Source organism: Pleurodeles waltl, chromosome 12 (genome assembly GCF_031143425.1).
Source record: "Pleurodeles waltl isolate 20211129_DDA chromosome 12, aPleWal1.hap1.20221129, whole genome shotgun sequence".
NCBI classification, from domain to species: Eukaryota; Metazoa; Chordata; class Amphibia; order Caudata; family Salamandridae; genus Pleurodeles; species Pleurodeles waltl.
Genome location: NC_090451.1, coordinates 348,025,387 through 348,097,475, shown reverse-complemented (window position 1 = coordinate 348,097,475; position 72,089 = coordinate 348,025,387).

Below are 72,089 nucleotides of genomic sequence, written 5' to 3'. Positions count from 1 at the left end.
GTAGTGCTGCAGCAGCCGCAATTTTCACCTTCTTTGTCCTGGTGTCCTGGGACCTCCGTGGGTGCTGCCTGGTCATCTAAGGGTCCTCTCCAGTGTTGGGAGCCCCCTCTGCCTCCTCAGTCTGAGTTGTGGCCCCCAGGTCCCTCCTGGGTCCAGACAGTGCCATTTTGATGCAATCCGCGACAATGCTTGAACCAAGGCCTGTTGGACGAATCCAGCGCAGCAACTTGCCTGCATCCACATCTCCACGTCCGACATCGTTTGCCTCATGCAGGAACCCTCAGCCATCTTCTTTGGTGCTCTTTTGCAGACTTCTTCCAACCGGAGAATCCTCTTTTGCACCATCTTCTAGATTGGCAGGGGCTTCTGTCCTTCCTGGAATCTTCTGCGACTTCTGGACTTGGTCTCCTCTCTTTACAGGTCTTCAGGTCCAGGAATCCACCATTTGTTGCTTGCAGTCTTGCTTGGTTCTTGCCATAACCCTAATCGCAAGATCGCAGGGCAGTGCAAGAAATCTGACGCATTGAAGCTGATGTGTCAGATTCATGTAAATGAGACCCTTATAGTCGAGACACATAATAGCCGTACTGAAAAAAATAAAATCAACACAGAATCTCAAGCAGAAAGATTATCTTGAGGAAAGTCTACTTGGAAGGTTAGTTCAGACTGTTTAATACGATGATAAATCAACTAATAGGTAGATTACAATGTAAACAAAGAAAGGGAACGAGAGGGATGTTTTTGAAGAAACATTTTATTCCCAAAAAACAATGGCAGCGAATAAACCAGACTGGTACAATACAAGATGATCCACAGAAAAGGCTGCCACATTTTATCTGGGCAAAACTGCCAGGAGAGGAGATTAAATCTACTGAAAATGTCAATGAAAACTTCACTTGATTAGTGATAAATAGGATTTTGTGTACTGCACACGGTTAACCACTTGCGGCTGTCTACAACTTCACTTGTAAAATAACACGTAGTTCATGTTACTCCTTTAAATGTGATTCTGTGCTATATCTCACATCGTAGAAGTAAGCACCACGCAGAAAGGCATATCTTTTACAGAAAACAATGGCAGCTGACGTTTGTGGAGTTACATTCGTTTTTCCAGCTGAGAAAACATGTCCCATTATTAATTTACCTCTCTAGATCTAGCATGAATTCTGACTTCGATTTTACACATCTCACAAGGCAACATTTGCTCCAAATGTGAGCGGCGAAAGCTTTACTGCAGGTTCACATTTGGGACTGAGTCTTTATGAGGTGCTTGCCAGGATTGTGTAATGCTAAAGCTGATTTATAAATAAAAAGTCCAATATGCCAATTAATCAGCCAAAATGCTTTTCCTGATTCAGGATAATGCACATGCAGTTACGACTAGTCTAGCAAACTGGTCAAGTTTCGAAAACAGAAGTAATCAAATTTCTCAAAAATAACAAATCTCCAAACTAATGCAAACGAACGATTATTTTACACAATCCTTTTTTGGGTGATGCACCTAAGATTAGAGACTCCCTCCTAAACTCTTTATGGGCCCTCTCATCTACTGTAGTTCAAAAAAGCACTAAAAATTCTACTGATTCAATATCATCTTAGTCCAACGTCCTCCCATATCCATGTTACCTAAGCAACTAGTGATAATGGTTTCATTTGGTTAAAAGAACTGGGCCTTGAGCAGCAATTAAAGTTTTATTTTGTATTCGTGCACTGCAACTTGCTTTCATATAATGGATGATAATCATGCCAGACTGCCATGTGAATAGCTTCTTGTAATAACCTGAGCTGCACTTTTTTCTCCGTGACACGAGCTTTGCTCCCTTATGTTTTTTTTTCTCCTGTAACCTATCCCTCCACTTCCTTAAGGCATTGTTTTATTCCATTGCTGGAATTACTGTAGCATTGCTTTACTTCTCTGTAAAACGGTCTGCAACTTTATATAGCACAAACCAGGTCCACGGCTCATAAAACCGCGAACGTGAACAAGATAAAACAAGCATTTGCAATGCAACGGGTCTCGCGTTTGCTCATGTTAGAGCTGATCGCGTTGTAAACTCCTAACCCGATTTTTCACCTATCGGGCAAAAGTGCATTTATGTACATAACCCGAAAAAGTGAAATTAACTATGTAAAGCGCTCGACTTCTGCCAAGCGAGATCGCACTCGTAAATTAGAGAAAAAGAAGTCCACGAGCCCGATGGAAAACAGCGAGCCTCGAATGTTTTCTGTACTTGGTCACTGCGCTCGAGGAGGGCTAGCCACCGGAAAAGGCATAATTAATGCGTGCCTTCGACTAATGAAAGCAAGCAGATTTTATTAGGCAAGCCCACGAACCAATAAAAAACACTGACGTGACGTTGACAGGGCACGAGCCCTTTTCTAAACACTAAAGCATCTCGCTGTGATACGCATGCGCGAGCGCATGCAACGCAGGCTCGACCCTAAAAATGGCTTGAATATCCGGTGTGGGAATGGATTAAATAAATGGCTGGACTAATGGACCCGATTGAAGTGCAGCTCAAAAACCTACAAAGAGAATGCGTGGGGGGAAATGGATAGATATGTAGATTATTTTATAGGTGCTAGCCCGGAGAGGAAGACCTGGGGCGAAAAATAAACTGGGCAAAATAACACAGAGACAAACAAGGCACCTCAAGAAGGGAAAGTACACGGGGCGCAACACATAATACATGCTATTACAGATGCCCATTAAAGGTCAATTGTTTTTTTTAATAATGGAAATGATGACATTTCGATAATAACAAATTAATTTAAAAAGCCAGCCCTGTGTAAATGGGCCGATTTTTGTGTACGTTGCAAAAGCTGGATCGAAAGTGCAGGGTAGTTGAAACGTACAGTTACATATGGACCCATATCACAGCGACCATCAAACTATGTTAATTTACCATGTATGAATAATAATAAGTTAATCATTAAATATATCTAGAAGAAATAAGTAAATACAGTCATATTCACAATATAGGTTGTGTGACAAAGTACCATAACAAAGGATTGAAATAGACTCGCTGCCTCCCCTCTCTAGCGGTCAAATTTGCAGCACAGTGACCCCAGGAAACAGCATCTTTATTTGTAGCGTAATGGTATTTGACATGTGTGGTAAATGGTAATACGTCACCTTATTCTGCCTCACTGGTAATGAGGACCTTAATGGTATTTTTAAAATTCATAGATATGGTACCCAGCAGATACTCAGCAATAACAATTATGTTTACATCGAGCGTGCCTTTTAACAGGATCAACTTTGTGTTCTGTATTAAAATGCATATTTTTTATATATGTCCACTGAGCTCTCAGTTCCATTGGATGCTAATCAATAGTAAGGCCTTAACTGCACTGCTCATAAACCTTGTTTAACGATACACTATTTAGAGAATTTGGTTTAACAAAGTGGAGGTAAAACATTGACAGTTGGTTATAATTCAAGATTAGATACATAATATAAGCAACTCTTGCACATGTGAATATTATTCAAGCATGAGGTATTTAAATAGTGTGGTAAATACTTCCTATTCTAAGTTTTTTACTTGCAAATGAGCCATGTCATACGGAATCAGTAAAGAACATAGCAAATTCTGCATGTTTTCCCGCTTTTTTCTTTTGATTGTCTTTGAGAGGTTTGACCTGTGAAATCTACCAGATGAAAACTGCAAGGCTGTGATAAGTATCATAAAACTCCTAATTCCGATCCTTGTGCTAATAAACGTTTGCACAGGGATCAGGATTTAGCCTTGCACTCTTTACGAGATGGGAGTAAATGGAGGTGGCTGGGGGAGGGGGATGGGTGTAGTATTTACCACGTAAATATCATCACCATAGGGCGAGACATTTTCTACGTGTTGTAAATTCCTTCTATTCTCAATTTTCAACTATAACATGAGGCATGACTTGCATATTTGGTATTTAACAACCTAAATTCTGCATGTTTTGTCATTTTACAGACCTTTCCCCCACAAATTTTGGCAAGCTTAATCTGTTGGATTTTATCAGGGAAAAACTGCAGACAACTCCAAATTCCGCTCACTGTGCAACTTCTTTTTTGCTTAAGAAAAGGAATATAGCTCATAACTCCTAATGAAGGCCTAAGTGGGTTTAAGATTTACCAATCTCATCATTTCGAGTTTTAGACTTGAGGTGCAAGATGCCTCTCATTGGAGCCTATTCACAAACTTCATTTTGTAATGCAGATGGTAGTACTACAAAAGTACTACTCATGTGCTACAAAAATGGTCTTCATAAGCCTATGTACAGAAGTTAATCCTCTGCGTCTCCCATCCTTTTCTGTGCAAAGATCTCCACCCTAACTGCAGAATCATCACACACCTAAGTATACATTTTAGTAGTAAATATGGAGGGACAGAGGGGAGTGCCTGAAAAATAGGGAATACTTACTACTAAAAGGGTGAGGTTAAGGGAAGAATAAGGAGGGGTTAGAAAAAGGTTAGGGAGGGGTTTAGGAAGGAATGTTTCCCCACCCACAAAAGAATACGCCCATTCCTATTCACAAGCTGCACTTCTAAAGTTACTACAACCAAAAAAGACCCAAATCAGTCATAAGTATACTCCATCTCAGAGCTGGAGCACATCCAGCACCACACAGGCCACTCTCAGGTACCGCATTACCTTCTCATAGAAAATAAAGGAGGTAGAGGCTTAATATACAACCCCATAGTGAATAATTGTAAATTAAAAAATATTCATTAAAATAGTTAAAAGTAAAACATCCTGTTATAAAAAGTATTTTAAAATACAATAAATGATTATTTCATTTTGACATATTTTTAAATCCTGTTATGAATTTTGAATTTATTGTAACATACAATTGTATTAAAATACAATTCAAATACTTTCAATTAATTATAGATATCACTTTCAGTAATCATTAGTACATAATAAAAATATGTTGTTTTCACTTTAGGTGGGGGTTTTACATTTAAACCTTAGAAAAAGAATTTCAATTTAATAAAACTATTACATTTTAATCATGGTATTAATACTGTAGCATTTTGTATTTTGGTCTACATTTAAAAAATATATAATAATATTTAACATAGAAACTTTGGTAAATTTTTTAACAAAAAATGTATGTACTTTTAAAATTTTTACCAATGTTTTTATCATTAAATATCATTTTTATTCAATTATATTTAAATTTAACATTAGCTTCATCATATATATGCACACACACACACACACATACATATGTACATATTTCAATGGTCTAAATACATTAATTTAATTCAATATTATTTCCAGTGGGTTATAGGCCTCTGCCACCATTATTTTCTTTGGGATGGCTATGCAGTATCAGTGGTTGGCTGTGTCTGGTGCTGGATTTACTATCGCTTCTTTGTGGCAGTAGTAATTTCACACTTGTAAATTTGGCTCTACCCTCTGTTTCTGGGGCATCAAATCCTCACTTTTGAGTAACTTTACACTTGTAAATGGTGAATAGCCAAAAGTGGTAAATTTACTCAAAACATTTAGAAGAATAAACTTACATGTGTAGATTTATTCACAAGTAAATTTACCTTTGTGAATTGTCCACCTACATGATCATATTTTCGTACAATTGGCTTGAACCCACATCCAGGTCTTCCCTTTTTCTAATGCACATTACATTTATGCATCACTTCCCCGTTCCTTTAATCAGAGCCAGATTCAATAAATCACCACGCACTCAATCCATCATAAAGAATCTCCTGCATAAATTGAGGAAACACTGTGTAAGAAGTAATCTTGGCAGGCTCATGGAATGAACACAAAGACCTTTATATGTGATATGGCTGAGTTCCTACAAACTCCTTGTCCAAAACCTCTTTGCACAGCATGGGCCGAGCTTAAGAGGTACTCTGTGGGTGTTGTTGGGGGTGTGCAAGAATAAAACAATCAAAAAAGCACTACAGTTGAAAACATGAAAAACTGGTTTTAAACAGGTTTGGGAAAAGGGATAAATGTATTGCTTTACTGCCACAAAATAACACAGAAAAGTTGATAAAAACTAGACTGAAGAAAAATAACTTTAATCATTTAAAAGAGGGACAGGATGAGTAGCCACAAGTATGTGGAAAGTAACATTAGTTTATAGGAAACTGTAAAAAGTTAAATGTTTTTTAAGTCTCATTCCTTTTTAGCAGGATGCAAGCAAATATCACCCTGACCTGTGATTGCTTGCGTTTTTGAACAAAACCACCTTTGTGCTTTGCCATTTTTGTGTTGCTCACTATGTCAACTGTGCTAGATATATGAGAGCATATTTTCAAACATTTCATGCAATGCAGCACAGCAAGGGAACTTGCTGCACTGCGGTGCATGAAAGTTAGGGAGCAAAAATGCTAAATGTTTACAAAGATATGGAGCATTTCTGCTCTCTCTTAGCATCAATGGAGGATTGTTTGTTGCACAAATCAATCCAAAGAGGCAGGATGCATGCAAGTACCACCCCAACCTCTGATTGTCTGCTCCTGTCAACAGAGCCACCTTTGTGATTTGCAAATTTTTGTGTTGCTCACTGTCTCCACTGTGCTAGATATGTAGGGGCATATTTTCTATTATTTCATGCAATACAGCACAGCAAGGGAACTTGCTGCACTGCCTTGTATAAACAGGAGGGAGCATAAATGCTATGTGTTTCCAAAGATATGGCACACTTCTGCTGTCTCCTTGTTCTGGCACACTGTGATGCTTAACATCACCGGAGGATTTTTTGCTGCACAAAACAATCCAAAGAGCCATTTCCCTCTATATCTTTGTGATGTAGCATTCATAAAGCATAGAAAGGAACTACCAAGGATACCAAAAAGACTTTTCTCCTTGTTACACCATCCTGTGTACCTATGTGATGCAATCCCAGGTTTAGAAACTTTTGTAAATCTGATATTGGAAATCCATGAGTGGATGCATGAGAACACCCATGCTCCACTCATGAACACCTACCAGTTTCAAAAGTAAAGCATCACAGCACGAGCTGCTACTTTGCATTACATTTCATAACAACACTCTACAAAGCAGAGCAAATCTCCCTTGCATGGTTTTGTAAGTCTTATTGAAGTCTTTGTATTGTCCTCAGGTTTACTTGCATGATGAAAGGACAATGCAAAGGATTAGTAAATCTGGGCTGTAATGTTGACGCTTGAGGGGGCTTACAGAAATGACAAACTTCAGACCTGGTTGAAGTACTTGCAAGGTCATGGAGGTTCTGCCATTTTTAGACAGGTACTGTAGCTTCAAACTAGCCACTGAGGTGTCTTTAAAACGTCTGGTACAGCAAGGCTTTACAGTTGGCAACTGTAGGAAAATCTAGTTTTTTCATGTTACCAGATTTGCATTGGCTTTTGATTGACCTGCATTGCTTCCTCTTTTAAATTCTTGCTTGCAAGAGCTTGCTGAGAATCTCTCACTGCATGTGCCCTACTTGCATACATGATGCATGATGACTAAAATACAACTGTATATTTGACATTTAGGAAAGTCCAAAGTAAAGTTTACAGAACCTACATAAGTGCCTTAAAAGTAAAGTACCCAATGGCAGTGTGAGACATGACAAGGGCACATGCCATTTACATGTGGAATTAAAAACATGGCACAAGGGCTAACAGGTCGCCCCATAGATTGTGCTGAAAGCTCCAATGGTGACATGTCACACCAACTCGTGTTATAAGTTCAGACCTAAGATTAACATTCAACTCTGAAGTGTGTCTTGGAACCACAACGCCTAAATGCAATTGAATAATGGTCAAAGTTCAAGAACCGAAGCCAGTTTTTAGGGTCAGTGTTAGACTTTTCCTCCTTGGCGTGGTCTCCCTTAACTTTTTGCCTCTGTTCCCCAGGTTGTTGATGGGTGCTGGACTCTGATTTTATTGTTTTTGTTACTCTGGGCACTTTACCACTGCTAACAAGTGCTAAAGTGCAAGTGCTCCTGTTTAAAATGTGTACGTAATTGATTCTCCATGATTGGCATATTTGTTTTACTGTTAAGTCCCTAGTAAAGTGCACTAGAGGTGCCCAGGGCCTGTAAATCAAATGTTACTAGTGGGCCTGCAGCACTGGTTGTGCCACCCACACAAGTAACCCTGTAATCATGTCTCACACCTGCCACTGCAGTGTCTGTGTGTGTATTTTTACTCTGTAAATTCGACTTGGCAAGTGTACCCACTTGCCAGGCCTAAACCTTCCCTTTTCTTACATGTAAGGCACCCCTAAGGTAGGCCCTAGGTAGCCCCAAGGGCAGGGTGCAGTGTATGGATAAGGTAGGACATATAGGCCCTCATTCTGACCCTGGCGGTCGGTGATAAAGCGGCGGCCAAGCCGCCAACAGGCCGGCGGTCTAAAATATGCAATTCTGACCCTGGCGGGAACCGACAACACAGCCCGCCGTATTAACACTCCGCCCGCCACGGCGGTACAAACAAACAGCGCGGCGGTTCCCGCCAACAGCCAGGCGGCAGACAATGTACCGCCCACCCTATTACGACCCACCAATCCGCCACCTTTTCCGGGGCGGGAGCACCGCCGATAAGAACACGGCGGAAACAGACTACGAACGGGAAAACGCTCACCTCTACGCACTCCACGCGAGATTCCGGCAGTATGGAACCAGAGTTGCAGGTCATCCCCGCACTCCTATACCTGCTCATATACCAGGAGCACGCCCGGCGGCGCGGAAGACATCGGTGAGTACTGCACCTACGACACAGGAGAGGGAAAAGATTACCGGCACACACCCACCCACCCACACCCACTACAACACACACATCAATGCATTCCCACAGATCACTGTCACAACCCACAAACCACCCCCCTCCGAAATAATGCAAAGACCAAAAGAAGAGATCATAAACGGGCAGATATATTGAAATATGTACACCAGTAATCCCAATAAATAAATAAACTATGTACAAAATATATACAGCTACTAAATGTAGTCCAACCACTGTCCGTGGATCACAGGGGTCCTGTGCAAAGGGGCAAGGCCCAGTCCCACGACAAGAACTCCACGGAGAGAACACTGCAGGGGCATCAGAAAGAAAATAGGACAGGCACCTCAGGGGGAAGGGAAGGGGGGGCATCTCAGCCACTTGAGTACACGACGCCAGATCCACGAGGGGACTCCATGACCACTGGCCCATCCTGGGGAGAGCAAAGCCACAGTCCAAACAGTCCATACAGTGGGTGGCCTGCCCACTGGGCCATCCTGGGGAGAGCAAAGCCACAGTCCAAACAGTCCATACAGTGGGTGGCCTGCCCACTGGGCCATCCTGGGGAGAGCAAAGCCACAGTCCAAACAGTCCATACAGTGGGTGGCCTGCCCACTGGCCCATCCTGGGGAGAGCAAAGCCACAGTCCATACAGTCCATACAGTGGGTGGCCTGCCCACTGGGCCATCCTGGGGAGAGCAAAGCCACAGTCCATACAGTCCATAACAGACCCCACTGCCACTGGAGGAGGCAAGTTGGCCAGAGGACATCCTGCAGCCCTGCCCGAGATAGATCCTGCCCTGCCACGTCTGCCAAAGGGCCAGCGGTTCTTGCCTTGAAGGGCCCAGTTCAGCGCTCCTTGCCTTGAAGGGCCCAGTTCAGCGGTTCTTGAGACGGCGGGGCCCAGCGGAGCGGTTCTTGAGACGGCGGGGCCCAGTTCTGCGGTTCTTGAGACAGCGGGGCCCAGTTCAGCGGTTCTGGAGACGGCGGGGCCCAGTTCAGCGCTCCTTGCCTTGAAGGGCCCAGTTCAGCGGTTCTTGAGACGGCGGGGCCCAGCGGAGCGGTTCTTGAGACGGCGGGGCCCAGTTCAGCGGTTCTTGAGACGGCGGGGCCCAGTGGAGTGGTTCTTGAGACGGCGGGGCCCAGTTCAGCGCTCCTTGCCTTGAAGGGCCCAGTTCAGCGGTTCTTGAGACGGCGGGCCCAGTTCAGCGGTTCTTGAGACGGCGGGGCCCAGCGGTGCGGTTCTTGAGACGGCGGGGCCCAGTTCAGCGGTTCTGAAGACGGCGGCCGGTCTATGGCCAACTGCTAATTGCCTGGTGGTGCCCTCCTGGGCAGCGGGGATGGTGCTCCTTCAATGCCCACCTGGGCTGTGGGTGGTGGGGCCCTCCTGGCCAGCTGGGCTGGGTCCTCCCTGGGCAGCGGCTATGGGGGTGGTGGGCTCTCCCGGGGCAGCTGTGCCGGTTCCTCCCGGGGCAGCGGCTATGGGGGTTGTGGGCTCCTCCTGGGCAGCAGGCCTGCTGCCTGACCTCTCCGACTTGCTGCCCTTGCCCTCCTTAGTCGTGGGCCTGTGGCCCTTTCCTCCCTTTGGAGCTGTGGCTGGTGACTGTCTCTGGGTGGTGTCCGGGGGGATGTAGAAGGCGGGCTCCTGCGGCGCCCCTTCCGCCTTCTGCTCCTCTTCCCAGGGGGTGGGCTGGCTGTCCCCTTGCTGCTGGGCGAAGATCCAGACATGCGGGCTGGCGGGCTCCAATACCCCTGCACCCTTGTCAAGGGGGCTGCAGGGCTGGTGGTGGCTGAGGTGCTCTTCTTACCCCGACGAGAAGGAGGGGGGGGCTCAGGGTCAGGAAAGAAGTTAGTAGTGGCGAGGAAGAGCTTCTTGGGACAATGGAGAGTGGTAGGTACAGTGGGAATGGGAGTGGAGGGAGAGGATGTGGTTGTAGGTGAGTCACGTTTGCTGTCTTTGGGTGCAGGTGCAGGAGGGATAGGCTGTCGTGAGGTGGATGGCTGTTGGGTGGGTGGGTGGCTGCGTTTGTGTGGTGTGGAAGAGGGGGTGACAGACACAGTGGGAGAGGACACAGGGGACGTGTAAATGGCAGTGGGGGTGGTGACTGCACGTGTGCGGACTGGAGTGGAGGGTGTGCTGGTGATGGAAACACTGGCTGATGGTGAGGTGAATGGAGGTGTGAGTGTAGACGTCACAGGGAGGGAGGAGGGAGACGAGGAGGTGGGGGTCACAGAGGTGGTAGTGACTGTTGGCATGTCTGCATCGGAATGTTGCGTGTGTGAATGTCTGCGTGATCTGTGGTGCTTATGTTTGGATGAGCTTCTCTTGGGTGTTGAGGTGTGTGCAGGCTGGTCTGATGGTGTGGGTGGGACAGGCAGAGGAACAGGAGACTGGGAGGAGGGAGTTAGTAGAGGCAGGCAGGAGACAGGGACAATGGCTGCCGTCAGTGCTGAGGCCAGAGCCTGGAACGATCGCTGATGGGCAGCCTGACCCGAATGAATGCCCTCCAGGTACGCATTGCTGCGATGAACCTCCCTCTCCACCCCCTGGATGGCATTCAAAAGGGTAGTCTGCCCAACAATGAGCGTTCGGAGGAGGTCAATGACCTCCTCACTGAGGGCAGCGGGGGTAACAGGGGCAGGGCCTGAGGTGCCTGGGGCGAAGGAGATGCCCGGCTTCCTGGCAGAGCGGGCACGGGGCGAACGCTGAGGGGCTGCTGGGAGGGCGGAGATGGTGCGCTGGGTGGCGGCTGTACCTGTAATGGCGGGGGGCACGGATGGTGCCACCCCCGCAAGGGAGCCCCCTTCCGAGGACGTGTCCGTGTCGCTGCAGGGTCCAGTCGTCCCCGTCGTGGAGCTCCCCTCGCCCTCCGTCTCACTGGTCCAGTCTGACTCTGTGGCATGGCCCTCCTGGGCCATGTGAGATGCAGCTCCCTCCTGCCCCGATGCCACTTCTCCTCCGCCTGATGATGCTGATGCACACAAGCACAGAAAGACAAACAAAAAGGGGGGGGGAGAGAGAAATAAAGGGATATTGAGTACATGGATCTCCGGTACAGTTAGCGGACATGACAGACACAGATGCCCCCTGCACTAAGTTGCGCACTTGGGGTCCGCTACGCATTCCGTGGAACATGCCCTACACGCCTAGAGTTGACAACTGCACCCATGGATGACACGGCCCAGGGATGACTGTACTGACAAACTACTGAGGGTGGTGGCTGGGGACACAGGGGCTTACGGGGGTGCCCAGCCTACAGATATCGCCCTGGCCTAGGGGGACCCACAGCCCTCCTCCCCCACCCAGACACCTCCACTGCGCGACAACAGAGTAGATAATGCTTGGACTCACCCCCTTGTGTCTGCTGTGCTGCCCTCACGCGCCCATCCAAATCAGGGTAGGCCACTGCCAGGATCCGGAACATCAGGGGGGTCAGTTGACGGCAGGCACCCCGCCTACGTTGGGAGGCCATCCCCAGCAGAGACTCGGCGGTCTTCTTAGTCCCGCGGCGGATGTCCTCCCACCTCTTGCGGCAGTGGGTGCCCCGTCGATGGTGGACCCCCAGGGTCCGGACTTCCTTGGCGATGGCACGCCAAATCCCGATCTTCTCATGGGCGCGGACCTATGTGACAGGTACAGGGAGGGAGAAATACCACGTTCAAGTTTGTCAGCATTTTCCTTGCCAGTGGCCCAACGCCCCCCATCCCCGCCAGGCCCCCCGCCATGCCCCCGCCATGCCCAACATGCCCCCCATCCCCGCCAGGCCCCCCGCCATGCCCCCCGCCAGGCCCAACATGCCCCCCATCCCCGCCAGGCCCCCCGCCATGCCCCCCGCCATGCCCAACATGCCCCCCATCCCCGCCAGGCCCCCCGCCATGCCCCCCGCCAGGCCCAACATGCCCCCCATCCCCGCCATGCCCCCCGCCATGCCCAACATGCCCCCCATCCCCGCCAGGCCCCCCGCCATGCCCCCCGCCAGGCCCAACATGCCCCCCATCCCCGCCAGGCCCCCCGCCATGCCCCCCGCCAGGCCCAACATGCCCCCCATCCCCGCCAGGCCCCCCGCCAGGCCCCCAAGCCAGCCAGTGGCCCCAAATCCAGATTGAATTAAACTCACTTGTTGGTCTGGAGGACCGTAGAGTAGCGCATACTGGGGGAGGACCCCATCCACAAGTTTCTCCAACTCCTCTCCAGTGAAGGCAGGGGCCCTTTCCCCAGGTGCAGCAGCCATTGTCCCTTCCAGACCGAGGTCACAGCAACACTTGCAGTATAGGTCCTCTCCTGTGAAAGTTCAAGTCGCAAGTGGATAAGTAGATAGAAAATGGCGGTCACGTCCGCGGCGGTGCGTACCGCGGCGGTGCGTCCCGCCACCGCCGGCGCCCTTCGCCATTGGCTCCTGAAACCCATAGGCTTCAATGTTAACCAATGCGGCTTGGAGCCGCGGTCTTCGCCCGCCGCCCGCCGCGGTGTGCCACGCCAGCGCATTGACCTCACATCCCATTGTCACACTTCACAGGTCAGGCAGCCGCCATTTCCAGGGCCCACATGGCTCAATTTCAACTGCGTCACACAGGCCTAGGCCTTGCATAGCCACTCAGACACGCCATTCACTGCATAGAGAATCGTTTACTGTGCTAGCTGTGAGTACGTACCTGTGGGTTGCTTGACTGTGTGCTCCATGTTGTCCTTCCTAGGCACCGTCCGCTGGGTTGGGCGAGGAGACGGATGAATCCTCCTGTGTACCGACCGCTGGTGGACCTGTCGACAATGGAAGAACGCCACATTATCCTGACCTACCGTCTTAACCGTGCCACTATCCATGAACTGTGTGCCCAGCTGGAGCCCGACCTGATGTCCCCCATCCGCCAACCCACAGGGATTCCCCCTCTGGTGCAGGTCATGTCAGTACTCCATTTCTTGGCAAGTGGGTCATTTCAGACAACCGTGGGAATTGCTTCTGGGATGTCTCAGCCCATGTTTTCGAAGGTGTTATCCAGAGTGTTGTCTGCCCTGATGAAATCCGTGAGGAGCTACATCATTTTCCCTGAGGTGGGCGAATTGGCTACAGTGAAGGGTGATTTCTACGCCCTTGGACATATTCCCAACGTAATTGGTGCCATTGATGGGACCCATGTGGCTTTGGTTCCCCCAAGAGACAGGGAGCAGGTGTACAGGAACAGAAAAAATTACCATTCAATGAACATCCAGGTGGTGTGTTTGGCTGACCAGTACATCTCGCATGTAAATGCCAAATTCCCAGGGTCAGTGCATGACGCCTACATCCTCAGGAATAGCAGCATCCCTTACGTGATGGAACAGCTACAGAGACACCGTGTATGGCTAGTGGGGGACTCTGGGTACCCCGCCTGTGGCTACTGACCCCAGTAAGGAATCCCCGGACCAGGGCAGAGGAACGGTACAATGAGGCCCATGGGCGTACTAGGAGGGTGATCGAACGCACCTTTGGCCTCCTAAAGGCCAGGTTTAGGTGCCTGCATATGACAGGTGGATCCCTAATGTACTCACCTAAGAAGGTGTGTCACATCATCGTGGCCTGCTGCATGCTTCACAACCTGGCTTTGCGCCGCCAGGTGCCTTTCCTGCAGGAGGATGGTCGAGACGGTGGTGTTGTGGCAGCGGTGGAACCTGAGGAGAGTGACGAGGAGGAAGACGACGGGGCTGAAACAGACAACAGGGACAGAATCATTGAACAGTACTTCCAATAGGACACAGGTAACATTTCAAAGATAATTTAGTAAATGTTAACTACTCTCCTGCATCTCTGCTGCCTGTCTATTTGCCCCAGTGTATGATGACTGAGTTTTGGCTTTTCCCTCCCTATTTCAGATCTGGGGTCCCCACTACGAGTCCTGTGCTTCGTTTCCCCATGGACTACAGCTTTGTGGCAGCTGTTTGTTGACTTCACCATGTACAAGGACATATTTGCACTGTCATGTCAATTACAATATATTGAAATCACAGCCAGACTCCAGATATTTTGGTGCAAAATAGGTGTTTATTTAAGTGCTCAAAATGGGATGGGTGGTTTCAAGTGGGTGGGGGCTATGGTGAAGGAATGTCCATGGCAGAGTCCAGAGTAACAGTCACACAGGTGCATTGTCCAGAGGCCTGTGGAGAGATGGAGCATGGGCAGTTCAAGGATGGACAGGGTGACAATGTGGGACAGTGGGATGACATCAGGTGGTATCCATTGCTGGCGGGGGTCTTGACATCCTACTCTGTCTTCTTGCGAGATCTCAGGGCCCTCTTGCGGGGTGGTTCTTCTCCTGCAGGAGGTGGGGGTCTGGTGGGCTGCTGCTGTGCGGGGGCCTCCTGTCCACTAGCGCCGGCGGAGGTGGTTGGATGTTCTTGGTCCAGGCTAGTGGCAGGGGCCCTTGGGTGTTGTTGAGTGTCCGCCCTGGTGTTGACGAGGTCCTGCAGCAGCCCTACCATGGTAACCAGGGTGGTGTTGATGGCTCTGATGTCCTCCCTGTACCCCCGATAGTGTTCCTCCTGCAGTACCTGGATCTCCTGGAACCGGGCCAGTACCGTCGCCATCGTCTCCTGGGAGCGGTTGTATGCTCCCATGATGGTGGTGAGGACCTCGTGGAGAGTGGGTTCCCTGGGCCTCTCCTCCCCCCCCTGTCGCACAGCTGCCCTCCGAGTTGCCCTGTTTCCCTGGGCCTCTGCCCCCTGGCCGGTGTGCCCACTACCACTGCCCCCAGGTCCCTGTTGTTGTTGGGGTGGTGGGTTATCCTGGGTGCCCTGTAGTGGTAGACACACCGCAGATTGACGCGCCCTGGAGACAGAGGCATGGGCCCGCTGGGTGGGAGCTGTGCTGGTGTTCCCAGAGGGGTTTGGGTCTGTAGTGGCCTGTGCCTGTGTGAGGGGAACCGACTGTCCAGAGGTCCCCGATGGTCCGGGCTGGTCATCGGTGTCCAGGTCGACAGAGCTGCTGTCATCGCTGACAGCCTCTTGGGTGGGGGGTGTGGAGAATTCTGGCCCCTCCGCCGCGGTGTGTTGACGGTCGGGTCCTGCAGGGGTATAGAGGTATGGTTATAGTTTCAATGTGTGGCATATGGGTGTATCTATGGGTTCTCGTGTCCCCAAGTGCTGGCATTCGTGTGTGGGGGCTTTGGTGAGGGTGGCTTGTGGGGGGGATGTGTATATGCATTGGGCATGCTTTGGTGATGGGTGTCCATGCTTAGTGGACGCATGCAGGCCTAGGTTTTGGGATGTGTGGGTTGTGATGGTGAGAGATTGGCGGGGAATAGGTGTGCTGGGGGTGGGGGTGAGGATGGTGGTGGGGGTGAGGATGGTGGTGGGGGTGAGGGTGGGGGTGAGGATGGGGGTGGGGGTGAGGGTTGGGTTCGAGGATGGGGGTGAGGGTTGGGGTATGATTTGGCATGCAGGTGGGGGGGAAGCAGTATTGAAGCTTCAACTTACCAGTATCCATTCCTCCGCCGACTCCTGCTAGGCCGTCAGGATGCAGGATGTTCAAGACTTCCTCCTCCCATGATGTGAATTGTGGGGGTTGAGGTGGGGGTCCTCCGCCAGTCTTCTGCACGGCGATGTTGTGCCTGGATACCATGGAACGCACCTTCCCCCGTAGGTCGTTCCATCGCTTCCTGATGTCTTCCCGATTTCTGCGGTGCTGTCCCACTGCGTTGACCCTGTCGACAATCCTCTGCCATAGCTCCGTCCTCCGGGCAATGCTGGTGTATTGTATCTGTGTGCCGAACAGCTGGGGCTCTACCCGAACGATTTCCTCCACCATGACCCTGAGTTCTTCGTCTGTGAAGCGGGGTTGTCTTTGGGGTGCCATGGGGTGGTGTGTATGATGTGTGGGGTGGAGTATGTGTATTTAAGTGAGTTGAGTGTGGTGGTGTGTGTTGTTTTGTGTGTGGATAGTGTGTGGGTGATGGTGTTGAGTGGCTGTGGCTGTTAGTTTGTGGATGCTGGTGTCTCGCTCTGGCCTTCTTTCAGAATTTTTTAGCGTAGGGGTTTGTGGGTGATGTGGGTGGGTGTTTTATATTGTATTGTGTGTGTGGGAGTGGTGTGTGTATGTGTATCAGGTGTGTGGGATTCAAATCGTCCAATGTGGCTGAGTTTTGTTCGTTTGTGTGTATTCTGACCGCGGCGGTGTGTCCCGCCAATGGAATACCGCGTTTGAATGACCGCCGCGTGGATTCGTGGGTCGTAATGGCATGGGCGTATTTCTGTTGGCGTGACGGTGGAGGTTTTGTCACCTCCACTTTTCCGCCGACCGCTGGTCTGGCGGTCTGTTGTGGCGGTCTGATTTTCGGAGGTTTGCCTTCTGCGGGTCAGAATGACCGTGGCGGGTTTCCGCGACCGCGGCGGGATTATGGAGGATTTCTGACCGGCGGTAGGCGCCTTTTACCGCCGAGGTCAGAATGACCACCATAGTAATGTGGTTTATATGTCCTGACAGTGAAATACTGCCAACTTCGTTTTTCACTGTTGCAAGGCCTGTCTCTCTCATAGGATAACATGGGGGCTACCTTTAAATATGATTAAAGTGTAGATTCCCCTAGAGAGTAGATGGACATGTGGAGTTTGGGGTCCCTGAACTCACAATTTAAAAATACATCTTTTAGTAAAGTTGATTTTAAGATTGTGCGTTTGAAAATGCCACTTTTAGAAAGTGAGCATTTTCTTGCTTAAACCATTCTGTGACTCTGCTGTGTTTGTGGATTCCCTGTCTGGGTCAGTTTGACAGTTGGGTTGTTTTTCACCTCACACCAGACAGTGACACAAAGGGGGCTGAGGTGTAACCTGCATTTCCTGATTAGCCATCTCTGCTAGGAGGGAGGGGTGGAGTGGTCACTCTAATCTGAAAGGACTGTGCCTGCCTCTGACAATGCCGGCTCCAAACCCCTGCTGTGTGTCTGATGACTTGCCTGGGCAAGGCAGGATTTCACAAGTAGGTGTGAGTCCCCTTTGAAGAAAGGTGACTTCAAAGACTAAAATGGGGATAAGAAGGGCACCCAAATCTACAGACTTTAGAAACACTTCTGGAACCAAGAGGAACCTCTGCCTGGAGAAGAGCTGATAGCTGAGGAAGAAGTGCTGCCCTGCCTGTGACTGTGCTTTGTGGAGCTTTCCTGCAGTGCTGCTTCTGGCAGAGTAAGAGGGCAAAGACTGGACTTTGTGTGCCTTCCATCTTGTGAAGAAATCTTCAAGGGCTTGATTTAGAACTTGCCTCCTGTTGTTTGAAGTCTCAGGGACAGCAAAGGCTTCTCTCTGCCAGCACCTGGAGTCTCTGGAGAGACTCCTGCTCTGACAAGTGGTGCCCGATCCAGTCCCTGGGCCCTTGAAAGAAAAGCTGGTGGAAATCCAAGAAAATCGACTTCGGACGACTCCGGACCGACGCCGCTGCTGAATCCGGTAATGCCGCCTGCACCTGACGCCGTGACCTTTGCTGGAACGCGACGCTCTTCGCAGGCCTGACGCCGCTGCAGCCCCGCTGAAGTCCGCGACTCCGTGGAAGTCGCCGCACCACGTCGTGACAGACGCCGCTCGAAGTGCACGGATTCAACGTTTCGCACAGACGCCGCGATCCCCGACTTCGCGCATCGGCTTGTTTTCACTCTTCACCAAAGGTACTGTACTTGGGGGTCTAAACGACTACGTGTCCGGCGCCGCTGGTGTCGGCTTGTTGGGAACGACTCCGTCACGACGCCGTGTTAACATCTCATTGAAGCATTTTTGTTTCTAAGCGCTATTTTTGAGTTTAATCTTTAAAAATTCATAACTTGACTTGTGTATGTTGGATTTTTGTCGTTTTGGTCTTGTTTTGTTTAGATAAATATTTCCTATTTTTCTAAACCAGTGTTGTGTCATTTTGTAGTGTTTTCATTAAGTTACTGTGTGTGTTGGTACAAATACTTTACACCTAGCACTCTGAGGTTAAGCCTACTGCTCTGCCAAGCTACCAAGGGGGTAAGCAGGGGATAGCTGAGGGTGATTCTCTTTTACCCTGACTAGAGTGAGGGTCCTTGCTTGAACAGGGGGTAACCTGACTGTCAACCAAAGACCCCATTTCTAACAGTCAGCAATCCTGTCTGCCTAGATTTTCATAGTAACTGTAATTGTTAATTGTGCCCCTGCCATGCACAGTGTTTTCATTATTCATATTTAAAATGTCATCAGTGATGTTATCAATGATGTGATAGAACATGTCATGACAGATGTAATATGTGAGGCCACAAGCAGTGCATGGGGAGGGCACACATTATAACGACTTCATTTAGCTATAACTGGTGAAGTTCTGTGTTTTTTTAGTTTAAAATGTGACATTTTCATCTAACTATAATCCCATCTTAACATTTGTTTTTGCTGTGAATTTCAGAGGTTTTTCTACTGTGAAGTAACAATATAACAAGGTGTAATTTTATGTAAGGCAGAGCTACTGGCTTGGTCAAAATATAAAAGTCAAGCCTATTGGCTTTATCAGCACATCAACACATATGAAGTAGACCCTAAGCCCTTGTCAACAATCAACTGGACTACAGAAACACCCTCAATGTGGGTATCGAGGCCCGCCTCGTTCAAAGACTACAGACCATCCAGGACGCCGCAGCAAGTCTCATTCTGGATCTCCTTTGTCACACCCACATCATACTTCACCTGAAAAAATTCCACTGGCTCCCAGTTCAGAGGAAATGTCATATCAAGCTCCTCAACCACGCGTTCAGGGCCCTGCATGACTCTGGACCCGCCTACATCAACCACCACCTGAGATTCCACAAACCATCCAGACACCTCCACTCCGCCTCCCTTGCACTGGGCCATGGCTTCCGCATACACTGCAGCAGAGCAGAAGGATACTGTCTCAAGATGACAAGTTGCGCTTAACAAGTCGACTGATTGATTAAGTCCTATTAGCTTTTCAAAAAAGTTACAAAATTATTTAACAATAACCACAATCCACTATATTCCTGAACAATACACACTCCACTCCTGCACTCCAGCTGAAGAGCATACACCTCCAGCTTGGAGTGCTTTAAAAATGATAGTAAACTCTCCTGGGGTCATGCACTCAATGACCCAGGAGACTTGCATTGTTTTTTTTAACATTCCTGGGAGCATTGCCTATTGTAGAGGCATGGTTAATAAGAAAATTGTTAGCCCCACCTACCCAAGGCCCGTGAAACCATTGCATAGGTGGAATTCAATGTCACATGTTTTTTTGAATGTGGATATTGTTCAATGTGCAAATTGGGAGTTGACAAAAATGCTCTTTCATTTATAATAGGAACCCAGATTATAAGATCAAGACCACTCGACTTGTCAAACTAAATATGTTGTATATGTTTTAGTATGTGCATGTAGTAAAATATATGTAGGCAGAATCATTCAACACTTAAAGTAGTGGATCTCAGAACAGTTAAGAGCTGTCAAAATGAATAATGAGAAATATCCCATTGCAGCTCATATGTCCACCTGTGATGCGAATAAACCACATTGTGACTTTAAATTCCATGCCATTGCAAGTAGAAGTGAAAATCCTAGAAGAGGGAAGAAGGAATTACGTCTATGACATCTGGAGGCAGAGTGGATCATGTACTTGGGACTTGAAGGTAGACTATGGATTGCAGTATTTTCTAGGAGACTGATTTTGCATCTCACTTTGATGTGATAAATTAGTCACCATTTTGTACTGATTGCAGTTGTACTTCATCTTTCTCAGAGTGGTGATTATTGCCCTTTCTCCCTCCCATGTTGTTTTCTTTCTCTTCTTTCCAGTCTGCTCCTTTCTCCTGACATTTAAAATGAGAGCAAACCGTAGCCCATCCTGGGCATTTTTTTCTCTTACCTGTTAAGTGATTGGGTGGATTTTTTAATGATGTTAGTTAAGATCAGGAATCTTGATACTTCAAGGTTGAGTTGATTTTCTCATCGTTTTTCTGCGGTTTGGATAAATTGGTGTTAGAAGTATCCTGCTCCTCACAGTTATTCTCACTCGCCATAAGGAAAGAAAAGATAGCACTTGCTGTTTTTTGTGACAACCTATTAAAGTAGTCCTTTTCAATTATAGACACTAAATTTGAGAAACAAGATGATACCTGTCCAATGCGCCATATGCCTTGGGATTAGGATTAAGGTCCCCTTTCCTTTTCATGAATTTATACACAGGTCTAAGATGGCCTCTGAGTGCAATGTGGTTCAAAATGTAAAGTAGGCTGCCTACAAGAGTGTTCACTGAATATCTTTGGATCCTCTTTGCTTTCCGTGCTCTTTAGCTACCAAGCCATCAGTCTTCTTGATGCATGGGTGTGTCCAAAAGCAGGTAGGCCAAACACTTCCAGCCAACAGAACCCTGCTATTCACCATCAATAGATAAAGATGCTACCTTTTATAAATCTGTTGGAAGCAAGAACAATGGTAAAAGGGAGAATCACTATTTCCTCCTTCCCTACTTCTCAGTTCATAGATTCCGAGCTGCAGCTCGGTGACTAAATATTGCCTGATTTTTTTAAAGTAAGGCCCTAGTTCTTCTAGACCAATGTCCAGACTATCATAACATCGAATATAGGCTTTGCCAATGCTTTCATGTTCTCACTTTTACTATAGTGGGGTATGTTTGGTTTGGAACAGCAAAAAGCAAATCCTCTTCTAAATTGGTAGATGGCACAGAGTTTCTCTCCTGTGTTCCCTTTTACTGGTGCATGAAATGGAAATGAGTGTTGTCAGTCAGAACAGGAGGTGTAGTTAAATATTTACTGTGTTAGGCAGGTAGTGAGTTGGTACCTTGAACAACAATAATTCTATGAAGTGACATAGGTATATCATTAACAGGTCTTCCTTTGCACTCCCTGATATGATATTCCAGAGAGGTCTCAATTGCATGTTTTCCGTATTTTGTTATGTCTTATCCAGGAAAATACTTACTGGTCTAGCTGTTTGACTGAATTAAAGTGACACATTTTAACTTCCCATAATGCAATGATTTCGAAAGAATTATCAACTAACTGGTTTCAGAATTAGGGGTACAAGGCACCGTTAAATCCCCTTAAAATTTTCTTTATGTAGGCACCGCCACTAACAGGCAGTTAAAACGTACTTTAATTTCTTAGCAGATCGAATTAGCGGACATTCAGCTCTCCAGGTCCCTAGGTGGCGCATGTTTATCAAATTCCACATTAATGAAAGATGAGGCATGTCACCAGGGACGACTTCCGACATGCACAGGCAACACTTCTCTGTGAGCATTTCAGTATAAAGGGTTTCTCCTGCAGACACTACTGATTTCATGCGGGTGGTCATGTACATATAAGCATATGATATAGAGGGCACTTGTATAGGTTTCAGCCTCCAGAAGAGGTCAGAAACCAGGTGAGGAAAAAAATGTCCGGGGGGCTGAAATGAAGTGGAAGCGCACTTTACAAAATCTTCCCGCTGTAACAAATTATGTTTTTTTTGTCATAGCTCATGTATCCTCATCAGGATTCCGATCCGCTATAAAATGCCAAAACACACTCAAGACTTTTTAAAATGACAATGCCAGGCACATTTCTATTTTGCATCTGGAAGACATGTGAGAATATCATACTTCCGTGAAAAGTATTTCTTTTATTTCATACCAATTCTTGTATTTTTCTTTGGTGTGAGGATATAGGGTATCTCCAATTAGTTTAAAATAGACACATAACAAAATCAAAGGGGTGTTGTTAGAATATATATTCGAACCTATTGCTGAGAAGCTGTATGTCAGTTTTTGTTTCTCTTTTATTAACCAAAATTATTCAAGTATGGGATTATTTGACTTGAATACGTTATTGGCGTATTTTTCTTTGGTGTGGGGATATAGGGTATCCAATTAGTTTAAAATAGACACATAACAAACTCAAAGGGGTGTTGTTAGAACATATATTCAACACTTTCCTCGTATGGCTTTAAATAAAAACAATCTGATGCTTGCTTCTTTGAGAAAGTTCACATAAGCTCTCTATAATTTTATATTTTTGGTGGTTGCATATGGGTCATAGTTAAAACTGCTCAATCGTTGACACTCAAACTGGTATAATTACTTGGCATTGAATTATGCTTTGCAAACGTCTTTAGAGGCTTGTGAATAAGCTGTGTTATAGTCGGTAAGAAATATTTATTTTATCACTAGTAGGGACATAAATCAGTATATTTACTAAAACTCACAAAATAAGATTTTGTGCACTGTCATAACATATCTCATTGTCCATGGTAATTACGTAACAGTGAAGTGATCCAGGGTATTGATGATCACAAGTTAAGTGAACAAGCCAGTCTAGACCCTACGAATATTAACATTCACTCTTTATGTCTAGTGCCCTGCCTATATTTTTTGAACAATGAGATATCGGAGAAGCATGCTCGTGACTCTCATTAAATCATGTTTTATAAATCTATCAGTCAAATCTACACTTTGCAGTCTATGCTTTTCCAATAAATTGCAGTACTGCATTATCTACAGTTTATGTTACTGACTGGTAAGCTAAGTAAAATGTTTTCATCCGAGAATAACAATGCAATGTGTGTCGGCCAAAAGGCACGTTCTGACGCAATTGTGCAGCATTTGATGATTGTTGGAAGAATATATTAGACAGCTGTCAATGACGTGAGGTAATATGACAGATAAAACTTTGGTATTTGTTGCAGGGGTGATGACTCTAAGTGTACTTAGGTTTTACTGAATGCCTGGTAATCCACCCAAATGTAAGCAATGGCTGATGCATCTGACTGGGTAATCGCAATTTCTAAAGCCAATATGTAGTACAAGGAAGCAAGGAGAGGCAATTGACAATCTCTGGCCAATTAAAAGATTTATAGGGAAGACCTAGCTACCAAGCAAGGGAGGAAAGTACACTAAGAGTGCTAGAGGGAGTATGTTTTTTGTGGATTACTACCATATGTGTGGAAAGGTAGGTGGTGAAAGTGGTATACATGTACGATATGGCAATAGATAGAAAGAATTTCCCAGTGGACTTCGACTGGAAGGATGCTCTTTCCTGACGTATTGATGTTGCGTGGTTGTTTTGAGGAACGTTGATCATCCGTTGTTTTTTTGTGACTCAAACATTTATTTAACAAGATGATATTGTCTCCTAAACCGGTTTCAACATTCTTTATTGTGGTTACCTTAAAATGCAACCTTATTAAACGGAAGTAGCAAATTTTTTAAATGAATGCCTCGTCAGATTAGTAGTTCCATGTATTGTTTTCTTGACAATTTATTTAACTGAAAATAGATGGGGTTCACCATTCAAATGCTTAATTGTTTGCACAAACGTTTCCTCCTGAGCACATTTCAAAATCCCATTCTCACACTTTTAGAAATGGGGTCTCTCGTTCGCGGAGATATCCTTGTCCAAGTAGGGACCACAATCCTAGTCAGGGTAAGTCACACACAATCCAAATTAACCTTTGTCCACCCTGTGGTAGCTTGGCACTGAGCAGTCAGGCTTAACTTAGAAGGTAATGTGTAAAGTATTTGTGCAATAAATCATGCAATAACACAGTGAAAACACCACAAAAATACACCACACTACACCACAACATAAGATATTTATCTTAATTAAGGTCAAATTAATGTCAAAACGATGAAGATTTGATAATCACAAGTTGAAATATCACTGTTAAGAAGAGTCATACATAAGTCTTTAAAAATCAACAAATGTCTCTTGCATAAACAAAGTACCTGGTATGCATCAAAATTACACACACGAAGATGGCAGAGCAGGAGATGCGTGGAAAAAGGAAGGTGTGCATCACATTTCCGGGCGCGCACAGACGATGCATCGATTCTTTTCTATGCGGCAAGAACTTTGAGTCAAATTCCGGCATGCAGTCCTGAATCCTCCTTGCGATACGGGGTCTTTTGATGCCCAGGCACGATGTGTGGAAATCCAGGGCATGTAGGATGAAGACACAGGTGCTGCGTTGATGCAGTGGGCGATGCATTGGAGTTTGTGTTGCACGGCAGGCGCTGGGTCGATTCCTCCTGCCGGAAGTCAGGCTGCGTCATTCCAGCTCGGTGAAGCGTCTATAGCAGGTCACAATGCTATCACTGCATCGATCTCCACTCGGGGAGCCGGGCTGCGTTTTTCCGGTTCGGCGATGCAGTGATTCTTTCACCTCTGGGCAGGCTGTGCATCAATTCCGGCAGGCTGTGCGTCAAGTTTTGCTGCAGAAGAAGCAGTCCTTCATAACACAGCACTCTAGGTGAGTCCTTTGGGCAGCCAGGCAGCCAGGCAGCTCCTCTTGGCAGGTTGCAGGATCTGGTTTAGAGTGTCTGCCCCAGGGAGTGTCTGAGTTGGTGCTATTTTGACCACAATATTTGGATGAGATGATATTTTGGAGTCACTATTTATGTAGAATACCATTATTGAACTTACCATGTGCCCCTTTCCTCTCAACCACCCACAAACTGGTGCCGCATAAAACAGGTGATAATATCATGAGCTTCCCTGTCCTTATGTCTAGAAGGAATATTCTGGCCAACAAAGTATACCACCTAGCTCTGATATATGTTCAATCTTTGAAAGGTATCATAGTCAGTACCCATCTTCTGGAAATTCTTCCCAGTAATGGAGCATGAAGTGGCCATTTACCTAGGTAGGACACAAGTAAATCCTGTTCTTACATTTTTGATCCACCCAAGCCAATATTTCCTAAACACCCTGATGTTAACCTTCAATTGAAATTGGAGCACCACAGATGGAAAGTCCTGGAGGATAACCTCAATAATGCACTTGTCCTATGGTAAATCCATTTTTTGCAGAAGGCTATATTTTCTAACACTTTCTTATCTGATGGACCAGATTTGTTGTGTTCTGTGTCTTTTATGTTCCCATGCATATAGCATAAGGTGCTTTCCAATCAATTACTCCTTTTTATCCCCTTCCACTTGTTTGTGCCCCTGAGAATTTCCATACTAAATCATTCTAGCTAGGAGATGAATAGATAATTGCCTTTATATTTAACCTATCATTTAGACCTTGGAGGTGGGCACCAAGCGCCATCAATACAGGTGCTGCCTCTACCACCTCATATCCAACCAAACCACCAAATAGATTGTTGCCCTAGGCTGATTGTTGTGCAAAGTCATGTAAATATTACCTTTGGGAGTGTATTAAACCTTGTGAAATTGGCACAGTACTCACAAACACTTTTGGAGAATACACATAGTTCACATGATCAGGTTGTCTGCCAATTTTTGCCAGGTGCCTTGATGCCACACAGATTTGAATGACCTCTCAGTATTTATGTTTGCATTCACTTGTTTTACCTAATGCACTATGAGAGAATTCATGCATCATATGCAATGAAAGTTATAGTCATTCCTCCAATTCATTTTCGTACTTCTTCTGGAAGGGGTGAAGGAGTCCCCTTATAAGTAGCACTCAGATCCTTTCTCATGCTTTTCTTCTCAACATTTTTGTCAGAAATCTATCAGCTCTTGTTCAAACACGGCACTTTACCTATTATGCAACTATGCTAATATGCCAGATAATATTAGAGAAACTATTTGAAAATCTTTTTTGGTGTAACGTGCGTGATCATTATAGTTACTTGGATCATCTTTTGGATAAAACTGTTTCTACGTTTTACATCAATGGGAACATTAAGTATCACCTTGAGACCAAATCTAACTCAGAAAAGGACTATTCTGTGAAGATTGGATTGTAGTGGTTGCAAAAAGTAACTACTATTGACATCCAAGTAAAGGGAAAACAATCTTCTACATTTCAAGTTGCATTGCAAGGGAAAGAATAGTACCCTCTGTAAAATCAATGCCTCCTACAGAGTCTTGACCCAAGAGGAGAAGCACCCACAAAAACACAGTGCCCGATCATACCAGCTCTTGTATGTATTCCATGTGTTGCATGTTGCATGGCTTTCTCCCCCCAGGAAGAGGCTATGAATCTGCCCTCATTGCCATTTGGAATGTTCTTAAAAACACAATAGACTGCAATGGAGTTGCTGCACTATTTCTCCTGGACCTCTCAGCTGCCTTTGACACAGATGACCATGACGCCCTAATGCAAAGAGGGAATAGCTCTCGACTGGATCACATCCTACCTTCAAAACAGAACAAATGTCATCCATACCCCCTTTCTCATCCAAACCCTACTTCACAAAAGAAGGGGTCTCTCAAGGGTCAATCATCTCACCCATGCTTTTCAACATTCACATGATGTAATTACTGGCAATGATCAATTAATTTTAACCCACATGCTACAACTATGCTGATGACACACAAATACTCCTTGAACTGGAATGCCTCATAGATATAGGAAACTCACAGTTCTTCAGTTACCTCAGAGCCATTGATCAGTGGATGACATACAGCCTTCTCAAACTGAATGCTTCCAAAACAAAAATACTCACCTGTGGTGACTGGAAAGATTATGACCCAGTCTGCACCTGGCCTGGCCAACTGGGACCACCTCCTAAAGTATCTAAGAAAGGAAGTTAAAAACCTTAGAATTACTATGGACTCCAAGTTAACAATGAATGTTCAAGTGGACAAATTAGCAAGATCAAGCTTCATCAGCATGAAAACTCTGTGACACATCTTCCACCACCTCAGATTTCTACACAGGGTACAGGCTACTGTCTCTCTTGTACTATCTCAACTGGATTACGCCAATGGCCTCTACCATGGATCATCTCTATCTACTATGAAAAAACTACAACGCATTCAGAACACGGCTGCCAGACTACTCCTACATGTAAAGCCACAAGCTCACATCTCCACTGCCTTGAGGGCCCTACATTGTTGACTGATTGCCAGAAGATCCACCTTCAAGCTGCTTTGTATCACTCACAAAGCAGTACATGGAACAGGACCGTTTTTCATCAGGAATAAAATCACAAAATACATTCAACAAGAAACCTCGGTTCAAGATTGGGACCCCACCTAAAAACACCACCATACCAGAAAAACACAAGAGGTGGTACATCTTTCTCTGTTCAAGTGGCCAAACCATGGAATTCATTACCCTCAAATATACGATCCATGGATAACTATCTTATCGTCAGAAGACTACTCCAGAGTTGGCTATTTCTTACATACCCACCAGACTCACACAGCAATGGACTGCAGATTCCTGGGTAGGTAAACATTTATAATTTGTTTATATGTATATATCTAGATATGTGTATTTCCTTGTACAAATAGGTATAATAACTATTTTATCTTAAAATATATACATATTCTTTAGGGCCTTTTTAACAGATATATATTTTACTTACAGTCAAATGTATATATTTATGAATGTGTATTTGTAGGTGTAAGTATGAGTATATATATTATATATATATATATATATTTATATATATATATAGATATAAGTGTATATATATGTATATATATTTATATATGTATATTATTCCACACTTAACATGTTCATAGGTCATTGCATAGCTTCTATATAAATTGTTTGATTATATGCTTCAGAGTCTCTGTTTTTATTTTATCTATCACAATAGGTAAATATTCTCCCAACTATTTATCTACAATCATTTCACTATTGAAATATTGAGGAAATATAAAATAATGTTATAAAAGTACACATATAAATTAACTTTACATACTGCAACTCTTGAAAGTCTGTGTTTATACAATACAACTTAAATCTCAATATATTATTTCCTTACACATATATTCCCTAATTTGTAATCATGTATCTACATATTTATTACTTTAGCCCTACTTTACTAGAGGAAAAATAAATTACTCTCTCGAAAGCTTTACTCTGTCTCACCATCTCCCTATATCTCGATCAATCTGTCCTCCATTTCCACTCTCTAACTCATCCCAAACCCATTCTACTACTATGATTTCCAAATTAATCCTTCCTATACTCTTCCCTACTCTACCACTCCTGGCTCACTCCAAACCACAGTTTACTGTTATGATCTTTCAAACAACCCTACTAAAGTCTCCCTCATTTATCTCTCCTTTAACTCATCCAAAACCCCATTGTACTACTATGATCTCTCCAATCTCTTTCTACAGACTCTTCCCTCCTCCATCTGTCCTTTACTCATCCCAATCCTCATCTTACCACTATGATCTCCCAATTAACACTTCTGGATTCTTCCATCCTCTATTCCTCCATTATTATAGTCCAGCGTTTCCCAACCTGTGGTCCGGGGACTCCCAGGCGTCCATGACACATTCCCAGAGGGTCCACAGGAAGGCACTTCTCCAGCTGGGGCCTCTCAGAAACACCTGTGTGTTTTTCTAATCATTACTTAATTTATGCAGCAGTTTAAAAAGCACTGAAATTCAACCACCAGCTTTCATGCGAAAATAAAAGCAAGAACATAAATCTGGTGATTAATGTTCCTGCTGGAGAGAGATGGGACTTTTGTCCGGTGGCAGTTTTGACTTATCTAAGGTAGCACAGATGGTGAATACGCCTGCTGCAAAGAATATGCGTCATGCAAAGAACCGTAGTTTATGTGCATAGCCCAGTGGGTTACTGCTTTTGTGACAGATTCTTTTGTTACTGTGCATTTTATAAGTTACAATTGTAATATAGCACAGTGACATATAAACTGCCACCAAAGAGCTGCATGCAACCTGCATGACACAAATTAGAAAGTTATGTTTTAACCCTCATCTTTCATTATCCTAATGTTTGTAAAAAATGTTTGCTTACGTAGACGTACATTCTAATTATTAAAGTCAGTGGTAACCACTGTATTACGTTCTGAATCCTGAGTTTGTGCGTCTCCAGACCAAGCACTCAAAGAAAATGCCGACCAGTATAGATGACATGTGAACCATACACCTTGTAGTCCACTGTAAAGCGCTTTGACATCCGAAATGAGAGGTTCTATAAAGCAAATTAATTACATGTGACAGAGAATTTATGGAGAGGAGAGAGGCCCTTATGGTTTTACTTCCTTTCCCTGCCACATTTATATGTGGAAATTCTTCTCAGATCTTATGTTCCTAAAAATAGAAACAAATGGCTTGGGAAGTGTAGAAGCTGACCTGATGATTTTGCTTTCCTAAATAAAACCAAACGTTGAACAGTTAGTCATTGAGATGCAGTGCCAACCTTACCATTAAAAAATTTCGATTTTTGCATATTTTTCAATAAAAAATAATCATATCTTTAGTAATTTGAGTATTTGTTTGGTTTATGCTTGTTTGTGTATTTTTTGTGCATTATTGTTTTAACCTTTTTGGAGCAGGCGTCGGTCACTGGCCGATGCCCACACACCCTCCCTGGTGCGGGTCACGACCAGTGGGCGACACCAGGAAGGGTATTAATAAATCCTCGGGTGAATCGCACCCGAGGATTTTTTATTTTTTTTCCCTTTCCCCGGGAGACACGGAAGCTTCTGTGTCTCCCCCCGCCCCCCACCCGCCCCTTTGTGACGTTACAAAGTTGTTTTCCCCATCAAAGCAGGAAGCAGCCTTGCGGGCGCTTCCTGCTTCGATGGGGAAAACGGCCTTCCCCACGTTCGGGAAGGCCTCGTAAGAAAGGGGAGAGTCTCCCCTTTCTTACGAGGCCTTCCTGAAAGTGTTTCCTGGCCTGCGATCGGGGGCCAGGAAACACTTTCAGGAAGGCCTCGTAAGAAAGGGGAGACTCTCCCCTTTCTTACGAGGCCTTCCTGAAAGTGTTTCCTGGCCGCCGGTCGCAGCTGTGCTGCAATCGGGGGCCAGGAAACACTTTCAGGTTTCCTGGCCTCCCGATCGCAGCACAGCTGCGATCGGGGGGCCAGGAAATCTTTCAAAAGGCCTCGTAAGAAAGGGGAGACTCTCCCCTGTCTTACGAGGCCTTCTGAAACTGTTTCCTGGCTCCCGATTGCACCCCCCAGGGTTTTTTTTTTTTTTTTTTTTTTAATGAATAAAATAAAATAAAAAGACAGGGGGTCGCCCGTGGGCAGGGTGACCCCCTGTGGGGGCAATATTTTTTTTTAGATGTTGTAGGGTTTCCCTGGGGTTTTGGCCCCCAAGGAACCATACAACAACTAAAAAAAAAAGAACTATATATAGATCTATATATATATATAGATATATCTATCAAAACAAATCCCTTTCAGGGTTAGAGTGCCGCATAAATTAGGCAAAAAAAGAGAATAGAGAACTCTGGGTAGTTCCCAAGTTTAGGTGGAGAGCAGCTCTAGTAAGGAGCACCCTGCAACACCAGCGACACTCTAGATTTGCTCACCTCAAATGTCTGTTTATCTAGCAAAGTTTTTAAGCATTGGATCAGCACAGTGCTATCCACGCCGAGCTAGATAGTGACAAAGTCTTTTGCCATTTGTACAGCAAAGGCTTTAAGCATAGGTTTGACACAGTGTCAACCTTGCCGAGCTGTAAAATGACAAAAGCCATTTACCACTCCAGGCACAGTATTACAGCTTTGGACTGGTAAAATACCATCCAAGCCAACCTGGAATGAGTAAAAGCAACCCCTGACACGTGTTTCGCTCTCATTAGAGCTCATCAGAGCGGTTTAGCTTTGTCCAGACACAAGACAGCACCCAGTCTTGTGTCTGGACAAAGCTAAACCTCTCTGATGAGCTCTAATGAGAGCGAAACACGTGTCAGGGGTTGCTTTTACTCATTCCAGGTTGGCTTGGATGGTATTTTACCAGTCCAAAGCTGTAATACTGTGCCTGGAGTGGTAAATGGCTTTTGTCATTTTACAGCTCGGCAAGGTTGACACTGTGTCAAACCTATGCTTAAAGACTTTGCTGTACAAATGGCAAAAGACTTTGTCACTATCTAGCTCGGCGTGGATAGCACTGTGCTGATCCAATGCTTAAAAACTTTGCTAGATAAACAGACATTTGAGGTGAGCAAATCTAGAGTGTCGCTGGTGTTGCAGGGTGCTCCTTACTAGAGCTGCTCTCCACCTAAACCTGGGAACTACCCAGAGTTCTCTATTCTCTTTTTTTGCCTAATTTATGCGGCACTCTAACCCTGAAAGGGATTTGTTTTGACTTATACTGGGTGCTCTCTTGTGTCTGGACAAAGCTAAACCTCTCTGATGAGCTCTAATGAGAGCGAAACACGTGTCAGGGGTTGCTTTTACTCATTCCAGGTTGGCTTGGATGGTATTTTACCAGTCCAAAGCTGTAATACTGTGCCTGGAGTGGTAAATGGCTTTTGTCATTTTACAGCTCGGCAAGGTTGACACTGTGTCAAACCTATGCTTAAAGACTTTGCTGTACAAATGGCAAAAGACTTTGTCACTATCTAGCTCGGCGTGGATAGCACTGTGCTGATCCACTGCTTAAAAACTTTGCTAGATAAACAGATATTTGAGGTGAGCAAATCTAGAGTGTCGCTGGTGTTGCATGGTGCTCCTTACTAGAGCTGCTCTCCACCTAAACTTGGGAACTACCCAGAGTTCTCTATTCTCTTTTTTTGCATAGATATATCTATGTAGATATATCTATGTACATTGATATATCTATAGATATATCTATGTAGATATATATATATAGATCTATATATATCAATCAATCAAAGAGATTTATAAAGCGCGCTACTCACCTGTGAGGGTCTCAAGGCGCTGGGGGGGGGGGCAGAGGGAGGGGTTGAAGGGGCTGGGAGGTTAACTGTTCGAAAAGCCAGGTTTTGAGGCCCTTCCTGAAAAGAAGTAGGTTTTGGGTCTTGCGAAGGTGGGTTGGGAGGGCGTTCCAGGTTTTGGGTGCAAGGTAGGAGAAGGATCTGCCCCCGGTGTTGGTGTGTTTGATGCGGGGGACAGAGGCGAGAGAGAGGTCAGCTGAGCGGAGGTTTCGTGTAGGGGGGTGGAAGGTGACTCTCGTTGAGGTAGGCAGGGCCTGTGTTGTGGAGTGATTTGTGTGCGAGGATGAGGATCTTGAAGGTGATCCTTTTGTCAATGGGGAGCCAGTGGAGGGATTTGAGGTGTGGAGAGATGTGTTCGTGTCCGGGGAGGTCGAGGATGAGTCGTGCTGCTGAGTTCTGGATGCGTGTAGTTCGCGTTTGAATTTTAGAGTGGTGCCGGCGTAGAGGGCGTTTCCGTAATCAAGTCTGCTGCTGATGAGTGCGTGAGTGACAGTTTTTCTGGTCTCTGTGGGGATCCATTTGAATGTTTTTTTCAGTATACGGTGTGTGTTGAAGCATGAGGAGGTGAGAGCGTTGATTTGTTGGGTCATCGAGAGGGAGGAGTCTAGGATGATGCCGAGGTTGCGTGCGTGGATGGCGGGGGTGGGTGCAGGGCCTAGCGTGGTGGGCCACCATGAGGGGTCCCAGGTGTTTTTGTGTGGGCCAAAGAGGATTATTTTGGTTTTGCTTGAGTTGAGTTTCAGGTGGTTGGCTGTCATATATATATATCACTTTTGTCAATATGTGTTTGGTTTCCATGGGGGAAAAAGGGTCAGACTTGTCTAGTGGCAGTTTTAGTGCCATAAAGAAGCGCAGAAGGTTTATATGCCTACTGCAAAGAGCAAATCTGTATTTTATGTAAATAGCTGAGTACATTAGTAAAGTCAGCCATTGCCTGCGCTATAATACCAATGAAATGTATGTGCGGGGTGGAGGGCGGCTATGGAGAGATGAAGGGCACTTTTGCTGGGTGGTAATGAGGGAATCCTAGGAGGAAGGAGTGGGAGCACCAATAATGATTGTTGGACTGGGCGCAGGAGGTGCTAAAGACTGTGACGAATGGTATGTGACAAGGTGTTTTTGAGTGTCTTGAAAGAACGTGCTGATTGAGGGAAGAAGCGCAGGTAAGGTGGCCTCTACTGTTGCACGTATCTCACACACACCATCGATTTTGTGACTGTCTACGTAGGCTAGTGTTTTAGAGCAACAGTTTAGTCAATAGCAGAGATGGCATCTTGATGGATGAATGCTGCCTGCACTCAGGTTATAGAGGACCGCTCTGACATAGGATCAGAGACTGAGACATCAGATACTGAGACAGCATCTGAGGGATAGGACAATGGCGCAGACTCTGGGAGTGATTTTTCAGTCGGAGAAGTCCCATTCGATAACTCCTCTTCCAGTACATTATGAGGGAGGTGATGAGGACAGTCCTGCTGTCCCTTCGCAAGCTGTTTGTGCAACTGGGTAATAGTGGGTTAGCCCAACCCAGAGAGCAAGTGAATGCGGCGGCAAGCAGAGAGAGAGAGAGTGCTCTCTTGGGAGCTCCCCAATTTAGTTCAGCCCCAAATTCCACCACCCAAATCGTATTGTGGAGACATCAAAATTATCTATGGCAAAACAAACTGGTTTTGTAAGGCAGGCACCTGTGTTTTTGGTCCTGGGTTCGGCGGCCATATAGAGAAACATACTAAACCCAAACACTTCTGGAAACTAGACATTTGGGGAGTCCACAGAGGTATGACTTGTGTGGATTCCCCAAAGTTTTCTTACCCAGAATACCCTGCAAAGCTGAAATGTTGAATAAAAACTCTATTTTTCTCGCATTTCTGTCACACAAACTACAAGAATATGCTGGGATCCACAAAACTCCTACCACCCAGTGACTCCTCACCTGTCCTGATAAAAACACTACCCCACTTGAGTGCCTACACCTAGTGCCTGCGTCAGGAATGGATCACCCCAGGGTCAACAGCTGCCTCACGTAAGGACCAACATTGACCGTTGTGTGATCTATTCCTGTCGCGGGCACCAGGCCTACCCACACAAGTGAGGTATCATATTTATCGGGAGACTTGGGGGAACGCTGGGTGGAAGGAAATTTGTGGCTCCTCTCAGATTCCAGAACTTTCTGTCACCGAAATGTGAGGAAAACGTGTTATTTTAGCCACATTTTCAGGTTTGCAAAGGTTTCTGGGTAACAGAACCTGGTCAGAGCCCCACAAGTCACCTCATCTTGGATTCCCCTGGGTTTCTAGTTTTCAAAAATGCGCTGGTTTGCTAGGTTTCCCCAGGTGCTGGCTGAGCTAGAGGCCAAAATCCACAGGTAGGTACTGTTTTCTATGAAAAAATTTGATGTGTCCATGTTGTGTTTTGGGGCATTTCCTGTCGCTGGCACTAGGCCTACCCACACAAGTGAGGTATCATTTTTATCGGGAGACTTGGGGGAACGCTGGGTGGAAGGAAATTTGTGGCTCCTCTCAGATTCCAGAACTTTCTGTCACCAAAATGTGAGGAAAACTTGTTTTTTTAGCCACTTTTAGAGATTTGCAAAGGATTCTGGGTAACATAACCTGGTCAGAGCCCCACAAGTCACCCAATCTTGGATTCCCCTAGGTCTCTTGTTTTCAAAAATGCACAGGTTTGGTAGGTTTCCCTATGTGACGGCTGAGCTAGAGGCCAAAATCTACAGGTAGGCACTTTGCAAAAAACAGCTCTGTATTCTGTCAAAAAATGTGATGTGTCCACGTTGTGTTTTGGGGCATTTCCTGTCGCGGGCACCAGGCCTACCCACACAAGTGAGGTATCATATTTATCGGGAGACTTGGGGGAACGCTGGGTGGAAGGAAATTTGTGGCTCCTCTCAGATTCCAGAACTTTCTGTCACCGAAATGTGAGGAAAACGTGTTATTTTAGCCACATTTTCAGGTTTGCAAAGGATTCTGGGTAACAGAACCTGGTCAGAGCCCCACAAGTCACCTCATCTTGGATTCCCCTGGGTTTCTAGTTTTCAAAAATGCGCTGGTTTGCTAGGTTTCCCCAGGTGCCGGCTGAGATAGAGGCCAAAATCCACAGGTAGGCACTGTTTTCTATGAAAAAATTTGATGTGTCCATGTTGTGTTTTGGGGCATTTCCTGTCGCGGGCGCTAGGCCTACCCACACAAGTGAGGTATCATTTTTATTAGGAGACTTGGGGGAACTCTGGGTGGAAGGAAATTTGTGGCTCCTCTCAGATTCCAGGACTTTCTGTCACCGAAATGTGAGTAAAACTTGTTTTTTTAGCCACTTTTTGAGGTTTGCAAAGGATTCTGGCTAACAGAACCTGGTCAGAGCCCCACAAGTCACCCAATCTTGGATTCCCCTAGGTCTCTAGTTTTCAAAAATGTACAGGTTTGGTAGGTTTCCCTATGTGACGGCTGAGCTAGAGGCCAAAATCTACAGGTAGGCACTTTGGAAAAAACAGCTGTGTTTTCTGTCAAAAAATGGGATGTGTCCACGTTGTGTTTTGGGGCATTTCCTGTCGCTGGCACTAGGCCTACCCACACAAGTGAGGTATCATTTTTATCGGGAGACTTGGGGGAACGCTGGGTGGAAGGAAATTTGTGGCTCCTCTCAGATTCCAGAACTTTCTGTCACCGAAATGTGAGGAAAACGTGTTATTTTAGCCACATTTTCAGGTTTGCAAAGGATTCTGGGTAACAGAACCTGGTCAGAGCCCCACAAGTCACCTCATCTTGGATTCCCCTGGGTTTCTAGTTTTCAAAAATGCGCTGGTTTGCTAGGTTTCCCCAGGTGCCGGCTGAGATAGAGGCCAAAATCCACAGGTAGGCACTGTTTTCTATGAAAAAATTTGATGTGTCCATGTTGTGTTTTGGGGCATTTCCTGTCGCGGGCGCTAGGCCTACCCACACAAGTGAGGTATCATTTTTATTAGGAGACTTGGGGGAACTCTGGGTGGAAGGAAATTTGTGGCTCCTCTCAGATTCCAGAACTTTCTGTCACCGAAATGTGAGGAAAACTTGTTTTTTTAGCCACTTTTTGAGATTTGCAAAGGATTCTGGGTAACAGAACCTGGTCAGAGCCCCACAAGTCACCCCATCTTGGATTCCCCTAGGTCTCTAGTTTTCAAAAATGCACAGGTTTGGTAGGTTTCCCTATGTGACGGCTGAGCTAGAGGCTAAAATCTACAGGTAGGCACTTTGCAAAAAACAGCTCTGTATTCTGTCAAAAAATGTGATGTGTCCACGTTGTGTTTTGGGGCATTTCCTGTCGCGGGCGCTAGGCCTACCCACACAAGTGAGGTATAATTTTTATCGGGAGACTTGGGGGAACGCTGGGTGGAAGGAAATATGTTGCTCCTCTCAGATTCCAGAACTTTCTGTCACCGAAATGTGAGGAAAACTTGTTTTTTTAGCCACGTTTTGAGGTTTGCAAAGGATTCTGGGTAACAGAACCTGGTCAGAGACTCACAAGTCACCCCATCTTGGATTCCCCTAGGTCTCTAGTTTTAAAAAATGCACAGGTTTGGTAGGTTTCCCTATGTGCCGGCTGAGCTAGAGGCCAAAATCTACAGGTAGGCACTTTGGAAAAAACAGCTGTGTTTTCTGTCAAAAAATGGGATGTGTCCACGTTGTGTTTTGGGGCATTTCCTGTCGCGGGCACTAGGCCTACCCACACAAGTGAGGTATCATTTTTATTGGGAGACTTGGGGGAACGCTGGGTGGAAGGAAATTTGTGGCTCCTCTCAGATTCCAGAACTTTCTGTCACCGAAATGTGAGGAAAACTTGTTATTTTAGCCACTTTTTGAGGTTTGCAAAGGATTCTGGGTAACAGAACCTGATCAGAGCCCCACAAGTCACCCCATCTTGGATTCCCCTAGGTCTCTAGTTTTCAAAAATGCATAGGGTTGGTAGGTTTCCCTAGGTGCCGGCTGAGCTAGAGGCCAACATCCACAGCTAGGCACTTTGCAAAAAACAGCTCTGTATTCTGTCAAAAAATGTGATGTGTCCACGTTGTGTTTTGGGGCATTTCCTGTTGCGGGCGCTAGGCCTACCCACACAAGTGAGGTATCATTTTTATCGGGAGACTTGGGGGAACGCTGGGTGGAAGGAAATTTGTGGCTCATCTCAATTCCAGAACTTTCTGTCACCGAAATGTGAGGAAAATGTGTTTTTTTAGCCAAATGTGGAGGTTTGCAAAGGATTCTGGGTAACAGAACCTAGTCAGAGCCCCACAAGTCACACCATCTTGGATTCCCCTAGGTCTCTAGTTTTAAAAAATGCACAGGTTTGGTAGGTTTCCCTAGGTGCCGGCTGAGCTAGAGGCCAAAATCCACAGCTAGGCACTTTGCAAAAAACAGCTCTGTTTTCTGTAAAATAAATGGTATGTGTCCACGTTGTGTTTTGGGGCATTTTCTGTTGCGGGCGCTAGGCCTACCCACACAAGTGAGGTATCATTTCTATCGGGAGACTTGGGGGAACATAGAATAGCAAAACAAATGTTATTGCCCCTTATCTTTCTCTACATTTTTTCCTTCCAAATATAAGAGAGTGTGTAAAAAAGACGTCTATTTGAGAAATACCCTGCAATTCACATGCTAGTATGGGCACCCCGGAATTCAGAGATGTGCAAATAACCACTGCTCCTCAAAACCTTATCTTGAGCCCATTTTGGAAATGCAAAGGTTTTCTTGATACCTATTTTTCACTCTTCATATTTCAGCAAATGAATTGCTGTATACCCAGTATAGAATGAAAACCAACTGCAGGTGCAGCTCATTTATTGGCTCTGGGTACCTAGGGTTCTTGATGAACCTACAAGCTCTTTATATCCCCGCAACCAGAAGAGTCCAGCAGACAAAACAGTATATTGGTTTTGGAAATCTGACATCTCAGGAAAAAGTTACAGAGTAAAACATAAAGAAAAATGGCTGTTGTTTTCAGCTCAATTTCAGTATTTTTTTATTTCAGCTGTTATTTTCTGTAGGAAAACCTTGTAGGATCTACACAAATGACCCCTTGCTGAATTCAGAATTTTGTCTAGTTTTCAGAAATGTTTAGCATTCCGGGATCCAGCATTGGTTTCACACCCATTCCTGTCACTAACTGGAAGGAGGCTGAAAGCACCAAAAATAGTAAAAATGGGGTATGTCCCAGTAAAATGCCAAATTTGTGTTTTCTGATTCAAGTCTGCCCGTTCCTGAAAGGTGGGAAGATAGTGATTTCAGCACCAGAAACCCTTTGTTGATGGCATTTTCAGGGAAAAAACCACAAGCCTTCTTCGGCAGCCCTTTTTTCCCTTTTTATTGGAAAAAACGAAATTTTCACTGTATTTTGGCTATTTTCTTGGTCTCCTCCACTCCAGGGGAAACCACAAACTCTGGGTACCATTAGAATCCCTAGGATGTTGGAAAAAAAGGACGCAAATTTGGCGTGGTTAGCTTATGTGGACAAAAAGTTATGAAGGCCTAAGCGCGAACTACCCCAAATAGCCAAAAAAGGGCTCAGCACTGGGGGGGAAAGGCCCAGCAGCTAAGGGGTTAATGTTTGAAATTTAAATCACAAAAATTGCTTGGGGGTCCCCAGCTTCCAATAGAGATTCAGTGGGGGTCCTCAGGAGTCAAAAGGTTGGGAACCACTGTTCTATTCAATCCAACTAACAGACTCACATGTCCTCCGCTCACATTAAATCATACCTCACTATACTAATACTCATACTGTACTCATATTCCCCTATTCTAAACTACCACTAATCATTTAGGGGCCAAGAAGTGCTGCGATGCCTCGTCAGGGGTAGTAAGTGCTATATAAATATAATTACACTTACTATCACCCCTTGCTAACCCCTCCTACCAGCTGCCAGATGCTCACCCACCACCACTCCAGAAACTGCTACTCTCTATAGGGGAAGCCAGGGGTGCAGCCAAAACCTGGAGCGTGGGCACCCACTTTCCAGCACTGGCAGAAGTGCCTCTGCTAACCTGGCAAGACAGAAAAGGTGTGCTGCCACCTGGCACTGTGATTTACGTAGCCAGAGAGAATCACTTAACTTGACTGGGAGTGTTATACACAGAGCCATGGGTGTTTCAGGCAGGCTGTGGTGCGCAATACCAAAACAGTGAGACCTGCAATATTAAATTGCACATTAGAATTAAAGAAATTTGATTGAGGGTTTAGTTTGTTATATCTCTACTTCTTTATGTGTGATTATCTTTATGTGTTTGTAGCACTCAATATTTTAGAGTTGATATATGTGTATGTTGATATTTCTGTCTTTGATATTTTGACATACAACCACCTGCAACTTCAGAAAGTGCATCTTGCTGCCTTGTCCTCCTCAGATAAAAAACAATGTGCAAAGCCATTAGAGTTCTACCCACACTTCAATTATTCCATCTGAATTCATGGACCTAATTTCTGGGGCAGGGGAGTGGCAACAGTGCATACTTCACACCCATATTACAAAGCTGTCTGTGGTTAGGTAGAGGAGCATAACTGTTTGGGGCCTCTGAGGAACTACAGCCCAAGCCGATGCTCCACACGCCCTGGTGAAATGTGCACCCCAACAAGCAGGAATAAAAATAATTTTGAGTTTGTTATGGTTATGATGGCCATCAGTGTTGTCATCAAGAAGGTTCACACTGGGATACCATACTATTGCCATCTCTCAGTGTATGATTTTGTTAAGAGCAAATCTGAGAAGATGACTGGTGCTTCTCTTCTGCATTTTAACCATTTCGCTCACGACATGGCTTCTAGCATGTAGAGAGAGGAGTCCCTTTTCTAGAATACAGTTTATGGTGTACTTTCTAGCAGATGTGTGAGAGGCAGAGTTTTCACAGTATCCACATATCATACCTCATTGTCTTCTAGTAGGTGAACAGAGGTTCTGTGGACTTATAATATGTTAGCAAGTGTGACCTCCTATGTCAGAGTTTGGGCTTCTGACAGATATGAAGGGCCTTAGCAGAGTTTGAACATATATATGTCTGAATAGAGGCTAATGGTAGATGAAAAAGTGATTTGATGTCAGAATATGGACCATTGTCAGGTACGAGAGGCCTGGTTTAAAAGGATGGGAAATAGATCTCTGCGGAGAAGCAGTAAAATCTGCTATATTAATAATTACTGTATTTACCCTAATAAGACTTCAGATTCACCAACCTCCCACCTCTCTGGCCATCTCACGGTAACCCCCTTCACTCCAACTTTTGTCTTCATTCAGGGTCTCTCCCTGTAACCCTGGCACCTCTCTACATCCGTTACAGCTACTTCTGCATTTATTGCAGCACACCCATTTAAATCTCATCTATACTTTCCCTGTTAGCTATCCATGTTCATTTCATATCCACCCTCTTTACTATACCTCCCCAGTTTGATGTGATTGTTAAACACAATTTTTAGTGTCACTCCTCTGTTCACCCAGCCAGGACAAGATCATCTTGGTGGACGACCATCTCCCTAATATGGTCCCTCTTTGTAAATCACTGTCAATTGCCAGACCCCACTACTCTTTACTGACACACAAACTGCATGTCTCCAGCTCTTTGTTGCATAGTGTTTGCATTTGTTTGATGTACCTTGCCTTTTCCTACTTTAACTGCATTTTCTATGAACATATGTGTTGTTGTTCCAGAGCTTCTATCACTGGACTAGGTCTAAATACATGTAAACACACAAAAGGTGATGGGAGCATTGGGTCCAATAATCTAAACTACTGGCAAGTACTCTGGGTAGCATGCCAATCATTCATTTTTCACTCACTGTGCAAAAACTAGGCCAACCCTGTGAAATCAGTACTGACTTTCTTGCTCATGGGAAGAGTCCATCCTCAACTGTGAGGTAATTCACCCCCAAGAAAGAAGCACAAGCATCCCCAGACATGTTTGGCCCATTAGATCTCAACAGTGATGTATAGCTTGAATTCCGTGGCACAGCGATCAGTGGTCCACGTCTGGACATACCCATGGTCATTTACATCAAACACACAAAAAGTGATAGGAAGAAAGCTTGCAAATAGACTAAACCTTAAACAGTAGCTCTGGGTACCATTCCACGTCTTTGTGTTCATGAGGCGTGAAGAGCCTATACTATTGTTATGTGCATAGGATGACCCCACACTGCTTCTCACCACTGAAATTCAAGATAATGTGATTTCATTTTTGGTGGTAGTCAAACGATAAAACAAATGTTTCATAACTCATAGAGTCATCCCACACTGATAGTTCAGCAGCTGCTATTTAGGTGAAATTATTCGCGACAGACAGAGCAGTACCCGGTAAATTGGCTTTCAAAGATTAAATAAACATTCAAGCAGGGGCGGTTTCACTGCTATGGTGAAGAGTGTCTTCCCCCGCCCCCCACCAAGAGCGGCAGCTGCAGAACTTTTACTAGAAAACGATTATAAACTATGTTTATTATCTTTTTATAGTAAAAGGGGAGAGCCATGGGCTGTGACGAGATGAAGGGGAAGTGTGCAGCACTCCCCCTCAATGCACATTTATGTTTGGCCAGCCGGCCAAACACACATGCACACTGGGCTCTCTCCAACCTAGCAACGCAGGCACTTAGTTTCCCAGTTGGAGACAGGAGGCAGAGACTTCCACTCTGCCTCGGAGAACCCTTGCTGGGCGCTCCGTCTGATCATAATGCTGCTTTTATGCTGCCAGCAGCATGAAAGCAGCTTTAGGACTGGGTGCAGGGTGGGAGCCTGTGCCTGCAGTCCAGTCAAGGAGCAGATGGGAGCGATAAGGTGTGGCGAAAAAGGTAAGTTAAAAAACAAACTAAAAAAAAAAAAACTACTGTTGTGCCCCTGCCATGTGCCACGCCACCCCGCCCCTTTTTCCTCCTGCGAGCTGCCACTGCATTCATGGAAAGTAATATGTAGACATACATCAATGATGCACTTTCAGTGTCCCCTCTCTACATCTCAAAGGAAGCTTCACAGGATACAGAAAGAGCGTGAGCACTGTTAGTAAACATTCTGGACATGTTCTCTAGTGTACAGATTTAGCCCCTCTGCCCTCCAAAACTCAAAATGTTGTATTTGTCAATGCCTGAATTTCAGAGAGTGGATTGGGTGAGAACAAATTTAGGGCCTGATTTTATGAAAAGTTAGTGCCGCCTTTACGTCATTTTTTGTAAGTTTGCGCCACTTTTGCATCAAAAAAGTACATAAAGGTGGCGCCAACTTTTCATAAATTAGGCCCTTCGTGTGTTTGTAAATGTTCGTTCTAAATGGTTTCTGATCCTTTTATTGTGTTATGTTTTTCCAAGTAGATGTTCAGGGGCATATTTATACTACGTTTGCACCGAATGTGTGCCAAAAATTTTGATACACATTCGGCACAAACCGTGCACCATAATTATACTATGACGCCCAACCCCGCGGACGTCAAAATTCCTCCTTGTGCGTCATTTTTTGGATGCAGGAAACTGCCTTGCATTAATGACATGCATGATAGGTGTTCCCGCCCAAAAAATGACTTTAAGGCCTGTGCTCCTTATTCATACTCCTGTGTCATTTTGACTCACAGGAGGAGGCGGGCCTTAAAAAACGTCGCCCAGTCTGATGTGCACCGTTGTTTAACGCCTGGGTGAGGGCAGGCGTTAAGGGATCTGAGGTCTCACTTCCATGGTCTCTGACCATGGAAGCAGTCCAGAGGTGCCCTTCCCTGCCCCCAGGGACCCCCCCTGCCACCCTCGCCCCCCCCGGAGGACACCCATGGATGGGGGGACCAATCCCAGGTAAGTACAGGTAAGTTCAGGTAAGTATTATTATTTTTTTTTAAAGTGGCATAGGGGGGCCTAATTTGGGCCCCCCTACATGCAACTGTGCCCAATGGCCATGCCCAGGGGACAGAGGTCCCCTGGGCATGGCCATTGAGCAAGGGGGCATGACTCCTGTCTTTGCTAAGACAGGAGTCATTTCAATGGGGGTTGTGCGCCATAAAATGGCACAAGTCCGGTTTGAGCCATGATTTTCGACTCAAACCTGACTTGCACCATTTTTTGGTGCACAACCCCCATCTTCCCCTACGCCGGCACTGCCTGGTTTGAGTCTTTTTTTTTTACTCTGACCAACCTGCAGTGCCAGCTAACCTCAATCCTTAAATTTGGTGCCCGCATGGTGCGTAGGAATGGCGTTAGCTGGCAGTACATTTTTTTACGCAAACCAGAGCAAGCGCTGGTTTTCGTCAAAAAGTATAAATATAGGCCTAAATGTGTTACAGAACTGGTATGATGTAACAGTCTCCTGAATACAGCTGCTTGCAGTTAATAATGCAGTCAGTTGCAATTTGTTTGTACCTACCCGTTTAAAATAACTGTAAACAGAAGCTTTGCTTTAAGCTACTTTTCAAATGAGATAACCAAACTACAATAAGAATAAGGAAATAAAGCTTGTTTGTCATGTTCTCCTCTTGTCTGTTCTTATTTGGGTTCACGTGTGAGTGATTCCTAGGCCTCCATTTTGTGTGAAACATTTAATTAAAAAAAAACAATAGTTTTGAATAAAAAAAAAGAGTGTCTCTATGTGTATGTATCGTTTATACTAGGAGCGAATGGAGCTCTGTTTACTCAAAAGTGCAAACATTGGAAATAGCTGTATCATTGTGGCTTTTGCTGTGGTAAAAGCTGTATACAAAGGGGAACAGCGTGCAATTTAGTCATTCATTTCAAAATAAAATACAGGACGTTAAATGAAGAGGTTCTGAGAGGGAATTGTCATGCAGGTTCTGCCTTTAGTGTTTAATCTATGATTCAAATGGCAAAGAATGAACGCGTTTTCAGAATTCCTAGAACAAAGACTTATGCCAGTTGCTAGAAACCTATTTTAGAATAGTGTAGATCTAGCGGAAGCCATCAGTCATAAAACTATTTCTGACCAATGACTTCCCTTGCCCACTTTTAGTTTTAAATGTAACAGTAGTGTACCTTATTAAAGTCATCATCATAGCCAGTGGTTCAGTAGTTTGTACTTGGGTATATTGCTTTTGGAGGATTTTTATCTCTTGAAGACTTTAATTGGTTTCTATTTTATTCATTTTTATGCCTTAATCTCCTCTGCATTTTGTAAAGTGTACATTGTTTTAATTCTATTAGAGCCTCCAGACCAGCATGTTTAGCCGGCAGTCCGAAGTTTTATTGACAAATCAAATAAACAAACACATTGACTGACTGACCTCCATTTTGCTTCTTACAATGGCCTATTCTGAAACAATCTCACATATATGTACAGTTAATGCTATTCAAATTGACATTATCTGTAGAATATTCCCAATGTGATGCAGCAAATCAAGTGGTTATTTGTATCTGGTTATTTAATTTAAATAATCCTTGTGTTCAAAATTAAAAAGAAAAAAAACAGAACTGTGTATTTGAGCAAACTCATCATCTCTAAAACAAATGTGACTTAAGAATCACTTGGCCAGGTAAAGGGCATGTTTTAGAATCGGGTAGTAATGACAAATAATGTGATTGCTCGAGGAAATGCTAAATTTACAGGAGAATCCACCAATGCAATTTCCTCCATCAAAGGGATAGCCTAATGAAGAAAACTTCATTAGTGGATTTCACAGCAAGACAGGAGGCTAGCATTATGCATTACATTTTGATTTACTCCTTCTGAGCAGCAACCTTAACAGCTGAGCGGATAAATATTATTTTTGTGCTTTGATTTATTAGAAAGATTTAAATATGATTCATAGAAAATGTATTTGTATGGGATGTTAAATTAATATGGTTTATTTATGTTTTATATCCAATTTATCGGTAAGAGTATTGTTTGTGCATGCTTTTAATTAGTGGGTAGTTCGTTTAGGAAAATACATAGGTTGCGGATGATTTCAGTATAACGTAGGTAATTTTGTTTTTTAGCAGAATTAATATTTTTGTAAGTATTCTTTAAAAAAAAAAAAAGGTACTTTGGGCAGAATGGTTGGCACCACATCACGCATTCTTACCTGCGTGCGAATGGAGAGGCTTATGAGGTAGAAGCTACATGCATTGTGGAACATGCATTCAATCAGCTTCAGAAGCAGCTGTGATTGATTTCAAATGCTGCAGTAGTTTGACATGCCTGGGGAGTGTCACACACATCAGACGCTTTAACTATTGAGGATGTTGAGTCTTATTTCAAGGTCGTGCATATGCGTAGACCAGCTGGTCAGTGTGTAAGTTTGAATTTAAGGAAAGTTGCCCTTGTAGAGACATTGCAGCCTATTTTTATGGAAAGTAGGTGTGCAGGGACTGTGTCCTAATAAACTTTTGAACAACATTAATTGCGGAGTAGGGTTTGTTGCACATTAATGTAAGAAAAAGTGATTAAAACAGCAAAAAAAGAATATAATGCCAGAAAAATCTGGTAAATTAAGGAATGTAATAGAGAGTAAGACAGAATGACAGAGAAAAATGTTGAAGAGTCCAGTCAAAAGAAATGTATTAGGAAAATGACAAGTAGAGAGATACAGTTTGCTGTCCAAGAGAATGTAAAACAGGCTTTAAGTAAAAAAAGGGAAATTAGAAATTTGGATGAAGAAGAGTATTTCTCAATTTCAGATGAGGACAACTTAAATAGAGGTCCAGGCCAAAAATATATTCAGGAAATGAATCTTCCAGTAGGAAAGGGGCCCAAAGCAGCTCAATGAGAGTTGGTGTTGCTTACGCACCTGGGGCCAGATGTATCAAACCATTGTGCATTTGCAAACGGTGCGAATCGCAGAATTTGGCCGTTTGCGAATGCAAAAATGTGGTCTGCAATGCAAGAAAGGCATTCACAGGCCAAAAACGAGGAAACGCTAAATTAGCGTTTTTTTGCGAAGCAACATGGTTTTGCGTGTCGCATTTTGCCAGGTGGTAACCAGGTGCAACCTACATAAAGAGGCCCAGAATGCCTCAGATTTTTTTCCACAATGACTGCACTCTACGTCATGGCGAGGAGAATGAGGATCTTGGCAGGTTTGAGGAGAGGGAGGAGGAGACAGGAGTGCATTTTCAGAGTGTGCATTACCCTTTTTGACCAGACTGAGGAGGAAATATATGATAAGACAAGGTTGAACTCAGCCATGATACCGACCTGATAGCTGAGCTACAACCCATACTGCAGCGCACAACACATAGGACTGATAGCATACCCACCCATGTGCAGGTATTATGCTCCCTGCACCTACTTGCCTCAGGGAGCTATCAAGGGGTCAAAGCAGCAGCTGGAGGAGTATCACAGAGTGCTCTCTCTAGATTTTTCAATGCATTTCTTAACGCCATGCTGAGTAGGATACACCAGTACATCAGATTCCCCCACAACCCACAGGAAATACAGCAGACAAAAATCGATTTCTACCAGATAGCACAGTTCCCCCATGTCCTAGGTGCCATAGATGCGACACATGTTGCAATCTGTCCACCATCGGCCACAGAGTATGTGTACCGCAATCGTAAATACCAACATTCCATGAATATACAAGTGATATGCAATGCCTCCTACATCATAACTGATCTCGTGGCCAGGTACCCAGGGAGCACACATGATTCGTACATCTTCCGCCACAGCGGGATTCACACAAGACTGCTAGCTGGCGAGTTTGGTGAAGGATATCTACTAGGTATTGTCCCTCTGTACACTGGTGCACTGATGGCAGTGTGACGGCAGATGGCTCAGATACTCATTATACCCTCTGTTCCTTCCAGGAGACAGTGCCTGCGCAGTGCACACCTACATGATGACGCCCTACCTAAATCCTACAACACCAGCAGAACGGAGATACAATTCAGCACCCAGGGCAACCCGCCGTGTGGTGGAGCGCACCTTTGGCCTGCTGAAGAGTCGCTTCCGGTGCATCCACAAAAGTGGAGGGGCACTACAGTACAGCCCGGACATGACCTGTAGAATAGTGGGCACATGTGCGATCCTGCATAATATAGCTACCACCAGGGGCATACCTGTGGAAATATCTGATCCAGACTCAGATGAGGATGAGGATCCCATACCACCCCTACAGCTAGCAGACAGGACCAGTGCAGCTGAGGGCGGGCAAAGGCATGCTGACATCACGCACAACCATTTCAGATGTAAGTAATAACAACACAAACAACTTCACTGACGTGTTCTGGTAGTTAGTACCTTTATTACCTTAACTTCAGGTAATATAAGTGTCACTAGGAAAAAATAATAAACACATGTGTCATTAAAGAACCATTTACAGTGTCTCACTATTGTCTTCATAGTTCACTGTAAAACAAAATATGCAGTCAGTCCCCTGTGGCCATCAAAGTCACTTTTTACGGCCACGCAATCCACTCGAGTGTGCAGTGTCCTCGCCGGCACCTCTGGTATCTGCCTCAGTGGCAGTGCTGTGCCTGGCACTGCAATGCCTAGGATCTGTCGTGGGCACTGCAAGGCTGCTGAGGCTAGATGACTCCTCAGTCTCCCCTAGTCCAAGTTCACTGGGTGTAGCACTGCGGTTCATCAGCATAGTATCCAGAACATTTGTAATCTGGACCAGTCCCTGGGCTACATCCTGACTGCTGTGTGCTGGTTCCACCTGTGCGGCCACAGCACTCTGCGATGTGAGGGCAGTAGATGTCACAAGGCGATTGACAGATCTACAAAATCCACTTAACATCCCCATGAATCGCCACTCATGCCTGCAGTGGCTGACTATCTCATGCCTTATCTCTGTACAGAGTTCCTTCACTGCATTGGTCAGTTCCCTGGCGTTCTCCGCAGCTGTGATCTGTCCCTCATGCAGCTTGCAAATGTTTGAATTAAGACACTCCAACTGCTTATGCAGCCCCCCCATGTTGGTATTGTGTGCCTGCATCTGCCTGTGCATTGCCGTCATCTTCTTATTTTGCAGGCGCTGCACTTTAAGCATAGAGGATTCCAGGCCAACGAAGAATGATGGGCCCTCACCTACTTCTACGTGCTGTGTGCCTGCATCCAGAGGCATCTTGTGGGGTGTTGAGTGACGCTGGGGCTGAGACTCCTGCCTTACAGTGGATCTGGCTTCTGGGGATGGAGTGTGGCCTATATCCCGCTTGTCATCTGAGTCCTGGCTCAAATCTGGGAGAGGAACAACCCTTGCCCTGCGTCTGATTGGCGCAATACTCACTGACTCGCTGGTGTTGGTGTCTGATGTAGGCTGTGTTTCAGCATCCCCCACAAAGGCACATGCTGATGCCGCTGGGCCTGGGCCATCTGCAACAACAATGTGCAGCATGTCATTTATGTGTGTATCACCAAATGTTGCACAATGGTAATAAATGTACAGTTACATCATATCACTATGTAGTGGGCGTTGTGTTCTTCTGGGTGTCGCTCTACTTAATTACATTCTATGTGCTACTTTCAGCTCTGGGTTGTGGACTACCACTCCCATAAGGCATTGTTGTGCCGCTTCTAAGATGTGGAATGGACTACTTTTCACAATGCTTTGCACTAGTTGCTAATTCCTAAGGGGCATTTGTACATACACATATGGGGTTACATTTCAGTATTGCACTTACCTTTACTGGTGCTTGGTGTGCCGGACCTGTCTATGTCAGTGACCCCACTGACAGCTTCTGGGAGCAGTGTCGACTCCACCAGGTCTTCCATGGGGTGAAGAGTGTCTGGGTGGATGGTCCGCCTCCTGTGCTCCTTGCCTCCTGTAGTCTGCTGGCCACCCTCTCATTGGCGCAGGAACCCAGGTCGTACCACCACTTTCAAATCTCCTCCACTGAGCGCTGCACAACCCCCACTGCGCATATTTTGGTTTGTATGTCAGCCCAGAGTTTGCGCTTCTCATTCTCTGGGACCTGGAGTGAGCTCTTCCCAAAAAGCCAGTCATGGCTCCTCACCACCTTCTCAGTGAGCACCTCCAGTTCCAGCTCACTGAACTTCAGTTTTCTCTTCCTCTCTCCCTTCTCCTTTCCATTAGCAGAATTGGCCATGGTGATGTGCAGTCTTGGCTTGCTCACAGACTTGCTCCCTGGGGCTGGGCTGTGTCTCTCTCACTGCTCCTTTGGGTGTGGCACCTGGAAACAGCCTGGGCTGACTCACTTCCTGCTTGTGATGTCATCAGGCTGTACAAGGTGTGCGGTTTCGCAATTTGCGATTTTCAAATACCGAATCGCACATTTTTTTGCGATTCGGTATTTGGGCCTCGCAAATTGCATTAGCGATTTTTAAGAAATCGCTATTTCCGAATCGCAATTTTGTTACATTGCATTTTGCGACTCAGAAATAGCGATTTCTTAAAAATCGCTTTTTGCGATTCGCAAAGGTTTTTTTTCATACATCTGGCCCCTGGTTCTTAATAAGTAAACTTAAAAGGGGACGTGTATAGCTCGATGAACCTTTTGGATCGCACGGAGTATCCTAGTAATGTAATGACCAGTGACATCAATAATCAATATAATCAATCAATTACAACTAAGAGAATCATTAGTCATTAAACAAATATAACATTAGTCAACAAACAAATATAACAAAAATTCATGAATTAAATTCAGGAAAGGAATCTTCCAGTAGGAAAGGGGCCCAAAGCAGCTCAATGAGAGTTGGTGTTGCTTACGTGCCTGGTTCTTAATAAGTAAACTTACAAGGGGACGCGTATAGCTCAATTAACCTTCTGGACCGCATGGAGAATACTAGTAATGTAATGACCAGTGACATCAATAATCAATATAATCACTCAATAACAAGTAAGAGAATCATTAGCCAATAAGTAAATATAACAACAATTCATGAATAACCACAACTCGATGAAGTGTTTAACAAATATTTATTTCCCTATTAATTATAATTATAATGAATTTGATTAACTCAAACTTTATTTAATCAGCTCAGAATTAGATTATTAGCGACCACCAATAACACAATCTAATCAGAACTTGAGGAAACATGTGATCGAAAGCTTTAACGTAAGCGAACAAAGATGAATATATCAATCAGTTTGTCAAGCATTTGTCACTGTCAATGTCACCCAGAAAATAACCTTCCTAACCCAGATTAGCATCAGCATGTGGTATTTCATGTGAAAACAATTTAGAAAACATGAATTTGGAAAACATCTAGCTAGAAGAAAAACTATAAAACACCGCAGTTGGTACCTAGAAGAAAAGGCACAAAGTTAGTCAATCACCTTGTAATAGCTACCTATCCACGGAATGGATCAGCAACAAAGTCAGTCTTCATCTTCAGTTCATCCATAGATCAGCAAGGCATCAGGCTCTCAAGGGCATGAGCCCAGTGACAGAATCCCGAACCGCGTCTCCTGACGTCATCAATTCTCCCTTTACATCTGAAGTTTTAGCCCCTTGTCATGACTTTTTATTAGAGTTTTTCTGTCCATCCCCCTAATTTCAAATTGGTCAATTAGTCTTCCATAGGTGACATTACCCAATACATTTTATTGTACATATCTATGAGTTCTCAATTCTCGTCTTTCTTAGTTCACTGATTGGTCCACTGTACGATGTCTTCATCATCCGGCTCTTCAGGTATCGAAAATGTTGCATGTTCCTCTTCAGTCAGTGCTCTCATTGTTCAAGTCCTGGGAGAGTACATTCAGCCTACTCTACACATAATTGTATCAAATTGACTTCATCTTCTCTTGTCCGTTGGTACATTGCAGAAAATTCTAGCTAAGCACACGGTTCATGGTCAGTTCGCAGGCAACAGTAACTTCTACATTGTACGTTTATTAATTCTGCTTCTGCATGAGGCCTGGCAAGACTAGGCCATGACATCGGCTAAGTTAGCTTCTATCATTTAATGCAAAACATAGCTTATACATCTCATTATGGCACATTACTACATTATTATTACACATTTTCATTATTTCACAAATTTTTAGTCATTTTAGTATAACTTTGTATAAGTGGCTACTACTCCCCTTGGGCACATTTTCAAACGTGCAGATTATTTTCTCTACAATTAATTTCTTAATGAGCTTTGTTAATCAAAACATATAAACATTCATTAATAATTTCTATTTAGCATATTTGCCTCAACAGTCCCTCCTCTGGTGACTAAATATGTGATCACACCTTCCATTTTCGAACATTTCATAATTCTGTTTCAGCTGTATTTTGCCTCCTTCTTAAATGTTGCCTATAAATTCTTTCCCTGTTTCGTTCTTTCCTCTTCTGATGATTTTTAGATCTTTTAAATTTTATCTTTTGACATAATTTACATATAACCCATAATCGAAATATTCAAGCAATCACAATTAATATTCCCTTTATGATTTTTAATGACACCCGTTCCAAATTTTACTAAGCCAATTTCCCACTGAAGCAAATCCTTTTCTAACCTTTTCCCAAACACCTGGTTCCTTAAATTCTTTCAAATCCTTACTTGAGTTAGTCAGATTGGTGAGTTAGGGCCAGATGTACGAAAGTTGGGAATTGCGACTTGCAATTTGCGAGTCGGAGCGACTCGCAAATTGCAAGTCGCAATTCCCAATGCAGTACGGTGTCTCAGACACCGACTGCAACTCGCTATGGGGTCGCAATGACCCACCTCATGAATATTCATGAGGTGGGTCGCAAATTGAGGCCCCATAGCGAGTATGGGCACTCGCTAACATGGAGGCCTGCTGACGTCAGCAGACCTCCATGTTCGCGACCTGCTTTTAAATAAAGCAGTTTTTTTTTTGAAGTGTAGCCCGTTTTCCTGACAGGAAAACGAGCTGCACTGCAAAAAAAACGAAACCTTTTGTTTCGGTATTTTTTCAGGGCAGGGAGTGGTCCCTTGGACCACTCCCTGCCCTGAAAAAATATTTTGGGGTCCAGTCACAAACTGGAAGGGGTCCCATGGGGACCCCTTCCAATTTGCGAGTGGGTTACCATCCACTTGAAGTGGATGGTAACTGCGATGCCATTTGCGACCGCGTACGCGGTCGCAAATGGTATTGCATCCCACAGCCCTTAGTCTCTTATCTCCCTATCGTTGTTCAGAATATACGAACAACAATGCCTAGCATTTATCATCCTACGAACTCTGCTGTCTTTCGCTAAAAGAATGTCTAAAACAAGTCTATTTTGAAGTGCCATAGCTCTATCCGCGGCTAATTCAGTATCTAACGGGAGTATTGCCCCTGTAAAGTTTGTCAGCATGTTATCCACAATAGTAGACAACTTTCATTTCTTGTTTGAATTCAGAATGACTCCCACTGAAGGAATCACTGCACCAAAGATATATCCCACAATATCAGAAGAGGTTTCCCTCCTCTGTCGCTTATGATGTAATTCAGTCAATTTCAGAAACTTCTTTAAGTCATCTATCTTATAAATTTTAGGGAAAACTATCCCCAAATAACATGTCCCATACCATCCTCTTGGAAGACGGTAATAAGCATTAAGTCCACAAATTTAATAGATCCCAGGAATTGCAGGAGGGTCCTGACCATTCAGCATAAAAGTCCACTTACTCTGAAACAAAAACACATGCCTACATTCACTCGTTCCCACAAATAAAGTGTCAGTGTGTGATTTTAGCCTATATATACAAAGCTTCCCTACGTGTAATGCATCTAATGCTAATTTCCCTTGCGTCTTAATAGCAGTGTAAGCATAATCATTCTCTTTTGTGAGCAACCATGTAAGGTTATTACGATGCGCACATGCGGTCCCAAATGTTAGTGTTGGCTCAAAAAATCCTCTAATTAGTACTATATCATGCTCTCTAGCTAGTTTGCTCAGGTATCTAATAATGGGAACAAACAAAAACACAACATCATAGTTGGAATAAAAATAATGTATATACTCTTGGTTATAGAATCTTGTTAGTAGCAAGCTACATCTTATTTCATATGTTAATGGAAGACTATGGTACGTAACTCCTTCTTCTACTGATGAAGGAATTTGCGTACATACAAGACAATTTCTTGCATCCATTGTTTCAACATACTCACTTAACAATCAATAGAAAACATTAGGAGAAAGCTCTCCTTGTGTATTAGTATAAACATGCAAGTACTTCTCATCTAATTTAAACCTCTCTAAAGCTGTTAGTGTAATAGTTTCAGGAGCAGAAGTAAAAGTAGCTCTTTTCATATCATGAACAGACATTCCCACAATCATTACTATAAACAAGATTCCACACATAGCTGCCAATCCAACACACATGTATCTACAGCACCTAGCAATTTCATCTTGATTATTTAACTCAGCCATGATCTGTAAACAATCAGAAAGCAGAAGTAACTCTTATATAAAGTGCAATAATATCAAAAATGAAGAAAAATTCTTCTCTCACAGTTCAGTTTCACATCCAGGAACCCTTTTCCTTTGTCAAAATCAATTAGCAGCTTGTCACATCCAGTTTTCAGTGTCAAATCAGTTTATCAAAGTCTCTTTCAGTTTTATTTTTAAACAGTCTCTTTCTTAGGTTTTTCAGATTAGCTCAACAATTCAGCTCCTTGATCACCTTCAGGTTACATCAAAGTACTGACTCAGAACTTCTCTATCTAAACAAAAACACATAAACTCATGTGCCATTCATTGGTAGTTGCATACGCCCATTCAGGACCTGCATAACGTCGACTTGCTATTCTCTTTCTTTTCAACTTTCGATCACCACTTAGTTCTCCTTCACTCAATTCTTCTTTTGTCGTAGTATCCACTTCTTCCTCTATTGTTTCATTTATGACCAATTACTTTTTCTTCCCTATCTGTGATTCAGGCCAATTATCTCCTTTTCTTGTTCCTTCTGTCAATATTCTTCTTAGGATTGGACTCTTCTCCTTCTCTTTCTCTATGGTAGTCGGATCACTTTGACTTTGATCCGTCTTAACTCTTTCCCCTTCTTGGTCTGGCACTTGCTCTGTCTGCTTTTCAGCACCGTCTGCTTCTGGGAGAACCCCTGCTGAGCTAGGCTCTCCTGCTGTATCCGTTGAGACTGATTCTTCTGCACCCTCCTGAAATTCTTCACCTTCGTCTATTACAGAGGTAATAGAACCATCTTCCACGAGCTCTGGTTCGACTTCAGGCTCTATTGGCTCTTTTTCTGGCTCTGGTGGGGTGACCTGTTTTACTGTTGTTGGTGCTTTCAACAATGATTCCTCATGATCTGGTGGACATACCACTCTCTTTGTATGACTTGCGTGTATCCAGTACGGGAGTCCTGCACACTTCACAGCTGCCTTAGTTGTTAACACCACCTGGTAAGGACCCCTCGAAAGTGGCTCCAAACAAGTCTTGCGAACATGCTTTCTGACAATTACCCAGTCACTGGCTCTCAGGTTGTGCCCTGGATCGTGGATGGGTGGCAGGGTGGTGGTCTGCACCTGCTGAAAGAGCGAACCACATCAGCCAGACCCTTGCAGTAGTCCAATACCATGGCCCTCATTACAACCCTGGCGGTCGGTGCTAAAGCAGCGGTAGTACCGCCAACAGGCTGGCGGTAAAAAAAATGGAATCACGACCACGGAGGAAACCGCCAACACATACAGCTACTTTAACACTCCCACCGCCACGGTGGTAGCAACAAACACCGCGGCAGTAACCGGCAACAGTCAGACAAAAGTCAATGTACCATCCACCCCATCACAAACCGCCCATCCGCCAGCTTTTCCGGGGTGGTACCAACGCCATGAAAAGCACAGCGGAAATAGTACACAGAAGGGAAACCACTCACCTCTCGATACTCAATGAAGAACCAGGACGCCATGGAGCCCGAGCTGCAGGTCCTGCCCATGCTGCTTTACCTCCTCATCTACCAGGAGTACGAACGGCGGCGGCGGCAACGACCACGGTGAGTACTGCACCTAGTACACAGGGGCGGGTGGGAGGAAAAAGAGAGTGACACACACACTCAACACGCAACACCCCCAACCCTACCCTCACCCCCAACACCATACACACAAACAGATGCATCAACATTACATTTATACCCCGTAACCCCCTGGAAGAACGCATGGACAAAAGGAATTGTGTCAAATCAGTGGTATATTAGAAATAGTCAGATATCCGTAATAAATTTGAAAATCAGTATTTACAAAAATATACACTATGTACATAAGGCGGTACATTGTCCACTCAAAATGTCTGTGGGCCACTGGGCCAAAGCTCATAGGCCAAGCCCACATTTGACTCCTGCCTCAATACAGAGAGAACACTGCAGAGGCATCAGGTCGAAAACACACAGGCACCAAAGGGGGATGGGGAAGGAGAGGTCACCTCAGCTGGAAGATGGAATAACGCCACTGCTCCTGGAGGGGGCTCCATGCCCACAGCGATGTCCTGGGTGGCACAAGGCACAGTCTCTCAAGTAGGTGGTCTGCCCACTGCATGGTCCTGGGGAGTGCAGGGCCAATTTCTCTCAAGTGGGTGGTTTGCCCACTGCTTGGTCCAGGGGAGTGCAAAGCCACAGTCTCTCAAGTGGGTGGTTTGCCCACTGCTTGGTCCTGGGGAGTGCAAAGCCACAGTCTCTCTAGTGGGTGGCCTGCCCACTGCTTGATCCTGGGGAGTGCAAAGTCACAGTATCTCTACTGAGTGGTCTGCCCACTGCTTAGTCCTCAGGAGTGCAGGGCCACAGCCTCTCAAGTGGGTGGTTTGCCCACTGCTTGGTCCTGGGGAGTGCAAGGCCACTGTCTCTCAAGTGGATTATTTTCTCCACTGGTTCCGGAGGGGGCTTTGTACCCAGTGTGCTTCATCCTGCCAAGGATAGGGTGAGTGGATGCATATCTCCACTGGTTCTGGAGGGGGCTTTGTGCCCAGTGTGCTTCATCCTGCCAAGGATAGGGTGAGTGGATGCATATCTCCACTGGTTCTGGAGGGTGCTTTGTGCCCAGTGATGCAACACTTGGTGTGTGGCTGTTCACAGTCCCTCACCTGGGTGTCTGAGGCACAAGATTTGCAGGGACCAGGTTGCATGATAGTCTATGGAGGCAGGGCTAGACTCCATCCTGCGGCGGCTATGGCTGCAAACTGGTGGTAGTGCTGGTGCTGGTGGGGGTGCTGCCATTGGTGGAGGGAGGCTCCAGCCCTTCACCTGCAGCCCCAGACGGCTGCCCACTGGGGCAGCTGCTGCTGGTAGTGGTGCTACTGTCAGTGGTGCAGGTGGTGGTGCTTGCGACGGTGCCTGCAGCGGTGCTAGCGGTGTTGCAGGTGGTGGTGCTGGCCACGGTGCAGGTGATGGGGCTGCCAGTGGTGGAGGGAGGCTGCAGCCCTTCTCCTGCAGCCTCGGACGGCTGTCCACTGGGGCTACTGCTGCTGACAGTAGTGGTGCTTGCGGCGGTGCAGGTGGCGGTGCAGGTGGCAGTGCTTGTGGCGGTGCTAGCAGCGGGGCTGCTGGCCGTGCTGGCCGCGGTGCAGGTGGCGGTGCTGGCAGTTGTGCTGGTAGCCACCAAGCCTTCACCTGCAGCCTCGGACGGCTGAAGTGTCTTGGCTGGTGTTCTGTGCCCCTACCTCACCTTGGCAGATGGTGGTGTGACCTTGGGTCTAGCAGCTAGAGTCTTTGAGGTGGGCTTGCTGGGTGGTTGTGGCTCCTTCCCCTTGCTGGATGTTGTCCCCCTCTTCACCTTGCCAGGTGGAGTAATGGTTTTGGCCTTGGCAGGGGTTGGTTGCACACTGGCTGGGCTGATGGGTGCCCCCTTTGAGCCTCTGATAGGTGCAGGGACCACAGCAGACGTGGACTTGGTGCCTGAGTTGCTGGGCTGGGTTCTAGCCACCCTGGCCCGAGGGGAAGGACAGGGGGGAGAGAGGTAGGGAAGAGGTCAATGTTTGCCAGGAAAATATTCTTAGGGACACTGGAGCAGGAAGAGGGAGAGGGTTTGGGAGTGGAGGAAGAGGGAGTGGTTTTAGGTGGTGTCTGTCTGCTGAGTTTGAGTGCATGGGCTGGATGCTGTTGGGAGGCGGATGGCTGTTGGGTGGGTGGATGCTTGCGTTTGTGTACTTTGGATGGAGGGGTCACAGACACACTGGGAGAGGAAACAGGGGACATGTGCATGGATGTGGGGGTGGTAACTGCCAGTGAGGGGCGTGTAGTGATAGATGTGCTGGTGATGGAGGTAGTGGATGAGGAAGTAGTACATGTAGGTGTGAGTGGAGATGCTACTGGGAGGGAGGTGGATGACGAGGAGGAGGGGGACACAGTGGAGGCAGTAGATGTTGGTGTGTCTCCATGGGGATGGTGCGTGTGTGAGTGCCTGTGAGATGAAGTGTGGTGCTTGTGTTTGCCGTAGCCACTTCTGTGTGTTGATTTGGGTGAATGCTGGTCTGAAGGTGTGCATGGGATAGGCTGGGGTTGGGGGGATTGGGTCTGGGTAGAGGAAGTTGAAGGGGGAGGCTAGAGACAGGGACAATGGTTGCCATCAGTGTGTAGGCCAGAGCCTGAAATGCTCTCTATTGGGCCCCCACGCCAGAGTGAATGCCCTCCAGGTATACATTTGTTTGTTGCAAATGCCTCTCGACACCCTGGATGGCATTCAGAATGGTTGACCACCCAACTGTGAGGGATCTCAGGAGGTCAATAGCCTCCTCACTGAGGGCAGCAGGGCTGACTGGGGCAGGGCCTGAGGTGCCTGGGGCGAAGGAGATGCCCATCCTCCTGGGTGAGGGGGCACGGGAAACACAATGAGGGGCTGCTGGGAGGGCGGTGCTGGTAGGGAGGTTGGAGGCTGTTGTTGGGGTGGGTACAGAGGTGTCTGCCAGGGAGCTTCCATTGGAGGAGGAGTCGCTGTCTGTGGTGTCCCCTCCTGTCCCCGTCGTGGTGCTCCTCTTGCCCTCCGTCCCACTGGTGCCCTCACCGTCTTTGGATTCAGCCTCCAGGCCCATGTGGGATGCAGCTCTCTCCATCGCCAGTGCCTCTGCTCCTCCGCCAGATGACGCTAATGCACACAAGGACAGGGTGACAAAACAAAAAGGGGGGGAGAGAAAGAGGATACACTTGGTCAATGCCAGCAACAACATTACTGTTGTTGTACACAACTCACAGGGAACAGCCCCATTACCTAGACCATGCACTACCAGTTAGAATGCTAGTCACCAGCCCATGGGGTACAGTGCCTAACGCCATCAGCTGCACACCTGAAACAACAAGGACCTGACCAGTAGTAGATGGTCACTAACACTATTGGGTTTGGAGTGCTTCAAAGGCTGCCTAAAAAGGGACCTACCCTTCCATGTTCGCCCTGGCCTAGGGACACCCAGAGTCCACATACCCACCCAGGTCACCCCTTAACGCGCTCAAAATAATGAATCTGAAATTATACTACCCCCTTGTGGCTGCTGTGATGCTCTCAAGCGCTCATCCAACTCCAGATAGGCCACTGCCACGATGCGGAACATCAGGGGGGTCAGGGTACGACGGGTACCACTTCCTCGTTGGGAGGCCAGCCCAGCTGGGCCTCCGCCATCTTCCTTGTCCAGTGGTGCAGGTCCTCCCACCGTTTGCGGCAGTGGGTGCTCCGCCTCTCAAAGACCCCCAGGGTCCGCACCTCCTTGGCGATGGCACGCCAAATACCCTATTTCTGATGGGTGCTGACCTGCATGGAAAAGACAGCAGAAAAGGGAATTAGTTTACCGTCCGGACCGTCACACTCATGGCCCACCAGATCCCTCCTATCCCCTGATGCACATACATTGATCACCATACATGCAGCTCTGTGGCCAGGACGCCTCAGCACCCCCCTACATGTGGCTTACACACACAGCACTCCATACATTCATGGCCCACGCATCATGCTCACAGTGTACTCACCTGTTTGTCTGCAGGACCGTAGAGTAAAGTGTACTAGTGTAGGACCCCATCCACCAGTTTCTCCAACTCCTCCGCAGTGAAGGCAGGGGTCCTTTCCCCAGACACATGAGCCATTGTCGCTTCCAGACACAGGTCACAGCAACACTTGCAGTGTAGGTCCTCTCCTGTTGAAGGTCAGGTAGCTAGTGAGTGAATAGCGCACATTGCCATTGGCTCCTGGAACCCAGAGGGCCCAATGATAACCAATGCGAAGTTGTGCGGCGGTCGTCGACCGCCTACCGCAACGGAGCACAATGCCAGCGGAATTACCTCATTTCCACTTGTCCTTCCTCAGAGGTCAGGCAGCCGCCATTTCAGGGGGGACACAGGGCATGGCACCTAACTGCGTCACAGCAAAAATTGGCACAGCAACTGACTCTCGGATTCACATACAGGTTCTGTAAAGGAAAAGATGCATCATTATTTCAATTGATGTGTGAATTTGACCCTATGCTCTCCGTTTTCCTCCATAGGCTTCAACCGCTGAGGATGAATATGAGATGGCGACATCCTCCGGTGTACAGACCCTTGGTGGACCTTGCGACAATGGAGGACAGAAACATTATCCTAACATACGGACTTGATCGGGCCACAATCCAAGAACTGTGTGCCCAATTGGAGCCAGACCTGATATCAGCTATCCGCCAGCCCACAGGTATCCCCCATCTAGTGCAGGTCCTGTCAGTGCTCCATTTCCTGGCAAGTGGTTCCTTCCAAACAACAGTGGCCATGGCATCAGGGATGTGTCTGCCAATGTTCTCCAACGTGCTAACCAGAGTGTTGTCAGCCCTGCTGAAACACATGCACAGCTACATCGAATTCACCCAGGTGGAGGATTTGGCCACAGTGAAAGCTGACTTTAATGCCCTGAGACATATCCTCAACTTCATTGGTGCCATTGATGGTACACATGTGGCATTTGTCCCCCCCCCAGAGAAATGAACAAGTGTTCAGGAATAGAAAAAGCTATCACTCTATGAATGTGCAGATTGTGTGTTTGCAGACCAGTACATCTCCCATGTAAATACCAAGCATCCTGGCTCTGTGCATAACGCATTTATCTTGCGGAATAATAGCATCCCATATGTGATGGGCCAACTCCAGAGGCACCGGGTGTGGCTCATAGGTGAGCCCAAGGCCCCCACCCAGTATAAGTTGGTGTCTGGGTATGGGGTTGTCCCTAAGGGTTATTGTGTATCTAACAGGTATCCCTCGATATTTGCAGGTGACTCTGGTTACCCCAACCTCTCATGGCTACTGAACCCAGTGAGGAATGCCAGGACAAGGGCAGAGGAACGTTACAATGAGGCACATGGGCGAACAAGGAGGGTAATTGAAAGAATCTTGGGCCTCCTGAAGGCCAGGTTCAGGTGCCTCTATCTGACAGGTGGATCCCGGTACTACTCACCCAAGAAGATGTGCCAGATCATCGTTGCTTGTTGCACAACCTGCCCTTGAGACGCCAGGTGCCTTTTCTGCAGGTGGATGAGCCTGGAGATGGTCTTGTGGCAGCGGTGGAGCCTGTGGACTGGAGGAAGAGGAGGCAGAGGAAGAAGATGTGGACAACAGAAGTAATATAATACTTCCAGTACTATAGTAATATAATACTTCCAGTACTTCCAGTGACACACAGGTAAGACACTGTAACTTCACTTTACATTTCAGTTTTGTGTTGGAAATTGTACATGGCAGCCTGATTTCCCTATGTCTATGGCCACTTAATGTACCCTTTGGCATCTCTATTTTCAGATCTCTGTGGCCCACTCTGGCTCCTGGTATGTTTACTGCTGCCTACTAAAGGTTATTCCAATTTAAATTTAACTGTACATATGACTTGCAATGCTTTGATAATGTTGTACTAATACATATTTGAATCATTTGACATACTCCAGATTTGTATTTGTTCCAAGGGTGTTTATTTAAGTGCTCATAAGTAGAGGGGGATGTGCAATGGGCTGGGGTGATGGTGGAGGAATGCCCAGATAGAGTCCAGTCTTTTGGTATCACAGGTGCATTGTCCAAGGGGGCAAAGGAAGGGGAGCAATGGCTGTTCAAGGTGGACAGGGTGACATAGTGGGACAGAAGGGTGACAATCAGGAGAGTCTTATTTCCTGGTGGGGATCTTGGCAATGTTCTCTGGCTTCTGCCTGGATCGTAGGGACCCTTTGCAGGGTGTTCTCCTTTTGCAGGGAGTGGGGTGCTGGTGGCCTGTTGTTTCTGTGGCAGTGCCTCCTGTCCACTAGCGCTGGCGGAGGTGGAGGGCTGTTCTTTGATGTGGCTAGTGTCAGGGGCCCGTTGGTGTGCCAATGCCTCCTTCATGGTGTTGGCCATGTCAGCCAGCACCCCTGCAATGGTGACCAGGATGGTGTAGATGTGTTTGAGGTCCTCCTTGATCCCCAGGTACTGTCCCTCCTGCAGCCACTGGGTCTCCTGCAACTTGGCCAGTATCTGGCCCATTGTTTCCTGGGAATGGTGGTATGCTCCCCGGATGTTTGTGAGTGCCTCCTGGAGAGTGGGTTCCCTGGGCCTGTCCTCCCCCTGTCGCACAGCAGTCCTCCCAGCTTCCAGGTTGTCCTGTGCCTCTGTCCCCTGAACCATGTGCCCACTACCACTGACCCCAGGTCCATGATCGTTCTGGGTTTGTGGGGTTGCCTGGGGTCCCTGTAGTGGTGGACACACTGATGATTGACGTGTCCTGGGGACAGTGGCATGGGCCCTCTGGGTGGGTGCTGTGGTGGTGTTTCCTGAGGGGGAGGCTCTGTGGTGGGTTGGGGCTGTGGCAGGGTAACCAACTGTCCAGAGGTCCCTGATGGGCCAGGTTGGTCATCGTGATCCACGCATGCAGAGTTGCTGTCGTCACTGTGGGCCTCTTCTGGGGGGGACTTGATGTTGCTGGAAACTCCTCTCCGGTGACGCTGCGTAGGGGTCCTGTGGGGATCCAAATGCAGTGTTATTGTATCTGCGTGTGCCATCTTGTGCATGGGTGTGTTGCCCTGTATGGTTGTGATTTCCCTGTCAGCTTTGCCTTGTGTGCGTGTTGATTTTGTGGGCTAGGAGATTCTCTCTCCTGGGCATGCTGTGGAGATGGGTGTCCATGCAGGTCTGTGATGAGGGTCCATGGATTGTTGTGGCATGCAGGGCTTGGTATTCGGATGGGTGGGTTGTGATAGGGGGGTATGTGTGAGGTGGTGGAGTGATGGGAGTGAGGGTAGGGGTATGTGATGGCATGTAGGTTGGGGGGTGATAGTAGTAAAGATTTGACTTACCAAAGTCCAGACCTCCTGCTAGTCCTGCAAGGCCCTCAGGATGCATTATTGCCAAGACTTGCTCCTCTCATGTTGTTAGTTGTGGGGGAGGACTGCTACCTGGTGTCTTGCAACCACGGAACGTACCTTCCCCGCCCTTGTTCTGGGGTGCTGTCCCACGGCATTGACTCTGTCCACGATTCTCCGCCATAGCTTCATCTTCCTTGCAATGGATGTCTGCTGTGATCCTAATAGCTGTGGCTCTACCTGGATGATTTCCTCCACCATGACCCTTAGCTCCTCCTCTGAAAACCTGGGGTGTCTTTGGGGTGCCATGGATGTGGTGTGAGTGGTATGTATGAGGGTGTGTGGGGTCATGTGTTGGGGTGTATGGTGTGAGGTGCGTGGATGGTGCATGGGTGATGATGTTTTGTGGCTCTGATTGAGTGGGTGCCACTGGCTTGTCTCTCTCTGTTTGCTATCTTTTTTTTCATAGAGAGGGTTGTGGATAATGTGGGTGTGTGTTTTATATTGGTTTGGGTGTGTGGGTGTGTGGTTGTGGTGTGTGTATGTGTGTTAGGTGTGTGTAGTTTGCATTGTGAAAAGTGGTGTCGTTTTGTAAGTGTGTGTGTGTATTTTGAGCGCGGCAGTGTGTACCGCCAATGGTTTACTGTGTTTAAAAGACCACAGCAGTGATTTGTGGGTCCTGATACTGTGGGCGTATTCCTGTTGGCATAACGGTGTGGGTTTTGGTACTGACAATTTATCACTGACCTTTGGTCTGGCAGACTTGTGTGGGTGTCAGTATAGTGGCGGATTTCTCCATGTGGGTCATAATACCCATAGCGGGACACCACCACGGGCACAGTATGTTGGCGGCCGTCAGCACAGTGGTAGGTGGAATTTACCACCAGGGTTGTATTGATGGCCCATATCATCTGTAATGTTTAAAAGTGCACTGCCTGGAACTGCTGGTAACCTCATTGCTCTGCCCATGAGGATCTCATGGGGTGACAGCCCTGTCTTCCTGTCAGGTGTGTTTCTCTTTGACATCAACACCAAAGGCAATGCATCTGGCCATTTCAGATTTGTAGCTGCACACATTTTTGCAATTCTTGATTTCAAAGTACCATTCATCTGTTCCACCAGTCCTGATGCTTCAGGGTGATAGCTACAATGCAACCTTTGCTCGAAGTTTAGTGCTGCACACAAAAGTTGAATCACCTCGTTATTGAAGTGAGTTCCCCTATCTGATTCTAAAGAGATCAGGAACCCGAAGCGTGGTATCAACTCCCTAAGCAACAACTTTGCTCTGTGAGACTGTCATTTCTTCTTGTAGGGTATGCTTCAATCCAGTGACTAAAGACACACACAATCACCAACACGTCCTTCAAACCTCCACACGCAGGCATTTCAATGAAATCCAATTGCATTCTGCTGAATGGACCCCCTGCTCTTCCAATGTGGCTCAAATTCATCACTGTCCCTTTTCCCATGTTAAGTTGCTGACAAACTATACAGCGATGACATACTGTGTCTGCTGCCTGCCTGAACGTAGGGTTAAACCAGTCAATCTTAAACAATCTTACCATGGCACCCCTCTCAATATGTGCCTGTCTGTGGTAGTATGGGGCCATTTGCGGCAATAAACTATTGGACAGGACCATCTGACCCCCTTCAGAAACCCAAATCTCATCAGGTCGTTGAACGCATTTCAATATAACCCAAAGACGTTTCTCTTCCTTGTCAACATTACTTTGCAATGTTTTCAACTCTTCCAGAGTATCAATCACCTTTAATGCAAAACTTGTGCATGTGTTGTCTTCTTCTGGCATTAATTCCCACTTGTCCTTAAATGATATACAGTTCAATGCGCAAAACCTTGCGACTTGATCCGCATATCCATTTCCCAGTGATATGTAATCTTGGGCTTTTTGATGTACACTACATTTTACCATTGCTATTTCTTCAGGTAACTGTATTGCACACAACAACTCCTTTATCTTGTCGCCATTTCTTACTGGGGTACCAGTAGAGGTCAGGAAACCCCTTTGCACCACAATTGACCAAAATCACGAACAATTCCAAATCCATATTGACTGTCAGTATAGATTGCGACTCTCAGTCTGGCAGAAACATGACATGCTCTAGTAAGAGCTACCAATTTTGCCACTTGTGCAGAATATACACCTCAAAGCCAGGAAGCTTTTAATGTACCTGTGATTGTGCGTACAGCATATCCTGCTCTCAATGTCCCTGTACCATCTCTGAGACACAAGCCATCAACAAAGATAATTTGATCATTTTCTTACAATCCTGTATCTCTGATATCAGGCCTTGGTTTTGTACACAGTTCAGTTACCTCAAAACAATCATGCTCAATATCTTCCTCCTTTTCAATTTCAACAGTATCACTTGGAAGTATTGTTGCCGGATTCAACACTGTACATCTTTTCAAAGTTACATTTGGAGCACCTAGAATGCTTGTGTCATACCTTGTCAGTCTTGCATCAGTCAAATACTGTGTTTTCGTTCTTGTCAGTAAAATCTCAACAGAATGAGGAACCATTACTGTCAAAGGGTATCCCATCACTACTCCATCACTTTGAGAAAGACTTTGACCAACTGCGGCAAATGCACGCTGACAACCTGGTAAAGCTTCTGCGACTGGGTCCAAAGTAGCTGAAAAATAGGCTACTGGGCGATAAGCACCTCCATGGACCTGTGTCAAGACAGACAAAGAACAAGCATCAAGTTCATGACAAAACAGTGTGAATGACTTTGTGTAATCAGGCATTGCCAGCGCTGGAACTCTGCACAAACTTTCTCTCAACTCAGTGAATGCTTTCATCTGATCCTCATCTAAAGTAATGGGGTCAGTAATTCCTTATGTGTCAATTGCTGGAACGGTTTGGCAATTTCAGCACAATTTGGCATCCACTGACAACAATAACCTACCATTCCCAGAAACATCCTGACATCTCTCTGTGAAGTTGGTGGACTTCTCTGCAATATCATTGTAATTTTTTCTCTAGAAATCCTCCTTGACCCCTTCTCAATTTGGTGTCCCAGGTATTTCACTGACTTCTGACAATATTGCAATTTCAAAGGTGAAACCTTATGTCCAAATTTCCCCAAAAGATTCAACAGGGCAATCAAGTCGTCCGTACACTCATCCCTTGTCTTGGACGCAATCAGCAAATCATCAATGTACTGCACTAGAGTAGATTGGTACAGTAGTTCCAATGACCCCAAATTCTTTTTCAGGATCTGATTGAACAGAGACGGTGACTCCGTATACCCTTGTGGAAGTCTGCACCAGCTGTAGACTCTGTCTAGGAATTTGAAACTAAAAAGAAACTGACTATCCTCATGAAGAGGCACTGAAAAGAAAGCTTGTGACAAATCAACCACTGTGAACCACTCTGCATCGCATGGAATCTGAAACAGTATCACTGCTGGGTCTGGCACTACAGGGCAACACTTGACCACCATGTCATTCACTTTTCCTGCACAACGCGTACTTCCCCACACAGCTTCTTTAAGCCCATTATCAGTGAATGACATGGACTGCTCAAAACTTCTTTCAAAACTCCTTGCTTCAGAAAATTTCCAATTATATGCGCCACTTTCATCAGAACATCTTGTGCCATTTTATACTGTGGAAGCTGCGGAAACACAACATTTGGTTTCAATGTAATCCTAATTGGCTCCACTCTCTTGATCAATCCCACTTCTTTACCTGTCAGGTCCCACACATTTTCCTGTACTGTTCCCAGCAAATCTGCATGCAATTCCTTCACAGTAAACTTTGGGAAAAACTCAATCAACGGGTACTCTTCATTAACATTATCAATTGCAGTTTCAGATGTCTGTTCTTCCTCATCATCGCTGTTAGTCTGGACCTCTATTCCTGAATTCGAACAACTAATGGAACATTTGGTCTTACACAATGCCTTCCCAGTAGAGATACTGGACTTAAGTCGCAAACTACAAGTTTATGCAGTCCCTGGAAGTTGCCAATCTCAATCTGCACTGGATCTGTGATTGGATTTGTCAGCTGTCTGTTTGCTACACCCACAACTTGAACTGTTCTGCCTGAAAGAGGAAAATTCTGAACTTCTGCACTTTTCACTGTAGAGCGTGTAGCTCCCGGGTCCACTAAGAATGAAACTCTGTGACCCATCACCTTTCCCTTCACAAATGGTCCTCTTTGATCTACCTCCAAGGACGCTGCAAGCATACATGGCTCTTCATCCGAACTAATACTCATCCATTCATCGTTTATTTCATTCTCACTATGTAATGTGAACTTGTGCATTGTGTCATTACTTCTGTCTAGTCTCTAAGCTGTGACCTGCTGAGTAAGCATCATCTGTTGCTGTTCCATCAGGGCTTGAGGTATCTGCATTTGCTGTCTAGGTACCATGGGAACCTGCTGCTGCATTGGTTGCAACTGTGTCACTTGTACACACGGCACTTGCACCTGCTGCGTGGGTTGAAAATTCTGCACTTGATTCTGAACACTCGGATTAAGTTCTCTCATTCTAGGGACTTTCACTGTTTGAAATGTGTTGACATCACCACCTTGCTGAACAACACCATCATCCACCATCAAAGGACACTCCTGTTTCCAGTGTCCCATGTTTCAGCACAAATGACATGGTAACATCTTTTTTCATCCCTTGCACATCATTCTGAACCACCACAGTACTCAAATCCAGACTACGAATCATATTGACTCCACAACCCCTACCTTTCATCTGAGGTTGGAACATAATGTTTCCCTGCTGCTGCGGCATCTGTTGCACTAAAGCTCCTTGCACTCCTGTCTGAGCTGCCTAATCTGCATCACCATTGCTTTTTCCTTCAACTTTTTCTGCTTCAACTCAATCTCATCACTACAGTATTTTGCATACTACAACACCTCATCAATCGGCTTCGCTTGCCAGCAAATTAAATGACTTTTAGTCATTTGCCTTATTTCAGGTCTCAGCCCTTCGACGAACCTGAACACAAAGTGCAACATGTCTTTCGGGTCAATTGCTTCTTTACCACTGTACTCCTTGAACGCTTTCATAAATCTCTCATAATAGGTGTGTATCGACTCTTTCGCCTCTTGCACTGTCCTGTCAATCCTCTGCCAGTCAATTTTTTTAGGAAAAATTCTCCTCTTCAGGAACTCAATCACCTTATAATAATGTTTCATCACTTCAGGTGATGGTGCACCTGTAACTCTATCCCTTTCCAGTTCACTGGTCAGCCGATCCGCTGCTCTATTGCACTCAACCCAGAAATCAGTTGGAACCACTGTTTCCAAAAAGGTATTCAAGTCAGCCCACAGACATTTAGAAAGCTTCACAAATCTATCTGTCTGCTGGTACCACTCAACCGGTTTCCCTCTCAGCTTTGGGTAATCATTTGTGAATGACAGTATATCACTCCTGTGCCATGGGACATTAACAAACTGCCCGCCTGGAATTTCCCTCATCGGTAAAATCTTTACTGGATCTTTTTCTTTCTGAACACCTTCAGACCCTTCTTGTGAATCTTGTTTCCATTTATCCTTCTTCTTTGCCCATCTGCCTTCCCAGTTCTCTAATGCTCCCCATATCTGAGCACTCTGCAATAATTCTTTTAGATGTGCCTTCATCCCTGCTGACCTCATGTACTCAAAATCCTTCGCCTCAAAATCTAACCTGTATCTCTTTTTCAAATGCTTGGTTCTCTCAATCTCTATGTCATGTTTGTCTGCCAGATCTGTCAATTTTTGATGTATCTTGCTCACTTCCCTTGTAATCTTTGGACACAAGTACCTCAGCTCTTCTTCTGTATAGCACTCTAACCTGTTCACTCCCATCGTTCCCTCAACTAGCTCCATTATTTCTGTGGCTAATCTTACACAATTTATCTGCTCTTCACCCTTGGATGTATTTCGAGGAGTATTCAAACTATCCAACCATTCACTCAACTGCTGTGCTTTCAATCCTTGTAACGAGATATTACTTGCATTCGGCAATGGTACCTGCTGTACCACAGCACCTGGAGTCTGTGGTGTCAAGAGCTTCAAGCTCTGACTTGCACTCAGGCCATTTACTGCATCTGGAAGCACAATAAATGGACTAAGATCCATCAATGGTCTAAATCCATCAAAGGTCTGACCCATAGACGATATCACCTGCACATGATCACTCACTCCCCTCCTCATGAGGCTCTGTGACATTATACCCTGATCCTCTGCATTTGATTACTTTTGCCCATACTCTGATTCATCACCGTTGTCACATCTGGCTGGGTCCCTGTCATTGGTGTGAACTTCGGCAAACACTGTGACTGTGCCTGAGGCAACAACATTGGAGTCTGCTCAGTCTGAACTAGCATTGGCCTCGGGAGCACTTGCTCCGACGACATCACTATGTTCGAAGTTGTCTCAAGAATTGGTACATCTGGATAAATTCTCTGTTTCACTGGTGGGTGCATCTGCGCTTGGACCACTGAAGTAGTCACTGCATTAGGAGTACTCTGCACTACGCCTTGTCCTTGTCCATTATCTGTCTGTACGGGTCCCACTGTCCCCAGCACTTGTGCTGGAGCAGTTCGGGCAGAACTAGTACTTGGACCCCCTTCATGCACCGCTTATGGCAGAGGTCGGTCCCTCAACAGTTGTGCAATAAGATCCTCAACGTCTGAATCTTCTTCTACATGTTTTTTTTTCTTCTTACTCCCTAAACTCTTATCACTCTTGTCAGCATCTTCTTTTTCTGACTCATCTTCCTCTGTGATAGCAGGAAACAACTTAACACCCTGTTATGTCTCCGTTCTCCACTTTTTCTGTTCCCGATCCCATCTTGCCTCTGCCAAGGACTTTTCTACCTTTCTTATTCTCCTTTGGAATTTCATCTCTGGCTGCTGTCTGGCTACAAGCTCCCAAGCCGCTAATGTCTCAAACTGTGCTGGTCTCGGAAGTGGCTTTGTCTCATATAATGTCATTTATGATTGATCCAAAATTCTTAAATTAAACGTTCCATGCTCTGAACACGCTAAAGCTCCCTGTTTCTCTGTCAATTTGCACCACTGCTTTAACCAAAGACATGGTGCGACACCTCACTCCTCCATCACAATATATGACGGAGAATTTCCCGGTGGAGTAGGTTCCCCCACTGTTGCCTTAATGTAAGAATCACCCTTCATGGCACTTCTGAATGCTTTGAAAAACGCCATTTTCGCTATCTTTTGCGTAGTCAATTCAATAAGGAAATTACTTTTACTCCCAAGATTCCTTTCACCTGCTTACTCAACCAATTGCCTCTTACGGACGGCTGCCAATCCGCTTGCGACTCTTCTTACTAACCAACCTTTCCCAGCGCCGCTCACTCTGACGTCACACTCAAACACTGCGCTGACAAAGTCTTTCGGCTTGTCCTCCTAAACTTCAACTCACATGGAACTAATGCAAAATGAATGCGAGCACTAAACAAAACCAACAACCAAAAACAAACCTGCTGGTTTACTACAGGAAGGTACACAATCGCTTCAGAGACCTTACGGATTTTCACTGATTGCACTTTCGCTCTTGCAGCTATTCCTCTTTCTCAGGATCCGACACTCAAAAGCTAAATTCGACCCGCAAATTTCACTCTCAACTGATCAATGGGTCTGTTCTGGTGCACATAGGACTAGCCAAATCTCAATCAAAAATGTATCTTTCTCACTTAATTTACACAGACTTGTTGACCACGCCCGATCAACCTACTAAACCAGACAGATTACAACATATAACTAAGTGTCTCCTACACTTGTCAATATACTCCAGAGTCTTAGACCACGCAGGGCCCGTACATCACCAACAACCACGTGGACAATTGTTTTAGCACAAAGCGCCACACACATGTGAAGTTTGACGACTTCCCTACTCTCATTCTGCGGAGTATGCACACTCCTACTAAATCTCAATTGGAGTATGCAAACTCCCTACTTTACCTCTCGTACGTCACAATTCATCTGTGATTTGTTGAAGCTTTTGGAAGCGCAATCTACCACTTTCATACTTGTCACAAGAACGCCGAGAACATACCCATCTTTACTACCGGGATCCAGGATCTGGGAAAGTAATTTCTAGGCTTAAGGGGACATCATCTTTGCTACAATTGCCATTTCAGAAAAACAAAATTCAAACCTCATAAAAAATTAACATCTAACCCTTACTTAAACTACCACCATAACCACTAATCACCACATAACTAGTTCTCCAAGGAAACTAACCATCAAGCTGCTACCAAAAACTGCTACACGCCTGGTCCTTAATAAGTAAACTTAAAAAGGGAACGTGTATAGGCCGATGAACCTTTTGGATCGCATGGAGTATCCTAGTAATGTAATGAACATTGACATCAATAATCAATAAAATCAATCAATAACCACTAAGAGAATCATTAGTCAATAAACAAATATTACAACAATTCATGAATAACCACAACTCGATGAAGCTTTTAACACATTTTTATTTCCCTATTAATTATAATTCTAATGAATTTGATTAACTCAAACTTTATTTAATCAGCTCAGAATTAGTTTATTAGCGACTACCAATAACACAATCTAATCAGAACTTGAGGAAACATGTGATCAAAAGCTTTAACTTAAGCCAACAAAGATGAATATATCAACATTAATAGCAAAGTTTAGCAATCAGTTTGTCAATCATTTGTCACTGTCAACGTCACCCAGCAAAGAACCTTCCTAACCCAGATTAGCATCAGCATGTGGGATTTCATGCGAAAATGAATTTGGAAAACATGAATTTGGAAAACATCTAGCTAGAAGAAAAATGATAAAACACCGTAGTTGTTACCTAGAAGAAAAGGCACAATGTTAGTCAGTCACATTGTCATAGCTACCTATCCACGGAATGGATCAGCAACAAAGTCAGTCGTCGTCTTCAGGTCATCCATAGATCAGTAAGGCATCTGGCTCTCAAGAGCATGAGCCCAATGACAGAATCTCGAACCGCGTCTCAATTCTCCCCTCGAATCTGAAGTTTTAGCCCCTTGTCATGACTTTTTATTAGAGTTTTTCAGTCCATCCCCCTAATTTCTCATTGGTCAATTAGTCTTCCATATGTGACGTTACCCAATACATTTTATTCTACAAATCTATGAGTTCTCAATTCTCGTCGTTCTCAGTTCATGGATTGGTCCACTGTACGATGTCTTCATCATCCGGCTCTTCAGGTATCGAAAATGTTGCATGTTCCTCTTCAGTCAGTGCTCTCATTGTTCAAGTCCTGGGAAAGTACATTCAGCCTACTCTACACATAATTGTATCAAATTGACTTCATCATCTTTTGTCCGTCGGTACTTTGCAGAAAATTCTAGCTAAGAACACGGTTCATGGTCAGTTCGCAGGCACCAGTAACTTCTACATCGTATGTTTATTAATTCTGCTTCTGCATGAGGCCTGGAAAGACCAGGCCATGACTTTGGCTAAGTTAGCTTCTACGATATAATGCAAAACATAGGTTAGACATCTCATTATGGCACATTACTACATTATTATTACACATTTTCATTATTTCACACATTTTTTGTCATTTTAGTATAACTTTGTATAAGTGGCTACCACTCCCCGTGGGCACAGTTTCAAACGTGCACATTATTCTCTCTACAATTAATTTTTCAATGAGCTTCGTTAATCAAAACACAGAAACATTCATTAATAATTTCTAATTAGTATATCTGCTTCAGCAGTGTCCAAAGTATCACACGGAAAGGTCAGTTTTACACAGAAAGAGGTTTTGATC